The following is a 72,089-nucleotide window of genomic DNA, read 5'->3' as shown; positions in this document are numbered from 1 at the left end:
TCATAGTTTATTGGTTTATTAATATTGAACTCGGGATAAATGCAATAAAAAGGGAATGGATAACGCAACGAAGTACGCAAATAAACGAATACTGTGCATTTGCGCCAAAAGCAATAACTAGTCCTGAGTATACAATATGTTAGCTAAAAGAACTGATTATAACGAATGTTAACGTGATCGGAGGGAAGGAGATTTTGTTCTTAGCATATTTAAGAATGTCTGAGCAAGGTATTTCGTGGTGCATATTTGAACACGACTTTGTGATTTTGGTCAATGTGATGTGACGCTTACTGGGTCCGGCTGAGCAGTCCGTCCCACAAAATAGCAAGTAATACATGCATGACAAGAAAAGTGAAAAATGTATCATCGGGATGCTAGAGGAGGGAGTTGAGCACCAACTTTTATGTACGTTACGTTTGCGGTCCTGTTATAGTTGGAATAAAAAGACTGGTTATGGTAAAGATGCTCAAGTGGGGTAATTGGCCTACTGTGACACGGATCCCGTTCAGCTGTGGTGCATTCTTGTTCAGACCTGATTGGTGTTTTATGCATAGGAAGTATTAAAGAAGACGCGATAGTATTTCCAACGTAAATATCCTACCATGCGGTTACCCATGTTAATAATGTTTTCAATGTTCCGCGTCCAGGTTAAGGTACCTGAAATATAAACACCTAAATACTTATGAGACGGATTCAAGTGGAACGATGTTTGGACAATACACGTATGCGCTGGGAGCAGTTTGGGATACTCGTCGCGTAACTTTGCATTTTCTGAAATTAAGTTACATCAAGCGGCCCTAGCTTGAACAATGTTACTTACAAAAGTGAGGTCTAATTGACGACAGACAGTATGTAAGTCATTAACAAGTTCACAAAAAATGCGCAGTAATCAACAAAAAAACGTTAGAGGATACAAGAACGTGGAGGTCATTAATGTAAACAAGAAAAAGAAGAGGCCCCAGAGCAAATCCCTGGAGAACCCCGTTGAACCCGGCTGACTGAAGACTGATTCTGAGCGATTGAGAAAGACATCATATTAATCATTATCATAAAGGATCATTCTGAGCGATCACACATAAATCATACTAAAAAGGGACACGCTAAAGAACATTATGAGCATAATTGAACTTCTGCCAGGATATTTCCGTCCAGTAAAGGGCCACTAGAACTTACGATAAAGCTTTTTCAGGTCTTCCATGTTCTTTTTATCTTCTCAGGTGTACTAGGAGAAAGAAGAGTGGCTTCAAAGGGCGCAGAGCGATAACAGCGCGATTTCCTAGAGTACGCTTCGGCCAGATCGAACTAGCTTCGCCCGGAAGGTCCTGATTAGATTCTGAATAAAGACGCTTATAGCTGACTCGTGCTCTCTATTGCTGCTGTTTACAATGAGCACCGACGATAAACTTAGCTGAGAGGCTGGTCAAAGTGCGCGGACGACGCACCGGTCGACTTGCGAACAAGCTGCGCAATGAAGGTCTGCACTTTCCTGAATGGAGTGGTCACCGCCAGAGAATTTTGCTTCAAAATATTCATTTTTCTTTGAGTGAGCTCAACTAGTGGAGCGGTACAAATGGGCACCAGCTATAGTGTGCTTGAAGTGAGGCAATTTATACTTTGATGGAAGCCAATTGAAGTCGCGGTTTACGTAAAAAGAATTTATATCACCCCTTCTTTTGGAATGAATAAAGTACATTCATCAAAGTTTGTACGCGAATACCTAGGAGTGAATACACAGCGGTGCGAACCTAAGTCTTCTGAGCTAAAGTGCAGTAAAAGACAAAATAAAGCAAAAAACGGCAAGAAAAAAACAGGTTACAACAAAATATTAACAAACAAGACTTAAAGGAAGCCAATCTATATGGAGTAGAGTGCTGCTGGCGTAGCCAACATCTCATCGACACAAACAAGAATAATAACAGTAGCTATGGGAGGCGTACGTAAGCAGTGGGAGAGTTAATATACTTTGCACAATGAACAGGTGGCAGCGGCTCCATTTTCTGTGAGGGTGCAGACCGTCGGATAAACAAGGGTATAAATTACCCTCGTGTCGAGGAGAAAAACATAGCAGGCGGCACATAGTGACACGTTACAAACAAGGTTATGGAGGGGATTAATGACACAGCGGAGGAGCCCGCAAGGTGAACAGCTTGGCTTTCTGCTACAGGTGTTTTCTGACTGCAGGCGGTGTCGTGGATAGAAGAATAAAAAATGGTGAGGTATAAATACATTAGAAAGTGTAAGCGAAAAAAACATTCATTCACACAAGCATGGCGACATCGCTTCCGCGAGTACAGCTCGCGCGATGGAACGCCCAAACCGACGACAAATCTTATGAGGGCTGGGATAAGCCTGCCCCCCTGTCGTCGTACTGGGTCTTAAATGTGGGCACTGTGATGAATGACATCGGTGCTGACAAGCTGCCTACCAGGTTATCGTGCGCTTGATAAAACACTTAATGCGGCAGAATATGCCTTGTCGGGATGCTACGCAGGCTACTTAAAACTGACTCTGTTGGGGTAAATAACGCCAAAATAATCATGTCGGGATTGCATGCACTCAACACATCCCTTTTAGTGGTGGCACCAACTAATCTTGCAGGAATGGCAAAGATCATTAAATATTAGAGTTTAGCAATGCCGTCTTCAAGAGGTTGTGTATCACTTAAAAATACAATTTCCCAAATTTTGGCTACTTATTAATATGAATAATAATGTGAATACAAACCTTATAAACACTCCCACCTGATATTGCTTTATATACGTGAAGGTAACATTTTTATTGCTCTAATCCTAAGGTTTGTATTACGAAATAAGTATGCATTGCTCTACATAGGTATGTGATTTCATGTACCTCTTTTTGTGACATTCATTAATGGTTTCGCCCATCGGAACAACACTGCGGGTTTGTAGTGCATACCAAATGTGTTCTTCCGTCGGCATAGCAGCTTGTAGATGCTTTGTCGCGCGCAAAAGTTTCCCTTTTTTTTAGGAAGTTTATTCAATCTTACAAGAAGACGAAGGTAACAAAGCAGAATTATACAGACGAGGGTCCCATAGTCGAGACTGTACCGGGACCCTCGGTTAATTATTACATAGAAGAATAAAACACAGTGAAGGCAGCTAAAATCATATAATACAGTGGAATATACAGCTATATGTATTGCTGAGTGGCAATATAATTTATGAAAAAAACATTGACAATATAGCAAATACAAAATAAGTAGTATTTTAGGGCGGACTCGACGAGGGAAAAAACAAAAAAGACCGATAGAATAACAGGTAATGCAATGTTAAACATGTCAAACTTAGTAATAAACAAAAAAACACTAAGGGAACTACATGGAACACACTAAACCACGCATGTAAGTGAAATTTCTAAGCACCTCATGGCGCAAGAAACAAAAGCAGGCATAATTACAATCGCTCAGTACGAAAACGCACAATCAAGCAAAAAGAACGAAATAAAGTGAGATGCATAAGTTAAGAAAAACCCAGAGCAGCACTACAAACATACATTTCGCAAGAAAAACAATACGCAAAAGTTCAGTGACTAATACTCAAAAAATACACGCAAAAAATTCACTATGTCTATTAGGTACCATTCAGCACTCTAGAAGAAACTTTTTAAGATGCCTTTTAAATGATGATAAAGATGATAGAGATTTAATTTCATCCGGCAGGCTATTCCAGTTTGCAATAGCTGAAAAATGCGAATTCATTTTACCGTAGTTAGTGGAAACAAAAGGAAGCAAATAATAAGAATTAGCAGCGAAGCTAGTAGGGTTAAAATTAGTCAGATATTTTAAATCAATAAAGTGGGAAAGAAGTTTATTGGTTAGCAGTTTAAATAACAATATAGCTAAGTTATATTGGAAGAGTTTTTGAACTGACAATAGATTATTCTGACGAAGAAGTACGAAAGCGTAAGAATAAAATGTACGGATGGCTTGGTTCTGAATATGGTGACCATATGATATTTGAGAATTATACGTAATACCCCAAGCAATAATACCAAACGTCAAATGGCTGTGAATGAAAGCAAAATGGAGGGACAGAAGTGCTCGACATGGAAGGACTTGTCGAGCCTTAATAAGTGCTTTAATACCATATGCAGTCTTAGGTAGTTGAAATGAGTACGAAATTTGAGATGGGTATCGAGATGAACGCCAAGGAAAATGACATGATCAGAGACAGGAATTGAGTGTGTGCCAAGCGATACTTCCGGTAAAAATGGGACGTGCTTCTGTTCCGGTCTAAATAGCATAAATTTAGTTTTCGATGGGTTTATAAGGAGATTATTAACGTGGCACCAGTCCAAAGCTTTTCTTAACACATCATGTATTGAAAGTTTTGCACACTATCGGCCGAACTATGTACCAGCGATTGTTATCCGCATCATGACATTTTACTCACATTTACTAAAGACGTGCGTCAACTTATAAGCAGCGTTCAAGCTAAATTATATTGTCAAAGTGCGTGCGAGAATTATCGGAGACACACGACACCACTGTCTGAAATACCTTGGCCGCAGTAAAGTTGTTGAAAAAACAGCAAACCCTACAGCGACGACATTCCTACAACAAAGTAAATTTTAACGCACTTCATAAAGCTGGTTCTTTGTTGTGGAACCATCCGCGTGACCTAGAAATGGTCGGTGTCAGCTTTAGAGTTTATCAAAATGACGTCAGCATCCCTGCTGAGCAACGACGTGAATTCAGCCGATGCTTCACGGCTCTGGTGGCTGTTAGACGCCCTGACTCCCAACAGGTTACCTGCGCCAGCGGGCTACCCGTCGCCTCTGAGACGATCATGGCTGTATCTTGTGGAAAAGCATTTTTTACAAACGGATTGTTAGCGACACATAATGGCTCGCTACCAGCGGTAGAGACTCTTAACCTCTTGCTCCCAATCAAATTGGCCCAGAATTGTCGGAATTGCTCCCAAATAGTTGGCCAAACGGCGTTCCTGGGGTCTTTAAAGGAGCCATGAAGAGAAAACACAACTTTGTTTTATTTTAAAGAACTAGGATTCAGTATATCACTCAGCTCGATTACAGCCACAAAGGATGTTTTTTAACGAAAAAAAAAGCAAGAAGTATTTAAAAACTTTCAAATTTGGCGCCACAGTGACGTGTTATGAGCAAGAATGACGTCATACGGGCCAACAATAAAACATAATTTTCAGTGCGTTAACTGCACGTTAGCATTCAAGTGATGCGGTCAAATGGAACTAGAGGCCCCATTACAGACGTCCAGTCATCTGTAGTCCAGACAGGTCAGTTAGGCGGCTGCCAATCGCACAAACAACGTTCCGTGACGTCATAGAAATGTTGCGGGAAATTGGCTAGGGGGTCGCGACTGCTTCACACATTTTCTTTAATATCTCCGTTATTTGTTCGAAGATTGCGATGATATTGGTATCATTGTTATCGGGACTAAGCAGTCTTTCTAATAAACCCCACTTGTATTTTGTCTTCATGGCTCCTTTAAGGGGTCATAAAGACAAAATACAACGTGATTTAATACAAGAGAACTACCTTTTGGTAACTGTTCAGCTCCGTTACAGCCCCGAAAGACGTCATTTGAACGAAAAAAAAAGATTAAAAAGACAGAAAAATTTAGCGTCCTTCCACTCTGTGAAGAAGAATGACCTGCAAAGCAGCAAGCCCTCCCCGGAGTGCACGAAACAGAACACGTTTGCATGCAATTTACGACTGAGCATACTTCCTAGCCAATTAGCTGAATGAAATTTGGAACAGACCCGAACTTTATCCTAGCGGACAAACGTAGAGCTGTCTCTTTCCCTCCCGCGTCGCAGGCATATTACCGTTCGTGTAGCACGCCAACCTAATGACACCGGACTGGTCGCATTGGGCTGTTTGACGCAACGAGTAACGTTGGTTTGACGGCCACGTTGAACCTCAGGCCAACACCACGCACATGTCAACAGTAAGAGTATAGAATCTATATATCCGCGTGCCCCCCCCACGCGCACACACACACACCACCCTCCTCTCCCAACCAGTGCACGCATAAACCGGTAACCGGTCATGAGCGGGTGCTCAGAAGTGAAAGATACTGTGGAACATGTCGCTCTGAAAGCCCGTTAAAGGTACACTGAAGTGAGAGAGAGAGAGAGAGAGAGAGAGAGAGAGAGAGAGAGAGAGAGAGAGAGAGAGAGAAATAGACGTTTAATAAAAACGAGCAAATTTGGTGGTAGATGGCAGGGGCACCAGCCCTGTGGGGGGCAACCTTAGTCCGGGATGCCCTGGTCCTGGCTGGCTGCCCGGGCTCTAGCGACGACTTCTTGTTGCGCCGCAAGGTCCGAGCTGGTCAGCCGGTCCGCCCACTGCTCGTAAGTAGGGTTGGGGATTGGAGATAAAGACGGGGATTGCTGGCATTCCCATACCAGGTGGTATAGGGTGCCAGGGGATGGGCAGTAGGCACAGGTCGCGTAGTATTGGGTAGGGTACATTTTGTGGAGGAGTGTACGGTGGGGGTAAGAGTTAGTTTGTAGCCTTCGGAGGGTAGTGGCTTCGAGACGACTAAGGCGAGGGTGAGGGGGAGGATATCTGCGGCGGCTGAGGCGGTAGTTGGTGAGGAGATCAGGGGGAGTGAGAGGGGTATCTGGGCAAGGAGACTGCCGGTCGAAGACGGCCTGGCGTGCATACTCGCAGGCAGCGGCGTGGGCCGCATCGTTTCCGGGGAGGTCAGCGTGGCCGGGTGCCCAGATGAGTTGGATGTCGGGTAGTTCGTAATTAGCCTGAAGGATGCGGAGAGCTGTGGGAGTAATTCGGCCGCGAAGATATCGGCGGCATGCCTCTTGCGAGTCACTAAGTACGGTGACGTAGTCTTTGGCTGTAGTGGCTGCTAGCGCAATGGCTGCTTCTTCGGCCGTTGTGGCAGTGGTGGTGCGGATAGTGGCTGCCGAAAGCTGTTGAAAGCGGTGGTCGACAACGGCAACGGCGAAAGCTCGCTGGGTGGAGTAGCGGGCAGCGTCCGTGTACCGAGTGATGGAGCTAGTGGAATGTAGCCGGTGCAACGCGGCCGCACGAGTAGCTCGGCGGGCGACGTTGTATTCCGGATGGATATTTCTGGGGACAGGAGCCACCGTGATTCGATTCCGGATATCAGGCGGTATGCCAACCAGGCAGTCGTCGGCTGGGGGAGTGGCATAACCCAAGCGTTGAAGAGTGCAGCGCCACGTATATGTAAGGAGAAGGCGTCGTTGCTGTGACACCTTGTGCGCTTCAAGAAGTTCTTCCCAGGTGTTGTGGATTTCTAATTGGAGCAACTTGCGGGTGGATGTAGTGGGCGGAAGGGCGAGCGCGGTCTTATAAGTCTGGCGAAGGATCACGTTGAGCTTGTCTCGCTCCGCAGGTTTGATGGCCAGGTATGGGGTCCCGTACATAAGGCGGCTGGTCAGTAATGCCTGAATGATGTGAACCGCATCGTGTTCTTGAAGGCCGAACCGACGGTGGGCAACACGGCGGACTAGTTGAGTGAGTTGAGTGAGCGTCCGCTGGAGTTGGGGGATGGTGCTAGACCCGCTACCGTTCTTAGAGATGTTTAGTCCTAGTATTCTTAGTGAGGCGACATTGGGTACTGGGTGGTTGTCGATGAAGAGGTCAGGATCTGGAATTGGGTCGGTGAGTTTCTTGTACGTGCGAGCGCACAGTGTGATGAGCGCAGATTTTTCAGGGGGCGCATTTGAGGCCCCTCTCCTGCATGTACTCCTGAATGACATCAATAGCAGCTTGGAGCGAATCCTGCTGCCGGCCGGTGGAGCCCTGTGCCACCCACAGTGTAAGGTGGTCAGCATACAGAGCATGATTGACCGTAGGGATTGCGCTAAGTAATGGTGGCAACTCTCGCATCGCTAGGTTGAATGGGGGGGGGGGGGGGAGACACCACTGATCCTTGCGGTGTCCCCCTGGAGCGGAGAGTGAAAGTCGTGGATCGGAGATGCCCGAGGCGGATGGTGGCCGTGCGGTTTTGGAGAAATGCAGTGAAATAGACGTGCATTCGCGGACCGCAGTTTGTGGTTGCTAGTCCCTTGAGGATGGCCTCGTGTGTGACGTTATCGAATGCACCTTTAATGTCAAGAGCAAGGATAGACTTCTTGCTCGAGGTGGTGAGGTGATCGATGATGTCCGCTTTGATTTGTAAGAGTATGTCCTGCGTAGAAAGGTGCGGGCGGAATCCAAACATGGTAGTGTGGAGGTAACCATTGTCCTCGATGTAAGGAGTGAGGCGGTTAAGAACCATGTGTTCTAAAAGCTTGCCAACACAGGACGTGAGGGAGATAGGACGAAGGTTTGCGGTGGTAATGGGTTTGTTTGGTTTAGGGACCAGCGGAATGTCCGCATGCCGCCACTGCTGGGGGAGAGTGCCAGCAGCCCAATGGTGGTTATACTAATCTAAGAGATGGTCAATTTCTGCGTGATCAAGGTTCCGGAGAAGCTTGTTGGGAATTTGGTCATTGCCTGGAGTGGTGTTTCGTGTGAGCTTCAGGAGTGCAGCTTCCAGCTCCTGCAGCGTGAATGGGGCGTCGAGAAAGGGATTAGGGGGTCCCTTGTAGGGCGGGTAGCGGGCTGGGGGTTGCGTGGGGTCTTCCTGGAGGGACTGCTTGAGACTACTCAGCAGCTGGGCTTCCGTACGGGGTAGGAGTCGATGACACTGAAGTGATTTGTAAACGTTGCGGGATTACTAGCGCAAATTGTAGTCCGGAGTCCGTAGGCTATGTTTCGACCACTCTGAGTGCGTTTACGCGAATTTCTTTAGTAGAAAAATCAATTCGAAAATGCTGTCCTCCTTTCTGCATCCTCGCCCATTTCCTGTGGCGTTTTCGTGTGACGTCAGGAGGAAATGACTTGGCTTGACTGCGCTACTGGACGGCTCGCCGTCTTTCCGACGGCTCGCCGTCTTTCCTTCTTTCCCAACCTGTGCGCGCCTAAACCGGCAAGGGGGGATAGGCGCCTAATTATGTGGGAAATACACTGGCGAATGGAGAGAAAAAGAGTTTATATGCGACCAGACTAACATCTATTATTACTCTTCCGCCAGAAGAACTACGACCAACTGGTCAACGAAGGCCGCGTGCGCGACAATGTTGCACGGAATGGGTTTTCCAGCAAAACAAGAATAATGTGCTCACGCCGGCGTTCCAACGGGCAATTTGCTTTCAACCGGCAGGGGCGCGCAGCAAGTGGGCGAGGTGGAATTTGAAGCGGCAACGGCCGCGGCTACATTCTCGGCGGCTTTCAGGCGTCTTTACACCCATTCGCGCTGGTGCTGATTCTCCACAATACTCTGATAACGGCGCTACGGCCGCTTTCAGCCGATTGCGCAACTTGTCAAAGAGGCATCAGTGGTGGCGGGGGGAATAATCGTTGTGATAACTGTTGTAAAAGAGGGGTCGGCGGTGGTGAGCTTTGCAGTATAAGCCCGTTAATTCAAACGGGAGTAGGTCCCGCTACAAATAATTCGAACTGTGCGCCACCGCACCGGCACCTGGCACACGGCCAGAGGAACACGCCCGCGGCCTGACAACGAGGCATCGCCCCCCGGCAGAACGTATAAAAGAAAAAAAAAAGAAGAAGGCAAAATCAGGTAAAAATAAACGGAAACCCCAATGGTACACGGTATAGACGACGCATTTTTCGCGGTCTACGTCACTGTGGACGAGAGTGCAGCGGTTTGTGGTGCTCCGACAGATGAGAACATCATCTCTCAGGCCAGAAACGCAGAATCTGCCGTTGCCAGTGTCGATGTGGAGGAAGAGGAAGAAGCACTAGTGCGGCCGTCCATGCAGAAGCGGTTGCCAGATGGAATGTCGTTCGTGTTTTGTTTAGCTTCGAGGAAGGCAAAGAGAAGTTCTTCCTCTCGTTGGAGCAAAAAGTGCTGGCTGTCGTCTTGAAGGACAAAATGCAGACTGCAATCACGGAACTTTTCAAGAAGCAAATTGTCGACATTCCTACTGCTTTCCCATCGCAGAAAACTGTTCCGATTCTTCACTTTCCTTAGTTAGAACTTTCATTAACTCGAGTAGGGATGGCGTCCCCTTTCGGTTCGAATTAAAGAGTTTACGTTATTCGTTGCAAACATTTTCCACATTCCTCACAGATCATTTCGGAAACGTTGCGCACTACTTTCAAGTCGACGATTCGAGAATTTCGTGCGTACTTCTTCCGTTTCAGTTAAAGCATTTGAGGTTTAGTACAGCTCATGATTTTTTACACTTCAAGCAGGCCCGGCATTCTCGGGGCAATCTGCACTGCATAGTTCTTCAGTTAGAGGAATGATGGTGATAGGGACCGCCTAGACTTAAAAAGCCCCCGTACAATAAATTTAGGAAGCCTGAGACAATGAGAGAATTCGTATACCGTTGTTCAAGAGATGCTACTGTACACTGAGCTGGCGACAAGGGTTGCCGCATCTCTAAGCGTGGATAAGGTCGTGTAAACGAGGAATTAAGGTCGCGTCAAGAGGAATGTATAGAAGCAGGTGTGAATTAATACAATTAGAGTAAAGAATATTGATAAGGAAGACTTATTGGTACACTTGTTGCTTGACTATAGGCGACAATTAAATGAAAAGCAGGGAACAGAAACACGTAGCTGTCCATCAAGAAAAATCTACAAACAGTTATATGCAAGACTCAAACACAGCATTTATAATGGTAAGGCGATAATGCTGGTGCAACTAAAATTCGCGTGCCGAAACGCGGAAACAGGTGAGAGAGCTTGCGCGGCCTTATATAGCCCTTGCGACTTGTCGCAGTGAGTCACGAAGCGTAGGCACGCTGTCAGATGAAATCGTAGGAACCAAGTCCCCTATCGGCCTAGATAAGACACTGAATACGACGGAACAACACTCCTCCGGAAACAAGGCATGCTCCTCAGATATACATCTGGTTGTGCTAAACAAAGCCATAGTAACCCTGTCGGGATGCGTTCTTGTAAAATGCATGTACCTTACAAATTATGTGAGTTATTTGGATGATTTACATGAAGGGACCTTACTCAAACGACCACTGATTGGCAGTTTGATCCATTGTCCTAGGTCCCCGTATATCTGTGGCCCGTATGGGAAAGACTTGAAGATTCGGAAACAGCGAGTAAATAGCGTGCTCCGGGCATGCATGTTCTGTATTTTTTCTGACTCCGTCGTACTTGTCGAACACTTATTTGTCGCTCGGCACTTAGCCTGACATGCCCCAGTGCCGGCGATGCAAATCGCGAGTACATTGGGAGCAGCAGTGTCGGAGGAGGAGGAGGAGGTAATGGAAGCGACAGCTCGCGTAGCTGGGTCGGCTCGACCAGCCAAACCTTGGGCAGCGTGAGTCACAGCCAATGCGCCTAACCCGCGCGACAGAGGAGGAGACGCTGTTAACTTGGGCCACACAAGAACTTGTTCTCGGAACGGCGGCCTCACCCGAAAACAAGAAAAAAAAAAAGAGAACTGGAAGCTGGGGAGGCAGCCGGTGGTTGATAACAGCAAATATTTCTGCCTTTATTGAGGTCAAGGCCGCGTTACAGTAACCTTGATACCTTTCCTTCTCCTTTTCGTGTCTCGGCGCGCACCAAGAAGAAACGGCGCGACTGCGCGCCTTGTTTCGAGGTGTCGCCTGCTCTCTTCTCTGCGGCCCTCTCACTCTCCACCCCAAGGCCGTCGCCAAACACCTTCCAGACAACGAGGGACAGGAACGTTGCGTCAACACTGACAAAAAACGTTATCACTACGTTCCCCTCCACCTGCGGGGGAGAGAAGCACGATACGTCCTGTTCTAATGTGTGAGATCGGCATTGTCGACGTTTAAGAATAGCGGTAAGGTAGGTTAGTGGTGGGGCAGGTGGGGCTGGGGGGTGTTGCGAACGTTGCGCGAGAACGTTGCGTTTCTCGGAATGCGACGGAGACCACGGGGACGCCCGGAGCACTGTGCCGGCCGATAGCGTATGCAAGGCCTCTGGTCATGCCAGCACCACAGGCAGTGTGTTCAATATAGTTTCCGCGTGGAGTCCTCGGCAAGGACGCGCGCTTCGCGAAATGAGCGTCAGGGTCGTGTGCATCATCGCGCCAACGCGCGACCGGACTTTGGCGAACGGGTTGGCGTCTTCGTCACGCCCATAAACTCCTGGTGGTAGGTACGGCTTGGGGAATAATTAGCCTCCGCGTCCTCAGCAGAATGTAGGGCTCGGTTTGCCTTTTTTTTTTTTTTCTTATACGGTCACCATGTCCTCCCATGGGACTGCTTGTCTGCATGTCTAGGAGACTTTGCCGCAAAAACGGCGACTTGCAAAGACATAGAAGCATGAAGGCACCTGCTAGTTGGTCATCCATGAGCTTCACAGCGCGAAAACAGACCAAGGACAACAAGAAGAGGATCTTGTTCTAGTCCCACTTCTTCTTGTCCCTGGTCCGTTTTCGGGTTCTGCAGCTCATTATATTGAAAGAAATGTTAGGGATACACTGGAAAAGGATTTTTTATTTGGCTCTATTTCAGTGGTTCGGCGGCACTATATACGTCGGGGTATCTTACCGTGATGCTGTAGCACCCGACGAAGTTCAGCAGAGGAATACACTTGGTGCAGAGCTCCAGTGGCCCCTTATTTGCGTGCCCGCTGCATCATATTCGGTTCTCGAAGCGGTCTCACGTCAGCAGTGCCTCCCTGAGCTCCGCGTTGGGAATATTGATTGTGACAACATCCGTAGTGTTCTATAGCATTCCCACGTGGTGATATAGCCGACGTTTTTGTTGGCTCCTGTACATATATCTACGCATCGAGTTGGTCAGTATATCTTTAAAGGGGCCATGCAGACAAAACACAAGTTCGGCTCATCCGAAAGAATGCTCCGTTTGAATCATACTGACACCTCTTTTAACACACACTTGGCTCAGATAAGCTATATAATTAGGAAAAAGGGGAATGGCCATTCGACCACCCAGCCATTTTCCCGCAGCAGAACCTATGATGTCATACCAGACAGCTCTGCGATTGGCTGTGGCCGGCAAAAGCAAACGCAAATTAGGCAGGGCTTATAAGCTTGTCCATCGAGCTATTTGCGCTTAAATGTATTGCGTATTCAATGTACAGCAGTAAAAATGGGAGGGGGGATGGGGTAAACAAGGAAAGTTACGAAAATACACGCAAACACAGAAGTACCGATGTGCACTGTGCTTGTTTTAGCTGCACTGCAGTCCGCCGCTCTGGAGTTGCCGCACACTACACTGGTCGACTGGCGTTAGCGACGTTGTCTTACGGGACCCTGTTTCTTGAGCATACCCCATGTTTCACGAAACGAATACTTTCCACCGTAACAAAAACAAGCCAGGTGCAAATAGGGTCAAAAACAAAGCAACGGCGGACAGCGGTCCGCGACTCAGTATGGGAGCCCCGTCTGGTAGGGCTGGCGGAAAGCCAGGCTGCAGAGCCTAATGACGCACTGGAAGATCGTTTGAATACCTGCCCTGGTGAGTTCAGGGCAGACGTCACGAAAACACACGATTTCGTGGGAGAATCAAAATAACCTAAATTGATTAATTTATCAGCGAATATGGCATCGTTTGCTGCCGGACAAGCGCTGGGGGCACTACAAAACACGAAATCTTTCGACTAAAACAAACTTGTATTTTTTCTGCATGGCCCGTTAAGCCAGGGAATGTGCCTGTCCAAAGCAGTCGGTGCCTTCTTCACTGGTCAGGAATTCGTGTCTGTTTTTGATCCCTCCGTAATAGCCCAACGAGTGTGGTCCAGTATTTCGTGGCTACTGGCTTGGGTTCTTGGAGGCTGGGTCTTTCGGGTGCTCGACTTGCAGTACACCCTCGAGCAGACCTGTCCGCCTCTATGTTCTCTGCTCTCCCCCCTGATCCTTGGTGCCTACAGGATTTTATGTTGTGTTTCGCTGCAGAGTTCCCTTCGAGAAGTACACGGCATGTGCGGTGGCTCTCTCGGATTCTCAGAAAAAGTCGACAGGCCTCTTGGAAGTTGAAAAATATAGAACGGGACCTGCCGGTACTGAAGCCATCCGACGCTGCTACAGCGAAAGCTATTTCTCCGGATCTGGGACGGGGTTGTGATGTAGCAAGCCACTGGTAATGTGATGTTGGTATGACTCTAGGACTACAGCCACCCTGCGACCGCGTGCAGTATGGTGTCCTTTTTGGTGAACGCGCATCGTATGAAGTCCACTCGTGCTTCCAGTCTTCCCTAATGGAGGTTGGGGTCATGTTTTTGGGTACCACTCTCACCCAGACCGTCCTCCGGACTTCGCTTGGCATGTACGCGGTTTTGGGCGATGCTCCGGTTTGTTCCATGTGACCGGGCAGGCCTACGGGTGTCCTAACTTCCCGTGTGTGCACGAGCTTCTCAGTCTGTGCATTAAGTTGGACTTGCCCAAAATCATAAAAAAAGGGTGTGGGTTTCCAAGGCCAGTAGATTTTCTGTTGACGTGTAGGTCGGTAGCTTGATCGCCGTCCAGTACGATTTGCTTTTGATTACTTCTAACTGCTCTCCTTCGTAGGGGCCTATGCTCGGACAAGGCAGGCCGCACGTCATGCTGGTCACAGTCACGCTTTGCACTAGCTTCAAGGTGCACTCTTCTCGCAGTCTGGCGCGTTTGTTTGCGACTGGTGTGCTTGGGACTTGTGTTGTTGTCGTCTTGAGCAAGGTTAAGGGATGTTCTCAGCTGGTTGAATTGAATTCGCACCCTTAGTATTTGTATAATTGTTTGCTCAGGCATCTCCTTGACAGCTTTAGCCGGAGTCTTTCTTTCTTTTTTGTGGCAGTTTCCACAAACACACGTCCTATATTGGGGTTCTGTACGTCATCGTGTGCCATGGCTGTGGCCGTCTTGTTTACCAAGGTGGCTACAATGCCTTCAGTCTGACACAAAAAGCCTTCGCACCTTGATGGGTGGCTGTTACTCCGGTTTCCTCATCCACGATCCCTGTTGGTGGCGTTAGATGTGTGTTCATGTACTGCTTAAACAGGTCTTAGTACCTGCGGCATAAGCGGCAGTTTCACTGCCCTTTGACTAATTGCTCGTCCTCTGCATGGCATGCGCTCCTAGTGTTATTCTTGGGCGTTATGGCTAATTCCTAGAATTTTCTTATCGTCAGCTATATCTACTCAACTTGCAGTCTATGGTAGGCGTGTTCTTCGTTGTCTCTCACATAGCTTACTATCAAGTGCCCTCTGACTGAGCTTTTGGCTTCATTGATTTGGTGAGTCATTTGCTGCAACATTTGCTGAATGAAGTGTTGTAATTCGGACGTAGTTTTCGTCTTCCGCTGTGGCAGGCGTCCCTGTGGATGTTGCTGTTTCTTTTTATTCCTTGCAGTCCCGAACATGGGGCGGTAGTTTGTCCATATAGCGTTCCTTTTGCCTATTTCTGACTCTAAGTAGCTCAACTTTGCGTCGTAGAATTTAGTTCACTGTTTGTAGTTGGTGTTCGCTAGTCTGCAAAAATATGTTGGAGGCTAGCTCTGCTGACCACCTTGCCCTGTTGCCCCCATCCTGGGCCGACTTTTCTTGTTGTTTCCCCTGGTTTAGAGCAACTCCTGGCATTGTGTTTGGTGCTGTCCCCCTCCAGAGGGTAATAGGGCTGGGACCGGGGTGCCTTTTGTACGGCTTCGACTATGCCCCATAGCAAAATAAATGCAGATGCAAAGTACCCACGGGACCACTGTGAAGAAATGCGTCTATTGATTGTTAAAATACAATCACAGGGGGGCTAGATTTTAAGCAATTAATTTATTCCAAAAATTAATAAAGCTCACACTAACGCGTAAGACTTGAAGGTAGCGAAGATGTACGCGACCTTCACGACCATCACGAAAGTTTAAGCCCACGATCGCAGCCAATTTGCTTCTTCTTCGCTGCCCAAACGAACGTTACTCAATCAATGTTGCTCTAAATGCGACCTTCCTACATTTTTTAGGAAATGTTAAGCATTGGACATCCCCTTGGATGGGCATACGCTATGACGTGTCTTTCTCGTTCCGAGCAAGTGTGGCCACGATTACGGCGAACGCTGGGATCTTTCCCGTTCCGGGCAAGCGTTGCCACGACCACGGCGAACGCTGGAGCTTTTTCTACTCTGGCCAATCTCCCTAAATGAGTGTGCTTGGCTTGACAAATGTGCGCCCGGGGCGCTGGGTGTTCGCCGAGAGGCACGCATACACGAGCGCTTGGCATTTTCTTGGTTTTGTTTACTGCCGGGTGGTCGCCGCGAGGTCCACGCTCACGTGCACGCACTCGGCAATTTCTTGGTATTTTTAACTGCGGGCACAAAAAAATCACGATTTGCTGAACAGCTTCACTGTTATTAAACCATTTAAATCACAATGTTAAAAATACCCCTAATTTTCAAGCATTTCACGGTCCTGTACCTTTAGAACAGCAATGCTGTGAAGTGATCGGTTACCTCGGGCGATTTCGAGCGTCAGCGTTTTGGTGCTGACCAAATGTTCCCAAAATACGAAATCGCGAGACACTGTTCTATGAACAAACTGCGCTGAGAAGTATACATTCGACCGGCTTTCCATTCATTAGTGGATTAAATTTTAATGAATTCGATGGCTGCCACGACACAATTGTAAAATCAAAATTTTAGCGTTTTGCGATATTGCAACCTTGGACAATGCTTTCAAAAATTGAAACTCAGCTCTAAAACTTGGAGACCAGGATACACTAGGCTCCTTTTTTTTTTTGACGGAACAGCTCCACTTTCTTTAGTGGTCAGAAATTTTTTTAACTTTGGCGTTCTCTTTAAATTCAGTAAGGCCAGAGCTTAAATCTTGCTTAAGCATTGATTTGATTTATCACGAGTAAGCGGGGGTACAGACATTGTCGCGCCCACTAGCCCAAATGCGTAAACAAATTGCGAAGGGCATGGTGCATGCAGCAGGCGGTGACTGTTAATGCATGAGTGGCTTCGCATATGAACCCAAAATTGTACGTATGGATAAATCCCGAGAATTATTCCACGCGGAGGCTAGCACATAAAAAAATAATACGCAGTGAACCCTCGCTAACTCTCTCTCTCTCTCTCTCTCTCTCTCTCTCTCTCTCTCTCTCTTTCGGAAAATCATTCGAGGTTCTAACTTGGTACATGTGCGGTTAAGTTGCCGCCGATTGTATGAAAACGCCCCTTATCAAAGCTCATTCTCCATTCCGATGACTACGCTATAATGACGGTTTACCGTTCATCTTCCACACAATCGCTAGATGGCATGTAAAGTGCTTTGCGTGAGCTGATCCAACATGCGCAACCGAATAGGTATTGGGCACGCGCCCGCGCTGCATCTTGCGGGGAAAAAGCCTTGCGAGAGATCTGCGTGGGCGTCTTGTACTCCCCATGCCTATAATAGGTGGCCAATTAGACCGTCGATAACGACACATTTATTCTTCAATGGCGCAAAGCCAGGGCGAACTTTTCGCAACACGGATTTCTTATCTGTAAGGGGGCCTCTGTGGCAATGGCGGAGTAGGCCCCCGTATAAAGTTATGAAGTCCACAATACCCAATGCTCTACCCGGCCGAACCTTGTTGGTAGCGGGGGAGACTAGTAATTATGTTTACATTAGGTAGGCGGAGACAGCCACTCGTAAAGATGCTTCGTCGTGAAATTGCTGGGCGGATGACGCAATGCTTAATCGGAGGTACCGATCGCTTGGGGGTAAATAAATCATTTCCGCGACGACGGTTATCATTAATATTCATACCTCCATAGCCTCCAGTGAGGTGCATTAAAGTATGATCAACTACTCAGAAAAGGAAGCATGTTGGTCTGTATGGCGTGAAATTCAACGCTATAGTTACGACTCGTGCAATGCGCTTGTGCACTGCGTACGGCCTCGACTAGGAAATCGAACTCACTCAACGCAGAATGATGGGGCATTTTTGTGGTGCCGCTGGAAATCTCAAGACAGCGAACATGACGACAGCAACCATGCGCTGTCGTCACGTCCTTTGACAAGGGCGTGCAGCCCCACTCCTATTTGAAGCGTTCATGAAGGTTAGGCCACACCTGTCACTCTTGCGCTCCGGCGGCGGTGCGCCATCAAGGGTGTGAATGAGCGACAGAGCACCGGTGAAGTGGCCGTTAAACGTTCGCCTGTGACACGTCGTGGTACTGCAGCAGCGAAGCACCGAGAGAGCAGAGCTGGGATACAGTGTCTAGTTCACCAAAGCTGCGACGCCTTTCCGTAGCGGTCTGACGTGGCGTGACATTGAACCGTCCACACTTATGCTCCGGCTGCTCAGGTCACTGAGACGCGATGAATGACCTTGCGAGAGATCGCGTAGTAAGCTTTCGCTCTAATATCTCTTACACTTCCAACTCCTCTTACCCGGCGCCATCTGGATCCATTCCCTGTTCCCCAATTTTCTTTCGGCCATGTTTTTGTAGTCTGGCAGGCATTGTCTCTCCTCAGGTGATTCACCTGCTGTCCATCCTCCGCATCAAATTACTTCTAATTCTTAATGTGAGCTAGGAACCCTTCCGCAATGTGGCTACCCGCTGATTTTCCATTGCGAAAGCCATTGTAAGATTTAAACACGGTGTTGAGTGATATGTGCGGCTGTTATCGGAGAGAGCTATACCGGCTCCAGAGAGAGCTATACCGGCTGGATATGAACAGGGCCGTGCTAGGCTGAGCTTAATCACGGTGAGGCGCAAGCGGTTGGGAGAGGAGGCGAGCCCCTATCGCGTCGCGCCACGCTCCTCACGCCGTGGTGGAGTCGGCAGGCTTGGCTGCCGAAACACCCGGCCAACGCGAGCCTGCACTTCTGGAAAGTGAACCTTCGCAGGTTGGGAAATGCTTCATATGAAGAGCGTGGGAGCGCTTTTAACTCTCAGGCCGAAGTTATAAGCGCTAACCGAAGAGAGTGATAAGAGAGTCTCCTCGGCTTTCACCATTGCATCTTCCCTGGGTGGGAATAGGAGGAGCCGCGATTTGTTTTTTCAACGCGGCAACCAAAGTACACATTAAGCCGCAACCACATGCAACGTTTTGGTCGCGTCTGCGGCGCCTAGCGCCGACGCGGAACGGGCGTTGGAGAGGGCGAGCAACCACATGAGACGCGCGAAGAGCGCTTCTCCGATCCAAGTTGCCAGACTCACTTTGGTAAAGGCAGCATCGTTCTGTTTAAGTCATTCCTAATAAACTGAAGAATAATCAAAACTTCAACAAACAAAACACGTTAAATTTATGTTCTATTAAATAAAGTGCTATGTTGTGTTGCAATTGGAGTGTCAAACTTATTGCGCTTATTTCTTGCGCAATGGTGCCATGTAGCCGCATCGACATCATCGTCATCGTCGTTCACATCGTAATCATCTTCGGCTCCTTTGCCACTTTTGTGGCTGCGCCACTTCTCGTTAAGCACGCGGCGATATATATCACGGAGATACTTCCACCTTCTCTGCAGGCAGCGAACTGCGAGAGCAAAGAGTACAAAACTGAATTCACTTCTGAAACAGTGCAGCACACGCCAAATAGAACAATCGAGAGGCTAGGTCTGTTTACTGCATCGGCGGCAGGTGCGCCGGGCAGCACTGCAGCCGCAATCTCGTCCCAAAGCACCCCCTTCCTGAACCGGTTGCGATGCTCGGGTGTTTCGACTGCCAAAGGGCTGGCCGTGCCTCTATTGCGCCAATCAATTTTTCATTATCCATTTCGCGTGTCGTCGCCATGGCCGTCGCGCATCCGAGAGCCGCCATGTTGCGTGCGGAGGGGGACCGGAAATTGAGGATAGCAACATCCGGCGCAGACGCCGAAAACGGAGCGAAAATCTGGGATGCGCAGACACCGGCGCTCCGAGCGCGCTGCTGTGTATTTGGTGGCGCGCGCTGAACGCGCGTCTCCCCGGACGGTCTCCAAACGCGACCAAAACGTCGCATGTGGTTGCGCCTTTAGTGAAGCCGATAGCTCTAGCGCGATGATTCTCCACTGTCATAGAGGGTGACCAGTCAGGTCGTACGGCGTGAGCACGTGCAGCCGGTACGTTCAAAGGTCAGCGTGGAAGCCAAACGCGTGCGCTTCTAGATGCAGCGAGAAATAAGAGGCGCAGGAGGAGCCGGCGAGAAACAGCGAGACGTGCATGCCATCGAGGTGGAGCGCTGGCTCGCTCGCCTGCTGCCGGCGCCGTTGCCTCCAAAGCATTTCTCTTTGTGCGCGGCACCACGACGGACGGAGTCTCGGCTTCAGGCGTCGTTTCCTTAACACGTGAAAGGAATGTAAATACGGATGCCTCCCCCAACTTGCAGCCCACCGCTCTGGCCAAACCTTCTTTCCATGCTGCCCTCGGCGGCGGCGCAGGGCGTGCCGTGTGTCTGTACGCCCGAAAGAGCGCCGAAGCTTCGCGCACCATTGTGGAGGGTCCGAGTAAGAAAAAGGAGAAAAGCCGAGGGCGTACGCGCACCGCTTGTCTCGCTGCCTCAGCGCCGGTGAAATAGTGTCCCCTATTCTTTCGCCTCGCCCGCATAACGCAGCCGGAGGTCGGCCGCTTTTACTCCGCTGGCATGCAGATCATCCCTGTGCCCCCCCTCCGCTTCCATCCTCTGCCTGCAGAAGTCGAAGAACAGGTGGCGGCGTCGTCGGCGAGTCACCGATGCCGTCTCGCTAACGTCTCTCGGGAGGCTTTGCATCGTCGCGACGGCAGGCTTTCGGGAGAAGACGCCGGCGGCTGAGAAAAAAACCCCGCCTCCTCGCCCCGCCGTTCCGATCGGAGGGTGTTGAGTAACTCAGGAAAGTGCGACTTGTAAGCGACGCGTGCAAAGAATGTGCCAGTTCCACTGCGCCCTCGCCCGACCCGCCCTCTCCAACGTGCTCGCTCCCTCGTGCTCGTTCCTTCGCGACATGTCGGCTGTAAATACGTGCGAGGAGACCCTCGCCAGCGAACGCCCGAGCGCATAAGCGTCCAGCCAGCCGCTTATTGAACGCCCGGCAGTATTTCGCAGCCGTGCCGCTATTACGGCTCCGCTAGCGAGCCGGAGTCGTTTTTGCTGGACACATTCCTTCCTGCGTCGGCTCTTTCACCCCTCTTGTATATGGATCCCTCGTTTGCTCCGCAATATTGCGCGTTGAATAGGTCCTCAGCCAGAATGTATGTAAGAACGCGATCGTTTACGAACGCCGCATGGCGGCAGGTGTTCGGAAAGTGATTCGGCGACTTCGTGTTGGGACCTCGTTGGGCCTGTTTGGTGCATACGAAGTGACTCCATCTTTTGCTGCCGTTACCGGCGTTGTTGCTGTTGTCTGCGCGGCGCTTCGACGAAAGTGGATAAGAAAAGAGTGGGGAAGAGGCTGTTGTCTGGAGAGAATGGATGATGGAATAGAAGGGAAAAGGGCGAGTGTGGGTGAAGTGAATTCAGTTCGTCAGCACAAATTTATCGCACTACCGGAATCTCTCCACCAGCGCAGACCCGACCGCTACGACGCGTCAGTCGGAATGATTACCAGAACAATTTTAAAGCGGAAGCGTTACTTGGTCTGGTTAGCAAAGCGCGCACCCAGCTGGAGTCGTGCAAGAGCGTCTGAAAATGTCGACACCTGCCGGACACAAACTGCGTCATTGAACTCAATAAATCTTTGGAAGGGATTGGAATCAAACCTATAGGGAACTGTGGAGAGAGGACCAAGTGAGTCTAGTGCACCAAGTAGGCTAGTGCACTAGCCTACACCAACGCTACACGGAATCGATTTTACAGGTATTTTAGTATGAAAAGAACGGTTACAAGATCAGGAATAAAAGACAGAGAGGGAGTAAGTTCCCCTCGTGGCTCCATGGGCGCTGCTTCGCGGCCAGTTCACTTGATGGCGCAAGCTGTCCTGCGGCGCATAGTTTAAATCTGAAATATAGGAACACATCGTATGATAGGAGTGGCATTCCTGTGAACGATACGGAGCCTTGATCGTCCTAAGTACAGTCGTTAAAAGTTTTAACGAGAACGAAGAAGCGGGTGCCAGCCTACGCACAGAGCGGCCGGTTACGATAGCTACCGGCACATCTTCGGCAGGGGATAATTGGTGCTCCCCAGGCTTACCTCCTGCATTCGGCAGCTTCAGCGCATGTGCACAACCTCGCTGATTACCTAGGTTGGTATAACCAGCTGCCACGCTGGGCATACGCTGGCAGCTCGTTTATCGTTGCTGTTAATACTTTTGATGACAATTGCTCGCTCGTTTTCACGTTCTTATCTCAGATAGATGTACTTAAAGGAGCCATGAAGAGAAAATGCAAGTTGGTTTTATTCGACAGATTTTGTGTTTTATAGTGCCCCCAGCGCTTGTCCGGATACAAACGGTGCTTTATTCACTGAGAAATTAAACAATTTAGGCTAAAATTTTTATTTTCCCGCTCAATCGTGCGTTTTCGTGGTCCCAAATGACATCACAGGAACCGACCGCTCTGCAGCCTAGAGTACCTTCATTCACGCATCCGCCGTACAGGGTAGAGACACGTATACGCTGGCGCCGCCATTTTCGGTTGCTCGCTCGCCGTCGAAGCAAGTCATTGTGTCAAAACCGCGCTAAAATTATCGCCGCAACGCGGTTTACTGAAGAAGTTTGAATCATATTGTCTGTTTCGCGTTGCTAGGTCTCGTGGGAAACGAAAAGAATAACGCGTTGAGCCCGTTGGCCCAATTGCGGCGGCACGGGACCGTTCAAAGGTTGTCTCCACCCTGTACAGCGGTGTTGGTTTGTTCCCGCGTTTCTTTACGTTCCGTAACCTAGATGGCGCCACCATATCGTGGCAAGCGTTTGGTTTGTTTTTGCCCGCATTTAAACCTGGCTTGTTTTTGTTCTGGGAGAAAATATTCGTTCCCTGAAACAGTGCTCGCTCGACAAATGGGGTCACGTAAGACACCGTTGCTTGCGTCAATCGGCCAGTGTCGTCTGAGACAACCCCAAGCCCCGTAGTGCTGTGCAGCTAAACCAAGCATGCTGTGCGCAGTACGAACAGCAGACCGCATCAGTACTTCTATGTTTACATGTGCTTTCGTAACTTCCACTGTTTGTCCCATCATTCTTATTGCTTTGTAAAGAATGTGCCCTAAATTTAAGCGCAAATCGCTCGTTCGTCTAGTTTGTAAGCTCTACCTAATTTGCGTCTGCTTCTGCCAGCCCCCGCCAATCGCAGAGCTTAGCTCATGTGACATCATAGGTTCTGTTGCGGGAAATGAGCTGGTGGGTCGCATGACCATTCCCGTTTTTCCTAATTATGTAGCTTATTTGAGCGAAGTTTACCTTAAAAGTGGTGTCAGTATGATTCTAACGAGACAATCTTTTGAATGAACCAAACTTTCTCTTCATGGCTCCTTTAAGGACCGCCTGCAAAGTTTTACGTCTGTATTCATGACCTTCGCCATCGGTTACAGCTCTTAAGATTTTTCAAGATGAGGGAGATAGATTTGGCTGTCAGCGCGAGACCCAAGTTATTAATGTGAAAATCAAGCTAATACTCATGACGTATCCCTAACTGGGACAGTTTTGTAAATAAAAAAATCCTGCTCCATTGTGTGAATGACCCGGGAAAAATGACAGCTTCAATGATACAACAATAATACGCTATCCCCTCAGTACTTCATAAACAGATAAAGGAATGAACAAAGAAAGGAAAACACGCAATGGTATTCTAGTATTCGGGTATTCCGAAGCGTATTCTGACGGTATTCCAACCCACAAAGGACGACTTTTTGGACTTTTCGGGCTCCAATAAAGTCTACTACTACTACTACTTCTCGCATTGACCATACTCACAAGGTCGGCATAACATCGAGCCGAATGAACGCATTTTCCCAGTCGTTTATTCCCCGAACATCATTATAATGGAATCGCCTTCCCTCACCAATAGCAACCATTGTTAACCATACGCTTTTCAAAAATGCCATAGTCAACATTGTATGAACCTATTATTGTTGTGTGCATTTATGCTTGTTTGCTGCGTTTTTGTTTCTGCTTCTGCATAATTTTGTGTAAAGATGTACTTTTATTGTATTACCTTTGCTGCTTTTTTGTTGTTCTACTCATGATTGTAACCACTCCCCTCTATAATGCCATTGGCCTTGAGGGTATTTCTAATATATATATATATATATATATATATATATATATATATATAGGTACTGATGGCACTGAAAAACTAAACGAACTATAGTTAAGAAAGCGGGAACTTCTGATTATCCTTCGATATTTTGAATATATGCATGTCATGTTAGCAAAACGCAGTGCTGGCGATATAGTGCTTCATCTTTATATGCAGATTTTGAAAGTAGTGCGCTCCCTTTGTCCCGTGCACGAATTGCTTTCTGTCACGACTGCATTAGAAATGAATGCAGGCGAAATATAAAGTGCCTTATCCGGATCAGTCAAATATTTTCAATGCATAAAATTGAAAGCGTAGCGGTTCCTGAAATATGAGGCAGGCCGACCCCTTACTATGGAAGAGGCAGCTGGTCTTGTTTCCGCCTTCAGCATGGCGGAACTGTTGGCAGCTATCGACTCAGCAGGAACACATAAGGCACCAGGCCCCAATGGCATACACTAAGAAAGTATATAAGAACTGCACAGAGAAGTCTCTTCAGGTCATACTGACAACTATAAAGAAAGCTTGCACCACTGGATGGGTACCAACTTACTAGAATTGCACGCAAAAATCATAGGCGTCCCTAAAGCAGGAAAGCCACCGCATAGGCTCAGCAATCTACGGCCGATTGCTCTGACATGCACCTTATGCAAGCTGGCTGAGTGTGTGCTAGCGTCAAGGCTCACATGGTGGCTTAAGGGCATGGGTTGGTACCATACATCTCAGATCGGCTTCCGGCCCCACATCGGCGCAGAGGACGGCCTCGAAGCATCCTCCACTTTCGTACTCATAGGAGGACGCACTTGTCGTATTCGTTTCATTCTTGCCCTACATGTGAAGAAAGCGTACGACAATGTGAGCCATCAAGCAATCCTACAGATACTGCGCTGACTTGGGTGCCCGACGCCTGTAGTGTCCTTTATAAAGTCGTTTTTAACACACTGCACATTTTCAATTAGTTTCAGGACAGGCGGTGGGCTCCTTCTCAACATGCCGCGGGGTACCACAAGGCTCGGTCCCGGCCCCCATACTGTTCAACCTTGCCCTTCTCCCGCTTGCTTGGACAGTGGGGGCGCTGAAAGATCTAAATTGCCTCATTTATGCGGATCAGATCATGCTCTGGTCGACACTTCCAGACATTAAGGATAAAGAACAAGCTCTACAGAGTGCTTTAAATACGGTTGACGCGTGGTGCAAACGCCTGGGGCTCATGCTATCCCGAGATAAGACCGTGTTACTTATCGTCGGCAATCGAAGGGCTGGACAAAAACTGAAAAACCGACCCATTTTACAAAATCTCGATGGCGAGCCAGGAACGGAAGTTACTTGTCACCGCATCCTTGGCGTGGACGTTGTGGCCTCCGGCTCAGCTACGCCATGGCTCCGGGAAGCTCGCTGGCGCGCCCTTCAACTGCTACATCTAGTTCGCCGGATTTCCATGAAATCGGGAGGAGCTCGCACAAAGATGGCTCGGTTTTTCGTACGTGCAATCCTGCAGCCACGTATCACGTACCAGACTAAGTCAGTACGTAACGAGGGCGGAGTGGGATCGTCCAGAGGCCATCAATAGAGAAGCGATGAGGACTATTACCTGCCTTCCTCACTTAACGCCCATCTCTACACTACAGGAAGAAGATGGGCTTAACAAGATAGACGAGTTGGTTCACCAGTGGCGGCAGGCACGATCTCTTAAAGGGACACTGAAGTGATATGTAAACAATGCGGGATTACGAGCGCAAATTGTAGTCCGGAGTCCCTAGGCCCTGTTTCGACCACTCTGAGCACGTTTACGCGAATTTATTTAGTAGAAAAATCAATTAAAAAATGCTGCCCTCCTCTCTGCACTCTCGCCCATTTTCTTTGGCGTTTTCGTGTGATGTCAGCAGGAGAGGAGCTGGCAATTGGCTGCGCTACTGCACGGCTCGCCGACCTTCCGCGACCGAGTCAGTCGGCCCAACGTTTAGTCCGCCGGCCGCCGACGGGTCATGGCAATTCGCTCGATCAGTTGAAACTAAGCCACAACACGTTTGTGAATGGAAGAATGTGCCTTTCTTTACTTCGTTAGTTTGTACTCTGTTTCTAGCTTCAAGTCAAGGTCGCTTCACTCAAGCGCTGCACAAGCGCACATGCGACGCTTCGCTGACTGGTACGCCAGCAGGAAAATATAAGGCCTCTTGAAGGGGTAGAAGAGTCAGCGAAGTCAATATAGGTACTAAGGAAATAAAATCAACTGATATTTTTACCGTACAGCGTAAACTAGGGTGCGGGAAGCACTTTTTTGCGCTGGGCGAACAAGCACAGCGGTCAGCAGCACGACTACGCATCTGCGAACGTTTTTCCGTCTAAGAAGTGCAATTGCTAGACGTGAGCTATTGTGGAAACTCGGGGGACGCTTACTGCACGAGCGCAATACAACAAATAGTCACCTAAGGTGCTTGAAATACTAAAACTAAATAAAAGTGTAAACTAGTTATACATTATATACCTTATATTTCCATTGCCGGCAGCGCTCTCGTTCGTTGCCGTGTGGTCTGGCGCGCTAAGTATATGCTCGCGAGTGTTTTGCCCGTCACAAGTTAGAATCCCCGCGGCTACAAGTTTTTTTTTTTTGATAAGGTAACTTTTTAGCTTTTCGCCGATGCTTTCTATACTGAGTTCACCTTTTTTTGGGCCGCAACGTTCACTGCTCCACGAACTAGTCCGCAGAACTCGCGCAGCCTGGCACTGGCGCGCTAGCGAGTTCACGTTGGTGTGCTGTTGCCATAAGCACCAACTGCTTGCGGCAGTGGGCACAGGCCAGAATCAACACCGAAACCGAAACCGAAACTTGTTTGATTGCTAACCTTGGGCATTGACCAATCCCGGTGCCCCCTCCTCCCAACGTCACAGCTTAGTTGGTGCGGGCGCCGCAAACCGCGCATGGTAGTTTTTCTTCTTTTGCGCTTTGTAAAATAATTACCGATTTGTCAACCGGATAAACAATGAAAAGTGTGCAAATTTGAGCCAGTCTACGCAGTGCAAGCAAAAACGGGAGCTTGACAAATTCACTTCAGTGTCCCTTTAAAGCGCAGGTGTAGACATCTGTGGCTGCTTTAAGGTGGTATATGGGCCTCCAAACTAATACGCCGCCAGATACCTTTCCAGAACCCCCTCCTTGGACCCGAATATTAATTACTGCCTGCAAGCCAATGGGTCGGTCAAGTCGTGTTGTACTGCAAAACTCATCCAGCGCTGGCCAAGATACGTTTCATGTCGACGCCAGTATTTCAGGAAGCCTAATTACCGCAGCCGTCGTAACACCAGCCTTGCAAATTTGTCAAAGCTGCCATTACTACGCCCCTCAGAGGCCCCCGTGAACACTTGCTGAGCTCAAAGCGATTTCCGACGCCTTGACGACTATAGAGCTGCTGAGGCCAGACCAATCACAGCCTGTCAACATTTTTACTGGTTCAATGCAAGCAGTCCGAGACCTCTGGAAGGTACTTTATTAAGTGCCCATGTCCCAAACCATCCACGCGAAGGCTGCGACCGTTAGCTTCAAAGTGAAGATTTCTTGGGTCCAGAGGACGTCGACCCCTGGACAGCAACAGGCGGATGCGGCGACGCGTATACCTCCTACGACGCATCCACTGCCTTTATGTCCAGTCGACGCGATGTCAAAGTTGGTCACCGACAAAGAAGACCTTCGGCGCTACACACGCGCACTTATTCCACCGTGTGGATCAAACCTCCCTGGTGGGCTCACCCGCCGTGAGGAGCTGGCACTACGAAGGATTCGCGTCGGGACTGCTCTTACACCAACTGTCACCCAAACCTCGCCCGCGGATCGACGGGATCCGTTTGGCCGGACATGTCAATTTTGCACCACGTCGGCATCGACCGCAGACATCCACCATCTTCTGTGGACTTGCCGTGGCCTCCAACGTTCCCGACAGCAAGTACTACATAGTGTGTGACTCAACCCAGGCCGGCCGCCCGACTACAGACGCTGGCTCTTTGGGCCGTATCACCGGAGCCTTTTAGACTTTCTGAGTGGAAACTTCCTGTTTACGTACATTTAGACACACTCGCCCCCACAGTTTTATGCGGCAGAGCAACCTTTCGCAATTAAAAAAAAATGTTATGGCGTTATGCTATGAAAATGCGCATGGGCCGGTGTTCTCGTACAGAGTCCAAGGTAGCTTTGACTCGCAAGTAACGGGCATAGTCTATATCTGAACGCGAAAAATTTGACCATAGTTTTCATTTTTCCTTTTGTTTTCGTTTTTTTTTGCAACACGGCCCAAATGCCCTGTGCCACCTTTACTACCGATTTAGAGACTGCCTGAAACCAGTGCCGGCTTAAAACCGGTCGCTATATGGTACGAGAAGACCGGTCCTGACTACTAAGATGAGAGCAGAGGAGGCGGGAGGCTGAGGTTAATTTAGACCATTCGAGTATCTGTAACGTGCATCAACGGCATATTGTACGCGGATGTTGCTACTTTTAACCTCAGTCGGAGATACGCTCGGCAAGCCAGGAATTCAGCGCGCGGCCACGCATCGCTGCTGCTTAATGGCTGACCCAGGCTGCGAAGGGCACACTGCATTGACATTGAGTAGAACCAGTGTCCTTCAAAGGACTCTGTTAGAACGACATCGATTGATTACGCACAAACTTGCTCTAGATGCGCATCATCACCGCGGTGGACCATGGGCCAGCTATAAACAGGAATAACACTGAAAGGCGGGCGCAAAAGTGTGTGCAAAAGTTACAGCTATAAACAGCAGCTTAATCTAGAAGTTAATGTTTCATTGAACTTCCTTTTTGTGTGCGTGTAAACAGCCACTGCCTAGAAAAGTTTTCATGAATTGAAAGTTTATTTTGGCGGGCGAAAGTAGGCGCAGAACTTTAAGGATTTCCATTCCCCTGCATAGACACCATATCCCGTCCCGATTCCACCACCAGTTTTTGTGTGACGAAAGCCTGCTTACGAAAATCCTGTGGGTGTTTCTAGATGCTTACGCTGCTGTGCGACCCCGCAGTGAACCCAATTTTATACAGCTACATTTACGAGGTTTGTATGACGTGTATGAATTCGGAGTAACTTCCGTTATGCATAAGAATGTGTGTCCGAAAAAATGTCTTGTTCCAGTCTACAGGATATCTTGAGTGTGGAATACTTAAGCAAAGAAATATAGTCACGCACGTAATTGACTATTTAAAAACCAAAGCCTTGAAACAAAATTGAGACTATTTTTTTTGGGTGGGAAGAGAGCGGATACGAATTGATTGACGCCAATTATTCGGAAGAGGTTTTCTGAATTTCACCTAAAGAACCAGTGTCAGTCCTGATGGTAATGTCGTCCGCATACAGAGTGTGAACACGGGGAATGGCTTTAAGCAGATGAAAGAGGTCTAGGAGAGAGCGATATTAAAAAGTAAAGGTGAAATAATAGAACCTTAAAGGGTACCTCTATCTCCTAGAGTGATTAAACCAGATTTGACATCGCTAGCTTTTAGGATCGCCTGTCTGTGGGTGAGAAAATCAGCAATGTAAGAGTAAGTACGCAAGCCGCAGCCTGTTTCATTGAGATGGGAGAAGATGGCGGAATGAGAGACGTAATCGAAGGCTGCCTTTTCGCGCGAGGTGAATTTCAAGAGGCTGGCATGATCATTTATTCCTTTATGCGAAGGAGGATGTCTTGCGTGCACAGATGTTTACTGAAGTCATAAATAATATTTGGGATGATATTCCTGGCTTTTAGGCGGAATTGTAGACGTTGGAGTAACATACGCGCCACCAATTTACCCCCACAAGATGTTAAAGAAATAGGACGAAGGTTGTCCAGGTGGGGGGACTTGTAAGGCTTCAGGATGAAGCGGACCTCTGTTGTTTTCCATTGTTGGGGAAATTTTTCCGGATTTCCAATGGGCGTTAATGAGCTACATAAGATGTTCCATTGAGTCATCATCCAAGTTGGCTAAGAGACAGTACGTCACATGATCCAGGCCCGGGGTGCTGTTTTTGTAGCATTCGGAAATAGATGTGCAGAGTTCGCAAAGTTGCAGTTTCGGTCAATGTCCAAGTTTGCTGGCCTGTGTAGGGAGGGGGAGTTAAATTTATGTCTGCGTGAAGATATTTAGTTTCTATGGAACGTATGAGATATTCAGAAGGGCCATTGAATAAATGAAGAGTTTGGGTCAGTGCTCGGTGAGACTCGCTCCTACTGGTTTGGGGGTCGATAAGATGTCAGAGAAGGTGCCAAGGTGTTTTGGTTGTCAGGGTACCTTGGAGTCTGTCTGGGGAATATAGCCGGCAGAGCCAACGCCAGAAAAATAAATCGCGCTCAGACTAGAGCGCTCATTCGGAAAACACTGATCCATTTGGGAAGCTGGATATGTGCAGCACTGGCGGGTAAGTACAGGTTGCGTACGAGAGAGAGAGAGAGAGAGAGAGAGAAAGAGAGAGAGAGAGAGAGAGAGAGAGAGAGAGAGAGAGAGAGAGAGAGAGAGAGAGAGAGAGAGAGACAGACAGACAGACAGACAGACAGACAGATAGATAGATAGATAGATAGATAGATAGATAGATAGATAGATAGATAGATAGATAGATAGATAGATAGATAGATAGATAGATAGATAAAGAAAGAAAAAGAAAGAAAAGAGGGGCTCTACAATTAATAATTGGTCTTGTCGTGAGTCTTATCGCTATGGGAAGAGCGGAGAACATCCGTCATTCTATACCACTCGAGTAAGACCGCTTGAACAAATTCAAGTGAAGGGCATTTGATCTTAAATCAAAGTGAAACAGAGAGATCATGTGCGCTGAAATGGACCACATGGTGAAAGCATGAGTAATTGAGTAGACAGCGAGGAATCGGGAAGGATGCTTAGATTGGGAATATATGACGTGAAGGGATGTTGGTATTTTATCGTCTCTGGGTGAGGTTATCATCTTGCTGTGTAGAAAAAGTAGCCGTGGCTGGTGATAATAATTTGGGAATGATTATGATAATTATGGCATCTTCTCAGAGGGTGATAACGACGCTGGTGATAAATATGGGTATTCAGTGGGTATGTGCAGCGTTTCTATTTCCACTTTTGACCACGCACTTCGCGTTCTTGCTGAACAAAACGCGCGTACACATGACCTTTGGTTATACTTCCTCTTTAACGTCGTACGCACGGTTTCCTTTCACGTACGCCATGTGAGACACGTGGATTCAGGGGCATAGACGCCAACGGCACGTGTAGCTATCGTTTCCGTTTGTGAGCTGCTAAGTTATTTATGAGTGCGTACCACACTTATATAAAAAAAGTCTTGCTATCCTCGCTTGGATGCAAATAACACCCACGCTCTCGCGTGGGAGCCACCGATGCTTAGGCTGCGCACGCTGATAAGCGGCACTAGAGCATAGAGTGTAATATATAAAACATCCAGTGGTTCGTAAACAAAGGGGGCGCTGCCGGTCGTAGCGATGACTCTGTGTAGGCAAGAGGTGTAATCAGCAATCTGCACTTTGCTTAAAAGTGTGTTCGCCGTGGCGTACTTTAAACAGCATTGAATATACATGCGCGTGATTAAACGCAATAAACATTGCACTGTTATACGTGCAAGGACTTCTATGTTTCCAGAATGTAAAGCGATGGCTAAGCACTCGTGAAACCCAAAAACAAATAATTCCAGTGAAATTGTAAGCTAACGGTATCGGTAAGAACGGTTTGTACAGGGTTCTTCTTAACTTAAAGAGTGAATTGCCAATATATTTTTCGTGTCAGTTTCTGCTAATAGTTTACTGCCTTCGAAATCACTCTTATTGGGTAAGTTCGCAAAAAAGCTTCGTAGGTCTTGGAATCACTTTCCTTTGCTGTTTTTTAGCATCAATTTTTATGCGACGAATTGTTCCATCCCTTTCTTGGTATCGTTTTTTTTTAAGACGACGAAAACTCATACAGAAGGTGCACATAGACAGTCTGCCTTCTTGCAGTACCAGTCAAAGGTTAATGGATGATTTTGCACGAAAAGGAAACCTCCGAAACATTTGAGAGAAGCATAACAGGCGAAGATGCGTAGGAATCGCTGTGTTAATCAACGATACTCATGTTACTCGTCAATTAAACAAATCAAGGGAGCCAATCCACGTCAATCGTTTCAAACTGGGCTGTCCAAATTTGGCCAGACGAGACGTCATCAAGCTGCTCAAGGACTCATAATGGGATACTTTAATTGTCTGCACTCGTAAAACTTTAAGAAACTACGCGTATGGGTAGGCTTTGAAGCTTTCTACAGGATAGGCGCACAAAGCACGGTGCAAATCTAAGCCGTTTACTTTTGCTCGCCAGACTGGAGGTTTACAACTGGGCCTATAGCCGCGCTTATTCACGGTAGATGGCCTCGCACCTGTTAAAAATGGTTGTTGTGCGTATACAGCTGCGGAAGACGGTCGTAGGTCTCGTTATCCTTTATGCGTCCACCACGCCCATTCCCACAATGAATTATTCAGCCGCCTTCATCCGTCTACAGCCACTTAAAATAATGTGGCCCTCTTTGTTTCAGGTCTGTGCGTCACGTGTCCCAACTGTACTTTTCCTGTAACTTAGTGTAGACTGTATTCAATTGCGTCGATCTCTTCTATTGCGCCTAGAACATTCTTACGCGTAAACGGGACATCAACTGATTACGACCTTAGTCAATGGAAACGGCAGCCATTGCATACGTTAAAACACCAAACTTTCACTTGAGACCAGCTTTCAAAAAGCGATTCATTTTATTTCGCCACGCCTCCCTTTCCGCTTGTTATGAAACAATGTAGCTGTATCAGCCGGCACAGCGAACAGACAGAAAAGAAAGAAGGAAGGAACGACGTCGCGTTGTAAGGGAAATCCGCCGGGCTTCCGACTGCGAGCGAGCTTCCACGCACAAAGCGGCCCGAAAACCTTCGTGACCCAAGGTCACGATGATGTGTCCTACCACCGCGCCTGTCACGGTTCGCCGGGAATCAAAACCCCCAAAAGACTACTTTGGGCTCGTTAAAATTCAACGACACGCCGCGCCTCCGCCGCTTGTCTTCGGAATCACGCGCATGCCGTCTCGTGCGCCTGTGACAGCAACGCGCACGCCGCGGAGTCGCCGAGCCGACCAGACCGGCTGAAGACCTGCATCCGAAAAGGACTGCCCATGGCGCATGTGCGCTGGATGGAGGAGAGAGCGGCCTCCGCGATGTTGTAAAGGGCGGCACGAAGGGACTTCCTCCAGTGTAGATCACTGTCACGTTCCGGCCGACGATCATGGGCGAGCTCGGTCGCGTAAGCTGCTAAGTTCTCAGAATGCAGACTGGCTTCAGCGACGGTGGCGGCGGTGGCGGCGGAAAGGTAGCATCATCGGGGGTGAGCCCGGGCTGGAGACGAAGCAGCAGCAGCAGTAGAGGCCTCCCAGCAGAGCAAACTACAGCCGTGAATCAGGGGGTCGCGAGGAAAAATAAAATGCTTTCTCGAGCGTGGTAGCACCACCGGAATTATGCGGTGGCAGGACAAGGTGGTGGTTACGTGAGAGGGTGTCCTGTTAGGTTGGGCTTAACCCTTCTTGTCGTTACTGGCGCTTGGGTATCAGTCGGGGCAGGAGCTTACAGGGCGGAAAGTGCTACGTGTGATTCGATTGGCGAGAAAAATTGATACCGAAAACGATAAAATTCACACTTGCAATGAAATTAGTAAAGTCTGCAAGACGGGCAGCTGTCGCACGTTGCTCGGGGGCATGAGCGAAGCACGTTACTCTGCTACAGCCAACGGAAAACCGAACCTAACTTAATTTACAGAAAGACCGCTGATATCCAAAACATTTTTAAACCGGCTTTTCCAGCAAGCGGACTGAGTTCTTCAATGAAGTTTTGCTTCGTCACCCATTGATGTTTTCTGAAATTTTTATATTTGAGTTCGACCGCTCGAGTATATATGTGGTGAGCACATTTTGTCTCCATCCATGGCCACTCTTGCATAATGGTTGTTAAATTTGCCACCGAGCTGCGATTTCCCCTTTTCGCATCATTTTTATGCAGGAGCATGCACGCGTTCCGCGAAGCTAGTCTTTCTCCAGAAATGTTGCTCGACCGAGAGCAAATTATGCCGCAAAAGGGTGCAAGATAGCATGAACCTCTTTCAAAGCGTCGGAAAACAATTGACCTTGCCGCTTCCTTGATGGCCGTCACGCGGTGCTGTGACTGGTTACCGAGAAATGGGGAGCGTACGTTTGCTAATGTCACTTTAATTCCTCCACTCGCACAGTCACTGCTTTAAGGGTGGCGCTAAAATCTTTTGCCTTCCTCGACAGCGGGACATTATCGGGCTAGGATCAGCGTTGCTTCTCCGAACAGACGGTGCCGGTACTAGTGGACCTACGCGCTTTTTTTCGCGCCACCTAATTACGCCACCGATCCCCACAAACTCTGTCTGCGCGCCGCTGGTATACCGAGAAGAGGAATATACCACTTTAAGGGGTAGCCGCTGTTTAATGAAGCCGGAAATGCCAAGCGCATGAAAACGGGTATCATCACCGCATGAATTTTTTTCGCACTATGACTTGTGACGTCACAAGACGTCGCAACAATTCAAGAGGGTTTGACAGAGCGTGTTTCAAAGTTTTTTTAAAAATATTGATAGAGAGGAGCGAGTGTCTTCAGAAGATTCATAGAACGAGATCCCAGGGACCACGCTGGACGAACGAGACAGAGAACGCGAGACAGACAGACAGATAAGGAACTTTATTGGTGGTCTTGAGAGACTCCGTTGCCCCCCTTTTGAGGGGGTTGATGAAGCCGCAGGCCGCCCCCACGTTGGGACGGGAAGGCCAATCTTCACATGAAAACTGGGAGCTCCTTATCGCAGAGCTCGTTCCTTCTTCGGTGCAGGTATTCGGGCCTCTCTGTAACGAGGGGCATCCCCAGATCATGTGTTGTAAATTGCGCGAGAGCCTGGCAATGATAATGAGTGGTGATGCTGAAGGTGATGATAGTGGAGAGTTATGCCAGATTGTCCGACTTTGGCGAACTTTCCTTATCGCGTGGAGCAAAATACACCGACGCCCAGTAACAATATTTGCTAACAAGCGTCTGAGAAGGTATAAGAAACGCTTTTACTACCTTAAGTTGAACATGTTCAATTAAACAGACGCCCACTTTGGCTCATAGACATGCACCTAACAGGATTCCTCGCTCTGAGACCACAGGTGGCCGCTATTGCTTCCGTTTCGATCCCAGTCAGGTGTTTTGCCTTGCTAAAGAATTTTGTGTCAACAGTTTTGCACGAATGAAAATTCAGCCACGGCAAAAATATAATACCATTACAGTGGACAGCATAGATTTTATGGCTCCCAATGAGCCAATTGCGCAGTAAATCCCACGTCTATCGCTAGGTTAAAACGTAGTCGCCTCGCGCACTGCTTTCACAGCGGAGCTGTTGTAGGCTGTGTTCTGAACAATGCTGCTGCGTGCGTCGACAGGAGATCGCGTCGACGAATTTGATGGCAGAACCTACTTTCTGCTGAAAGGTGTGTAGCTGAAAATGTAATATACAGAGTCAAAAAATATTGTACAGAAATTGGCTGCTAGAATGACTCTATCATTACGACTGGTTTCATTTACTTGTCATTAATAGGTACTTCGCAGTGAAATTCTAAACGTTACAGGTTTACTGATCACGACGACTACGATGATGATGATGATGATGATTGTTGGATTTTATTGCCGCAAGGTCAGGTAGGGTAAAGAGCGCCAAACGGAGGTGATTAGCACAAAAAGTAGGTACTAAAACCTGTAAGCCCGACTAATAGTCGGCTATTAAGCCCGACTAATTAAAGGCAATGGGGATGACTGGTGTACAGGGTCAGTTTTTGATTATGCATGTGATTATGCATTATGAAAGGAGGTTTGAAAATTTCACTTCTGATAAATGCTCAAACACACGTTTTATGGCGTCATCACCCAAAAAACAACGATGGGTGGAGTGGGATGTGTTGTCTGCAGAGTTGGGAAAGGTGTTAGTGTCGTGTTCTGTCGACTGCCGTGCATGCGACTAGGATGTGGACTACGGACCGTCTTCACACCAGACGCACAGCGGTCTTGAAGATGCCGTCAGCAGATACGAGTGACTTGCATGTGTGTGCCCTATTTGTAGCCTAGCCAAGGCGACTTCTGTGTATCCGTTGCGTGTGTCGGTTGCGTATGGTGCCAAGTGTGGTTTAATTACGTGTAGCTTGTTGTCTGTCTGTTCACTCCAGTCTGCTTGCCATGTTTTACGAAGTTGTCTGATGTGTGTTTTCATGTCAGTGTACGGTACTATTGTTATATCAACTGTGTCTTCAAGTGCAGCACCGACAGCCATTTCATCGGCAACCTCATGCCCAACGATCCCACAGGGGCCGGGAATCAGCACATAGTTATTTTGAGGTTTGATGTATATGCGGCTGGAATAACCTTAAAAATGAGAATAATTGCATAGTTTTTAGATCGTTTATTAGAGGACAGCGCACTTACAACGCTAAGGGAGTCCGTGTACACGATGGACTTTGGAATTTCATGCTGGACAATGTGATATAAAACCATTAGGATACCGTAAGCTTCTGCTGTGAAAATACCGTTCTGGACATTGATGGTCCACAAGACGTTCACATATCCATCTACGGAGCGAGTATGGTTACAGAATACTGCTGAATAAACTCTGGAGTTATCGCCACTATCCCGAAGCACATTATATAGGAATTAGGCGCTAAGGTGATTTTAACATTACGCTGAGTTTCATTTAAATTTCATGTTTAAAGGAGCCATGCAGAGAAAATACAACTTTGTTTAATGTGAAAGAACTAGGATTCAGTATCTCACTCAGCTCCATTACAGCCACAAAAGATGTTTTTTTAACGAAAAAAAAAAAGCAAGAAGTATTTAAAAACTTTCAAATTTTGCGCCACAGTGACGTGTTATGAGCAAGAATGACGTCATACGGGCCAACAATAAAACGTAATTTTCAGTGCGTTAACTGCACGTTAGTATTCAAGTGATGCGGTCAAATGGAACTAGAGGCCCCATTACAGACGTCCAGTCATGTGTCGTCGCGACAGGTCAGTTAGGCGGCCGCCAATCGCACAAACAAGGTTCTATGACGTCATAGAAAAGTTGCGGGAAATTGGCTAGGGGGTCGCGACTGCCTCACACGTTTTCTTTAATATCTCCGTTATTTTTTCGAAGATTGCGATGATATTGGTATCATTGTTATCGGGACTAAGCGGTCTTTCTAATAAACCCAACTTGCATTTTGTCTTCATGGCTCCTTTAAGTCGTTAACGGTGAGGTTGTTAATATTGTCGAATTCCCCTCTGCTGTCAATACACGACCTTCTACGGGAAGTAAACGGATGCCCTCGTGTTTTCCCGCTAGAATAAAACTCTAGTACATCCGAGTTTCATTCAGCTAATCAACTAAGAAGTGCGCTCACTCGCAAATTACAAACAAAAGTGTTTTGTTTAGGGCATTTCTTGGATTCGGCCCACGCCAACGGAGCCACATATAGAGTGGGGTGGCACTGACTTTTTAAGAAAGAAAAATCAGGGGGCTTTGCGCCCCTGAGCTACACTTAGACAGTGACGTACACTTTAGTGGAGGGCCCCGGATTGATTTTGACCACCCGTCGATCCTTAACGAGCGACGAAATCTTGACACGCAGACGCGTTTATTTTTCGCCGCCGTCAGAAAAACGATCGCCGTGGCCGGAATGTAAACCGTGTCCGTGGCCTCAACAGCACAACGCCCTAGCCACTGAGCCTGCCCAAAGAATAGAATACAGAAAGGACGATGCCGGCTTTAATTAATTTCATTTGCAACAAGAAACACTCCTTGTTGTCGAACAAGGGAGTACGAAACGCTCACAACTATATGTTGTCTGCCTCCAAACTGTATTGCGTTCTTGGTTAATACGTAGCGAGGAAAAAAAAAAGAGCCTCCTTTATATGTGTTTCTGACTATCCCCGCGCATTTAATTTTGTCAGTCCTTGGCGTTGATATCAAACGCCCCATGAAAACCGTTATTAATCGTTGGTTTCTCCGCCCTCACAATATATCCCGTACCCTTCTCCTCAGCTGTCTCCTTCTCAACTAACATCTGGTACAGATTGTCTTTGGCAGAAGGCGCCTAGAAACCGCTCATTAGGCATTGTGCCGAACGTTAATGGCCAAAGCTCGACTGCAGTTTCGTCGTGTCAGCCGACCCTTTCGTTATGTCATTTTGCTCTCTTTTTTGTTATGGCGCGCAGCCGCATCGAGTGCAGCTGATACTGAAACCACAGACGATGTAAGAATTTCTGGCGGGAAAGAAAAGCAGCCATCACTCGGCGATGTCGCCACCGCAGCCGATAACAGCCGCAGGTTTCATTCAGCACACGCACGAAAGACAACAATCTTCAAGGACGCACGCGTGTAAAGCCAAGCTGCCCACTTGGCCAATGTGTTCCGAACTTCGCGCAAACCTCTGTCGGCACCCCATTTTTTATACACAGTGGTGCCACCTCTCGGTTAACGAAAGAGTAAGAAACCCCACAAAGACACTTTTTTATGTTCGTTTCCTAAATCATAAAGCACGAACTTGGCACAACTACAATGGGAATAGTCTACTTGTCAAGCGAGAAAATACGGTTTGTGGGCAAGGGTTGCAACAATCTTTCACGTGCCACATTAACCACGTGTAGCGCTGACGGCGAGCGATAGGCCTTTTAATGGCAATCTTCATACCAGCGTGTTTGCTAAATAAGCGCAATATGTTACGTTGCTTCAGTCCATGAAGGTTTTATTTCCTTCATGCCACAGTCTATCTGTGAACACAGGCCGCAGAGTGAGTACGCGAAAGGAATTCTTCCGATTGACACGTTAAAAAAACCGCGATGAATTGGCTCCGACGCAATGCCCGTAGAGCCATCTGTGGGAAAAGGCTCGCAACGCCTGGCGGTGAGTCACAAACGCTCAGAGGCGCGGAATTCGAATTGCACCATGTCGGCAAACAGGGTGTGGTCGCGCAAATCCAAACTTTGAGGCAGATATCTTTGCAAACCGATCTCACAGGCCATTCAGTTAAAAAAAATAAACAAACAAAAATAGCAAGGGGGTGAACACTCAAGAACGATAAGGAAGGCATAGAGGAAGAAGCTGCTCGCCTACATGCTGTTGAATTAAAGGTCAAGAATCAGAAGAACGTGGCAGAAATTTCAACATCTTCAACCTGGTTTAACGGCAGTGCACGCTGTTAATGGGAGAGACTTGGAAAAGACAGGGGGAATCCTTAGTGGACTGGAGAGATTGGGCCTGGATACTTGCGCCGCTTCTACTTAAGGTGGCAGTTAAATAGATTGCAAGGATTAAATGCGACATGAAAACAACAAAAAAATTGCAGAAACTCCCAAGAGGTAATTGTCGTATAAAAATGCGTAGTTGCTATGGTACACACCCATCCTTCTAAAGCTGGCTTCACTACTACTCCCGAATGCATTGTTAGGAAGGCATTTTAAGCGTGTTATACGCAGTCTGCTACCAAAGACCATTACAAGACTTGATGCATTTCTATAAAGCGGATTGAAAATGCCCCCTTAAAGTTGGCTTCACTGTTACACACAAATTTATTGCTCTTATAACATTTTTTAGGGGGTAGTATAAGCTGCCGAATACCAAAATACTAATGCCCTAGGGCCATTACTAAATACCTTAATGACACACTGTGTATTTATAAACAAAACACACCGAGTTCTTTTTTTACATTCGGCTTCACCGCTAAACGGAAATGCATTGTTTGGAAGACATTTGTAGGGGCAGTATAAGCGATTGTGCTTACAGTCAAACCCGGCTATAACGAACCCGGATACAGCGAATTATGCTATATATCGAACAAAAATATTTCAGTTACGGAAATACATGGCAAACATATTCCTTATAACGAAGTTCCCATCCGATATATCGAACTCTGCGCACCTAGAATGGCCGCCGAAATACATGGTTTCGGAGCGGCGATTGAGATGTGGATTGGCCGCGACCACGGAGCAAGAGTTGCGACTTAGACATTGCGCCTCGCACGGAGCGACATGACATCCGACACTTCCCGTAACTGTTTCGACGCGCGGGACTCACGACGGAACCCGCGCAGTCAGCGAGTCCGGACCAAGACAGCAGCATCGGTGAACTGCAGAGCTCCCCCACATTTCCGATGACGTCGCGAGTGAAAGACGTCCGACGCTTATAATGAAGCGCTTTCGGCAGTCAATGTGCTCCGCCAATGCTTCTTAGATTTTGGAGGACGCGGACTCGAACTGGTGCAAATAACGTTTCGTGTAGAGAATGCTGTGCTAGTTGAAGCCGCCAAAACGAAAGTGAAAACAAAAATAACCACTTTTTTCTTTGCAAAGTAGGCAGTTCAGGCGGAAAGTAGCTTTAATACTTGCAATAAATGTATTACTTTTGGTATGGCAACGCCTACTTTACTGTGTTCGTTTTTGCATGCGGGGATGGTGGAGTTGAGGAGAGGGAGGGAGGATCCCGCGGATTGCGAACTTTAACGATGAGTTTGTTATAGGCGGGTTCGGCTATATCGAACTATTGGATATATCGAACTAATCGCGGTGCATATTGCAATTCGCTATAAACGGGTTTGACTGTATATGAAAATATCAAGCCCTTAGGGTCTTCCATATTGAGCCTTTTCTTTACGACTAAAGTGTGACACATTAAGAGTTATAGACGGACCAACGGGTTTCTTCAGTGTGTCCGCATAGAAATGCATTAAAAAAAGAATGGTGAGGCTGAATTCCTAATCTCTAGCCTTTTCTCATAATTGTGAACACAATAAGAGGAGCTTGTACGCCATTTCGGGGACACAGCCAGGCCGACACCCTGTTGGACGCTAAAACCACATTAATAATTCATCGAGCCAGTTAATAAAGTGTTTAGGAGCTAGTTCTACAGAACCCATTTTTATTTGAAAAGGGAGAAGGGCCCGATATAAACAGCCACGGTAGTTTTTAAAAACATTTATACCTGATTGCTATTTAAATCTTACGACGCCAAACCGTACGGCCAGATGTTTTGGCGCTGCCGCCCGTATTACAAATTAAGCACGCGAGGCTACGAAGAGGTAAAAAGCCACTGTATTCGGAGGGAAGTTATGGTCACTCATCGTTGTGATTGCGATGATTTCCGGAAAGACTATCGCGCCCGGCATTCAGAAGACATATTTACCCGTAGCAGTTTCATAACATCATGCTGTCTTAAATAAAAAGAAAACAATGTTAGCTTGCCTTATAATCAACCTCTAAGGATAACCATCCGTGCTAACTATCAATACTTCGTGTTTATAGCGTGTGCCCATACCATATGTTGAGAAATAACGAAGCGCAGGCAGGGGGAGACAGTAGGAGAAGAGGAAGAGGAGGATCAGAGGGCGCTGACGGCCTCGCTAATCTACTCGATCACCACATCGGAAGCCGGACGCTGGTCTTCTTTCGTTACACATTTTCTGGTGACGTGAAACCCGGGAAACGAGGCACGAGCGGACCCACGTTCGACGGCGCAGCGGCTCCGAGGCACGCGAGGCTTGGATACCTTCGTACTGCTTTATCCTGGGAGCCTTGCCCTCGGCCGCCGCCCCTTTCGGCTCGTGCCCGAGCCCGCCCTTGATCCCAAGTATTCGAAACCCTAGCGTCTTGCTTCATCGGCTGGTGCCATAGATGATCCTCGTATTCGCCGAGATTTCCTGCGAGCGACCATCTCCGGGACCATGACAGTCCTCGACGCCTTGCTGCAGAGCCAGGCAGCAACGGCCCTTGACAGACAAAATGTCCTCGACCTCATCTTGCGTGACCAGGTGAGCCTTCACCAACTCGACGCTCAAGTTCAGGAGAACCTGACGGATGAAGAATTTGATGCTGACGTTTTGGAAGCCATCGATTACGACGAGCGTATTTGCACCCTGGGAACGCGTGTACGCTTCTCTGCATTCCAAGACACTGCCGCAAGCCCCGTCCTTCAACGTCAGGCGGCCCTGTTCACAGCCCGCATCGCAACCTCAACTATTTGCTCGCTCCCCAAGGAAGCCCGGTGGACAATAGTCCCGGCTGACGTGCCGCCCGTACGGGAAATAACTGTTTCGGCGGTAGAAGAACAGAACAACGACGACGGAGGCGCTGCAGCCTTTCAGGACGCCAAGCAAGACCCCGAGGGGCTCAGCCCGGGATAGCGGCTCCAGCGACCTCCCATCTCTGGTGTTGCCATGGTTGCCGTTGTGGAGAAATCTCAGGGACCCTGCCGAGACCTCGCCGTCGCTGACGCGACTATCGTTTCCGAGACGTCTGACCGGCCTTGCCGCAGCGCTGGCGTCGCCGACACGGATCTCAAGTCACAGACGTCGCTACAGCCCTTCCGCAACCCTCGCTTCGAAGACTTGACTACCGCTCTGGAGACGTCGGACCCGTTCTGCCCCGGTCTTAGCGTCGATGATGCGACTCTTGTTTTGGAGAACTCCGAGCTTCCCAGTTGCGACCGTTACGTCGGTGACGCACCTCTCGTTTCACAAGCAGTTCAGCAACCCGGTTTCAAGTCGAAGATATTTGCATTGGGTCCAGCAACGAAAACGTGGTTCGTGCAGAAGATGAACTCGCTTCAGGGGATAACGAAGCCCCTACTCCTCCGACGCTCCATGAGCGAGCTTCGACGCCGGAAGCGAGCTTCGGCCGCGCTCGTCAAGGCTCGGTGAGGAGGCATCCTCGTGGCGAAGCAGAACAAATGCTTCTATGGTGACGACCCCTTATTTAGCAAGCGCAACTTGATTCTGAGCGAGCCTTTGTGCCGTGTTGGGTCCGGCGAGAGTGAGGTCATATGGTTCGCAGAGATAACGGAAACGCCGCTGGAACACAACAACAACTTCACGGAAGGCGAATCAGACGTGGACGCAACGGCGATGCCACTACGCTCTCCGCATGATCTCTGCAAATTTGACCGTCCGAATCATGTTTTCTTTCGATCCTGGCGGCTGCCTTCTGGCCGAAAACCGTGAGCACAGCTTGTTATCCCGGGTGACCGTACGAACATTCGTAGTCTTCACTTTTAGATATGTCACTTTGACCCAACAACCCAGTAAGTGCTCGTTGCCCGTGCCGCTGCCAGCTAGCTCCTAACGAACTTGGCGGCGGCGGGAGTGTGTTGAGAAATAACGAAGCGCAGGCAGGGGGAGACAGTAGGAGAAGAGGAAGAGGAGGATCAGAGGGCGCTGACGGCCTCGCTAATCTACTCGATCACCACATCGGAAGCCAGACGCTGGTCTTCTTTCGTTACACCATATATGCTCGTGTATAACCCTCAACAAAAATGCGAAAATTTCACGGGGGAAGTAGAGGTGCGCATTATATGCGAGGCATTTGCTTTGGGGCAGCTTCCTGGCATTGTGCGTTGGGAAGCGATGCCCCTACAGCAGTAATAGCGACTAAGCCTCTGTTATCCCATTCACAGTGCTTATTTTGCACACACAGCTCAACAATATACCAACCTGAAAAAATGTATGCGTCAAGTCATCTAGGTAGTCAGCTAGACAAATTCTTTTGCGTAAACAAATGTGTAATATCGCTTGAGTAGTAGCTTTGGTCCATCCTTTTCTGTATAAAATATTCGGGCAATACACGAGGATATATCTTTTTATTCGTTGATGGAAACTGGGGGTGCAGTTTATATGCAGGGGCGGGTTATACGCGCGATAATACGGTACTTTGCAGCTCTGATTGACAATTCGATACTGATTAATGAATAAAATCTTCTGCGAAAGAGGATGCGCCATGGACTAAGTACGGAAAAAGGGACAGGAGTGTGTGGGACCTGATGGTAACTACATGTGAAGGGCAGCGCCGGGAGTTTGTGCGAAGTCCCGTAAATTGGAGGGGATGGGGAGGGATAAACTTGTGGGTGGTATGTCGACCACTTTTTACACGTAAGAATGTTTTCGGTGTCTTGCTGCAAAGAGGCAGTGGGCCCTAAAAACCCATGTGTTTAATTTCCCCCTTTGGCAGCGTACGTAAAAGTTTGTGTATTTAAAAACTGGTTTGAGGATTTCAAAATTTCACCATCAGTTTCTTTCCGGCATATAAAGTTGCAGCCCAAAATCACAAATTCACGTGTCGTTACCCCTCAGGTGAAGGCAAATGTTTGCCAGTAGAGCAACCTTGCTGTCCGAAGAAAAAAAAGATATTTGTAAAAATTATAAATAAAAAAATGGCCACGTTTCTGCTCCTTTTGTTGCAAATGTCGACGAAAGACGATAGTCGACTGGCGCCCCTGCCATGGAAACGCCCCCCTTCTTTTTCCCTCTCACCCCTAATGCCCTTCCTCTCCCGTCTCGTTCCTCTCAAGATAACACGCTAGAGGTTTGCTCTAGTCAATTTAAATTTACCGCGTTCTACTGCTCCAGGCCGGGTACCTCGATGCCAGCGCTGCCATACGGCGGGGACGGGCGTGATTCGAGGAACCCTACTACAATGCTTATAGAACCACGTTACCCTGCTCCACGAGCATTCTAAGGGGAACGTGGAACCTATCTAGTGGAACCTTTCGTTACTGTTGCCGTTTGTTTCTTAAAATTCGCCAGAAACCATAGTGGTGCGGGCAACAGCAAGCGGCGATTTTCTGCAGTTGAAGTAGTATTTCATTTGATAACGCAAAAAAACACGCATCCTATAAAAGAATAGGGTGGAGTACAATATTTAATAAAACTGAAGAACAGAACACGACGAATAAATGTATGTGAAGGTGGGCCACCAACAAAGCTATTTAAAATAAACATAAAATACATGGTTAACGAGTGTACAGGTTCACGCAGAGGTGAACGGAACAGGTCAGCGGAGACCAAATTATATTATGCCGCTGCACAGGAACGTCGACGGTAAGCAATGAGCGGCGTTCTGAGGATGCGTGCACGCTGTCCCTGTCGCTTTATCTGATACGCTTAGTCGCCTTTGCTACATTATTTGAACGGAGTGGCAGTTTTCAAAGGGCAACGTTTGGCTAGACAATGGCGCAGTTTACATTGACATTTGCAGCCATCAGAGGCTTCCGAATTGCCGCTGTATTACCTGTATTACTTCTAAGACCGTTCTACATGGCGCGAATTTACCTGCGAATTCCCTGCTGTGGCGCCGTTCGTGGGGCAAAGCGATCTATTTCGGTTGCTGCGGCTAGTTGCTGAATTCTCAGTGGCGTTCAGAGGGGAAGTTCAGCCGTTTTAAACACTTGGCAATTCGCTGAAGCAACGAAAATAGATCACTTCGCCGAATTTGCACGTAGATTCGCCCCGTGTGGAAAGAGGCTTAGTGTCGTGCGCTGAAACGCTTCGCTGATCGTCCACTTTAGAGTGTGGTATGTCTCACAATTTTTTCTGTGTGTCACGGGTTCTGGTTGGTGACCTTTTCATTGGAAACGCGACCAATGTGTGACCCAAGAATGGGTCACTCATTGTCCACCACTTGTGAGTAGCTTTTGACTGAGCAATTCCCTGTGAGTCAGTGGCCTACTAAAAGCAGACCTACCAGTAAAATTTCTGGCTGATTGAGGGGACAGACAGACAGACAGACAGACAGACAGACAGACAGACAGACAGACAGACAGACAGACAGACAGACAGACAGACAGACAGACAGACAGACAGACAGACAGACAGACAGACAGACAGACAGACAGACAGACAGACAGACAGACAGACAGACAGACAGACAGACAGACAGACAGGTAGGCTCACACAACAACGTCATGAGCGGGTGGGGAAGTGGGGCATTGTATAGAGTTGCTAAAACTGGCGTAATCTTTTATTATAACCAAGTACCGTCAGGCTATGGTAACCGGTACCCCATTCATAATGCTGGCGGCAGGAGAATTTTTGACGCTCGTAAAATACTACTTCCATATCCATCGAGGGAAATGCTAGCGTGACTCCTCGGACCGCTCGGAACTGTGCATTGCAGCACTGCTTTCACTTACCGCAGCAGTTATTTTTTTCCAGTTACTGAAAAAAAAGACGAAAAAGAAAATGCGAGCTGTTGCTTTTTTCTGCCGACGTCTGCGTTTCTCCCGGGCTCAACGACACAGTTGACACAAATTATTTTAATGTCAAAGCTCAGGAGCTCGTCCGGCGCTAAGCAACTGAATTTTCCAGAAGCACATGCGAAAAATAAACATGCCTGTTTCGAGGTACAAGGGGCTGGGAGGCTGCTAGAGCGGGCGATTGGATGAGTGGTGGCGTGAAAGCACAATGCAGGCCTTTCAGTGATCGTCAATCTACCAATCAGGTCACAGTGCTCCCCTTTGTCACCTTTGGTTCTGGCTTTTGGATGAATATCTACTTCCACGGGAAAATGACTCTGCAAATTTTTTAATCATTTCCAAGCTATAACTATACATCATAATAAATAAACTTTGTTTGTCTGAGCTGAGGTGCTGGTATTCGAGCCCTAACTGTACATGATTATGAATAAACTTTATTTGTCCGAGTCAAGGTGCTGGTATTAAAAAGGGAAAAAAAACGCAGTACATCATATAGTAAATGCAACTTGTAACGAGTAACTATATTTCGCCTACAGGCGATTGAAAGTATGGCAAATACTATTGCCTTGTCAGCAGTGGCCTAGGCAGGCGGCGGGAAATGGGTTGGTGAGGGGCAGAGGGCCACACCCACCTCCGGAAATGTTACTAGGAGTATTTAAAGTAGAAGAATGGAGCCAACTAATTCTGCCTACCATATAACGGAGGCTACGGATAATTATTTTTCTGTTTCAAGGGATACAATAATCAAGTTTACGCGTTTAGCCATCTTATGATGCGTGCTAAGAAAAAAAAAAACAATATTAGGTTAGGCAGAATACGTTCACTGCATTCCGAAGTTCTTTTTCTTTAGTTTTGAATTTGTTTCTTTTTCTTTCTTTTCATTTCTTCTTCGCCATACTTTTCATCCGCTTTATTGGGTCGTGGGCTTGGGGAAGGTCTCTTTCCCTGAAAGGGAATCCTGCGCGCGCAACAGCTCGTAACACACCACCTTTATTTTGTCAGGCTGTCAAGTGCCAAATTTTCCCGCCAGTTTTTCGGCAATAGAATCGGCATAACTTAACGCATAAATTTCCTTCAATGACACACGAAAAGCGTATGCACGAGCCGCTGAGCTGGTTGTCTATCAAGTGCGCGAGCTTTTTTCATAACATTCACGACACAGCTCACTGGGAATACAACTCAAAGTGTGCGAGTAAACTCTGTTCACCCATAGTTCCGACCTTGTCCCCTTCCCCCCGCCGATTCTTTCCTCGTTTTTCTTCCCTCGCCCTTTAATCGTACCTTGTCTCTCTTCACACTTCTGCAAAGGTTCCGCCCCTCCCCCCTTCCCGCTTCTCTCCCTCTTCTCCCCTCTCCCATCCCCGCTTCCCCGACTTCTCATATGTTCCCCCTCCACCTCCCTCTTTTCTGACACTCACCTTCCAAGTTCCCTCCTCCTCCACCCACCATCCTATTGCCTCCCGTTCGTTTATCTTCATCCCTTCCTTATTCCCTTCGCATCCTTCACATCGTTAAAATTGTGTAACGACGTTGATAGGAAATATTCTCATTCGTTGCACCGATGCTTAGCCACATTGCCACGATAACCTTGTCGATACGATGAATACGGGTCCCTGCCCAACACACATCCCCTACGTCCTCAATTGAGGTTAACTTCTTAATCTCACAGGGAATTTCATTTCACTCCCTGTGAAACAGTCAAACTGTTGCGCTCATCTCTAAACTGTTTTGCTTCTAATCAGCATCATCATGCTTTAGGTGGAGCAGGCTTTAGGGCAAAGTCTGCTTGATGCCGGAGAGAAACATTGCTGTGAAGGAAAACACGCTCTCGCATTAAAAAGGCATACAAAAAAGGCATGGCTGGATGGCTCCTAGTCGTCTTGTTTAAGGAGCTAAATTACGATCTTTAATATAAAAAGAAAGGAGCGTAAAAATTATTAAAGGATGCAATCGCATGAGGCTCAGTGTTCTAGAACACCGTACTACCCTCGTAATTTGTGACTTGTGTGCGTGCCACGGCGTTGACAGGTCAGAATTTCAACGGGGCTGAATGCATGTAGACGGGTGCAAACTGCAAACACTAGGTTCATTGTGAAGACTTAGGGAATGGTTATTGGTGCGCCCACATCTGCATTAAAAACCGAGTAGTGAAAGAGGCATGAGCGTTTAAAGCGAATGCTTACTTAGTTGAACCGATCGCGTCCGATACAAAAACTAATGAATTTCTCATTAGACTGGTTGGTCGACCGAAAAGCTCCAATAAGAACGCTGGACACACGGCGCATGCGCAAAACCAGGCTTCCATTGTGTCGAAACGGTTACTTGAAACTCGCCTAAAAGGAACGGTTCTAAATAAGACAATGCACGCATCGATCATGAAGGAGTAGTACAATAGTATACCTTTATCTCATAAACCACGTATCGGTATACATTTAGATCGTTCGTAGATTCATTTACTTAGTACGCGAAAAATCGTCGCATGGGTTAGTTCTTCATATGTGTTTCGGGTTTTGAAGATTTGACGATCGATTGAACGCACTTTCAGCGAATGTTGGACGCACTTTTAGTTTTCGCACTTCTTTAACTTTATTTAAAAAAGGATGGTAATTTCTGAAAGTATTTGTGCGAAGAACTCATATGTCTCATGCGGAAGTGCCTTTGAACGCCATTGAAAAAGTTGGGCCGAAAGTCGACCGAGAACCTGAGGACGCGAAAAGTACCGAAGATACCACATGCCAACGAGAAGCCTGGCAGCGTGAAGGACGCATACCAGCCAGCGTATGGGAACCCGAAAAGACAGCTTATTAATAACTAGTATAAGGACCCGCTGTAACTAAATACTACAAGGATCGCTAAAAATAGCAATATTACAAATGATTAAAATCAAAAGCACTGCTAAGAAACGTTTCCCAAGCAGAGAACCATGCTCACTTCAGTTCGAAACAGTTTTCGGATATATAACACTTCTCACTGTAGTACACCACAGTTCACTAGTACGCACACTACTACAACCACTATTGCATCGACAGATCAATGTAGGTCCCAATACCAACAGTTCACGATAAAACATATCACCCTCAGTGCAACAGATTCCCAGAGAGAGCGACAGAGAGAGAACGATCTTTAATGAAGTCTGGCAATGTTAGCCAGGCTAAAATGTCTAACTTGCTACGCCAGTTTATGACGTGATGAAGATGATGGCGATGATGTTCAAGAACTTGATGCGCACAGAAATGTTGAGTTGTTTAAGAGACTGGTCTTGACCTGTGCGTTTCAGGTACTCTATCAGAGCTTTTGTAGCCCGTAATGCATGTTTGGGACATGCCCACGGTGCTGAAATGTCCTTCAGTTGTGTCGCAACAGCATAGCCTCGCTCATTAAACAAGCTCTGAACGCTACCGTTAATTATGCTCTCCACCTCCTAACTATGCCACACCGATAGTTATTTCCTGCGTACAACTGGTATAAACTCCTGGCACTCCATAAAATACCGAGCAAGCACCCCCCTTAAAGTGCAGATAGTTCAGGGAATTTTGGGGAGGGGGCCCCTGTTAGGAACTGCCCCATAATTCAAAATGGCGGAGTGTAAACGTTCACCAATCTTACCCCCCCCCCCCCCCGAAAAAGAAAAAAAATAAATGCAGTTCATTCAGGAGAAACATTTTTAGTAAAGATGCAGTCTATGAAGCCCCTCCCCTCTTGGCACAACCAGTATTAGCAATTCATACGGTGCTGCCGTCAACCGCGTTGTTGGCCCTTTTATCCAGAGAATCCATTCTTGCCTCTTGCCATCATCTGCCCATTTTTGAGATGTTGAAAAAGGTGTACTCATGATGTGTTCGAAGTTTGTTCACGGTGGAGCAAAAAGGCCTAGGTGCATCTCAGAAATCTTCAGGTGTCTTTTGGCTTGTCACGAACCACCGTTGTCACATGTCACAAGCACATTAGGCTATGTAAGATGACAACAAAATGGCGAACGTGTGCGGAATTAACAGCTACCCTGTGTTCTCGGATTGTATTCTGGTTTAGCCAAGAGCGCAGTCAAAAGTGTTCCTCCTGGGTGGTTTCAGTTTCATTGGTTTGGGCCATCAACGGTGGTTGGGGTAGGACGATAGGGGAAGGGGAAGGGGGGCGCTTGTTCGGTAATGCTGAAAGCTCAAAATACTCAGGTAATAGAGGGGGGCGCTTGCACGGCTGGGGGCACTTGGTCGGTATTCTACGCTAGATTCGTATTTGATCCAGGAATTTGGTATTTGGCATCTTGAAGTACTCGGTTTTCAAGGAATGCATGCTTTGGCGTAACACCAATATCCGTCAGCTAGCACCGACTGCTATGCTTGTTGAGGCAGGACAACTTAGCATGCTGTAGCCACAAAGCTCAGCATCCGATAATTAATTATTCTGAAGCATTACATTATTGATGTGAAAGCGATTATAAGCTCTTTCTTTGTCTTTGTATGTTATTCTTCACGAAATCCCGAACGGGCCGGTAATTTTGAACTGAAATTCATTTTAGTAAAGGAACATCAAGCCAAAAATATGTGGTGATTGAATGGTCATTAAGCGCATTTTAAACTAATAATTACGTTCACTTCGATTCTGAAATTTGATATTTGTATGCCTTTTCAGGGCTTCGTCAAATACCGTTTGAACCGTTACTAACGAGTAAAATATGGTGTTGGGCTAGTTAGTGCATTATGCCTTACGAAAATTGCGCTAACTGGGCATACAGAGGAAGACTAACAATGCGCAACTCCTGCGCAACAAGCGTGGAGTTAGCGCAAGTTTCGAAAGGCGTTAATAACTAAATGTTGCAAAAACAAAAGGGACCATTGTTGTGACATAACTAGAAGTAGTCCTCGACAAGACGTGCTATCACCAAATGGACAGTGGTTTTTAGACGCCAGTAATGTGGGTGAATACAGCAGCCTGTCTGTCTGGTCTAATTAGCAGCACATGAATCGACGCTTTCCAACGTTAATAATGGTGGTATACAAACTACGTTCGGAGGAAAAAAAAAAGCCCGTAAAATCTTTTCCATATTCTTCTAATGGTTTCTAGCTTCCTTCCTAGCTGCTCTGTGATCTTTCAATATGCGCTGCCAGACAGCTCTGTATTGTTGTGGAACCCCCAATTAGGAATAAAAGAGAGCATGGCCTTTCCTTTCGATCTTGTATAATCCCATTACCTCTCACGTTCTTTTCTCATTAAGGAAACCGTAAGCGAACGGATAGGACAATTTACGCCCGTCAAGCACACATTTGTAAAAGCTTGGGATCCGTGTTGTCTGTAGGTTCTCCCATCTCTCGCTGTTTTTGTGCCCCAACCTTTTTAACGTTCGGAGTGTAGTACTTTGTTTTCAACCGCGGAGGAGCGCTTCTGTGCGTTCGCGGGGGCTCAGCACAGGTCATTAAAAACGAATCCATCTCGCAGATCGTTACGATACAAAAGTGATGAGGGAGGACCGCTCCTTTCGTCATATCCTCCCCCCTGCCTAACCCCCCCCCCCTCCGTTCCCCAACGCACGGCACACCAGGACAGACTGTTCACCTTCGAACTACTAGGCCGCCAATTACCCACATTTCCTTTTTTCCTGTTGTCTGTTCAGTTCTCTCTGGGCTGCGTCGCGTTCTCCAGTTCTGGTTTTGGCCAGTGACATAGGCACATTTGCGCGGTTTTCGCCCTGCATAGTGAAACAGTTCCAAGCTTTCTTCCGGCTTGAAGGTGACGGTCACGAGCAGATCAAGGACTGCGGGTTTGACTGCAAAAACACCGCCTTGACAGTAAAGCCTGACAGCCTCTTCTTATCATTTCTTCGTAGTAGTTTATATTCGTTAGCTGCATAACTCCTCCGATGATGAGATATTTTTTTTTTTTTAATCTCCCACTTAAACGTGATGGACAAGGCCATGGACTCATCGATGATCAAGTTAAGCCCAAGCCTTCGTTTCTAAGTTACGTTGACCACCAGCACGGGCGGAGGGGCCTTGGATGAAGACTCGCAGGCGTAGCCCATTTCTCGTTATTTCGGATCATGAAGCCTCTTTACTTCGCCATAAATTTTCAATAGGATGAACTGTCACGCTCGACAGGGATGTTTCGGCGCCCGGCTCAGATTTCTGCTTGTTTAGCTGCGCGCGAGGCCCTGCGTTTTCGGTGCCACCCTCTTTTAGATTTCGCGCAGGTGCCGGGCCAGTCGCCTTTGATTTACTCCGTTGTAAGGTTTCAGCGAGAAATTTACTACAGAAGGGGATGGTGTCATGCAGTGAAGACGACTTGGCTGCGCAGTAATCGATGAGGACATAGCAGGCCCGTCAAGGAACAGACGCGAAGCTGGCGGGAGTGAAAGCACGGGGGCTGCGAAAAAAAGGTAAAAAGGAAAGGAAATGCGTGAAAACGAAACACAGACAGAAAACGAGATAAAAAATGATATTGCCAGAGAGCAAAAAGAAAAGAATCATGCATCGCGTGGCTTTATAGTTCAATGCGCATCCAGCGGCATCGTAAACGTTATTGTGGGTACCGGTGCCAAACATTGGCAAAATGCTAAGTCACTTTATTTCTAAACAAAGGTGTAGGCTCAAATAAGTGCTCAGGTAGCTTTTAGGGGTGGAGTCCCTTAGGGGCTGGGGCTGTTGGCGCCCCGTGTCGTCGTCGTGATCGTCGTCTCAGGTAGTCACGGTACTAAAACACCGGGAAACTGGTTTACGCCTCGCGCTAGAACGTACCGTGTGCTATGCGGAAAAAATAACACGCGCAGTCGGACGGTCGCAAGAATTCGTGCGGTCGCAAGAGACCTTCGACAACTCGGCCGCATACTTACAATTCGCTGGGTCCCTGGCCATAACGGGATACCGGGCAACGAGGAGGCACACAAGGCAGCACGGGAGATGATTTCCAACCCCGATAATTGCCAGAAACCTCCGTCGCGACCGACGAACGTCTTCCCCGCTCTCCAAGCGTGGACACCTCCATCTTTGGAGCTGCTGCCCGACGATTCGGAAGCGGAAGGGTATGACTACGAGGAAGCCATCGCCAAAGCACATGCTGAGCGACGTGCAGCGCTTCGACTTCGTCTACCCAAAGAGGATGACCCTATCCCATCCGGCTACAACCGGTGGGCAACGGTCACACTCCGACGCATTCGGACGAACACTGCCGTAACTCCGCACATCATGGCACGCTTTCGTCTACACCCCGGCGACGGTACCTGCAAACTTTGCGAATCACCTGACAGCCCACAAGTCGCTGACCTTGACCATCTTCTATGGAGATGCCTTCCTTGAAGGACCAGAGAAACCGCGCACATGCGCTCATTCCTCCTCACGTCAGGCCACAAACGCTGCGGGAGTGGACCCATCCCGAAGGGTCTACAGAACACAGGAAGATAGTCCTCGACTCTCTTCTCGTATATGTTCGAGAAGCCACCGTACAGGACCACATTTAGTCGAGACACTCACCCCCCCCACCCTTCCTCCCACTCCCTTCCCCCATCTCCCCCTCCGGCGATGACAAAGGTCAAGGCACGGAGTGTATGTAGGATTAATAAATACATATTACAAAAAAAAAAAAACACAGGGACACTCGTTTACGCCTCGCGCTAAAGAGCTCCGTGCTTCAAACACGAGAGACTTTTAGAGCAAATCTGTATACCTCTACACCCCAACGGTTTCATCTCCGTTGGCAAAAACGCCCAGGCGCCAAGAATACACTTACATAATGCATGCTTCGCCCCTCCCCAGGTTTTACGTTAGTGAAGATGGACTGTTTTTTTTTTGTAAGGGCGGTGATTGGTTGTGATAGAGGTACGAAGCTCCATTACGGTGAATTCGTGCAAGAGGCAACGCGTGAACTATTCCACAATCATGGGTAGCTGTAGTTCGGAGGATTGAGAGGGGCCCAAGTAATTCTTTACCCGAGAGCGAGGATTTCGTGGGAATGTTCTGAGGTTTTTTGCGTGCAAATCTCGGCTCGGTGGTTGTCTGCCTGTGACGGAGTGCCGTGTTGTTCACATGACCGGTAAGCAAAGGTCAATGTTTTTTTGTACCTTTTCTAACCTTCCCTGTCGGATCGTTGTCATTGTTGCTAGTACTGAAACGAAATGCAGGGCAAGCCGGTGGCAAAGAGCGTCTCCCAACATATAAGAACTTCTTAATTTGATCTCTTCTTCGCAAGGAATTAAAATCACATAGTATAGCGAAAGAAGGAATGTTAGCTGTTCGGAGAGAGAGAAAAAAAATGTCATTATCTTGGCCATTCGAACACGCGGAGTATTAAATCCTTGAATTCAATACAGATCGCATTCCAAGAACTATTTTGCTCGTTTAGAAAGTTTTGAATATTCACACATCTGTATATAGGACCTTTGCAAGATTGCACAAAATAAAGAGGATCCTGTCTATTTTATTCAGCACCAGTCTGTGTGGCACTACAGGGGGGAATATCGACGGGCGATGCCATTCTGGTACAAACTATTTTGTCGCAAAAAAAATACTGCGTACTGTTACTTATGTCCCAAGCATTACCCCCCACCCCTCCTAAAACACCTGAGCCCAGCTCTTTTCGAATTGAGAATTTATACACATGCAGGCTCCTGCGGCTGTTCTGCTACAATTTTAGGCAAAATGATGTTTGTTGTAATACTCAATCGCAAATTAAGCATTCGGTCTTATGTCTCTAGTACGTATGACTTCCACATAGTTCCCCACTCTTAAACTAGCTACGGCTTCCAAATGTTTCGAAATATTGTGCCTAAGTTCATTAATTAACATTACACGTTATTAGCTTTAAAGGAGCCATGAAGAGAAAACACAAGTTTGGTTCATTCAAAAGATTGCCTCGTTCGAATCATACTGACACCACTTTTAACGTAAACTTCGCTCAAATAAGCTACATAATTAGGAAAAAAGGGAATGGCCATGCGACCCACCAGCTCATTTTCCGCAACAGAACCTATGATGTCATTCGAGCCAGCTCTACGATTGGCGGAGGCCGGCAGAAGCAGACGCAAATTAGGTAGAGCTTACAAACTAGCCGAACGAGCGATTTGCGCTTAAATTTAGGGCACATTCTTTACAAAGCAATAGGAATGATGGGACAAACAGTGGAAGTTACGAAAGCGCATGTAAACATAGAAGTACTGATGCGTACTGCTGTTCGTACTGCGCACAGCATGCTTGGTTTAGCTGCTGCACAGCACTACGGGGCTTGGGGTTGTCTCAGACGACACTGGCCGATTGACGCAAGCAACGGTGTCTTACGTGACCACATTTGTCGAGTGAGCACTGTTTCAGGGAACGAATATTTTCCCCCAGAACAAGAAATTGGCCGCGTATCTGCTCCTTTCGTTGCAAATGCCGTCAAAAGACGATAGTCTTTATCGGCTTTTGCGAAGTAAATGCCTCCCTTTGCTTTCCAGACCATCTCTCACGTTGTTCCTCTTGCGTCGCGCTCCTCCCAAGGTAAAGACGGCAGAGGTTTGCTTAAATCATTTTAAATTTCCCGCGTTCCACTGCTCCAAACCGGGTGTCTCGATGCGGACGCTGCCGTACGGCGAAGACGCGCGTTAATCGAGGCGCCCTACTTCAAAGTTTATAGAACCGCGTTTCCCTACTCCACGTGCGTTGCAAGCAGAACGTGGAACCTATCTAGTGGAACCTTGTGTAACTGTTGGCGGTTGATTTCTTAAAATGGCGCCAGAAGCCATAGTGGCGCGGGCGACAGCAGGTGACGGCGGAGGGAATTCTTTTTCTGCAGTTGATGAAGTATTTAATTTCGCAAAAGTCAAGCACGTTTGATTTTTTTATAAAGGAACACTGCAAATATCACTTCTGTATTGATTTGTTGTCTCATATTTGCGTAATGTCTTGTTCTTCTTCAACAATGTTGACAAATATGAACATTACACTGGACATAGACGGGTAGATTTAGCTGTGACTATAAAAGACTATTGCGCAGGCATTGTTTTGCTTTGGCCGGGTGGCTGAATCGAGTCACAGACAGACAGACATACAGACAGACAGACAGACAGACAGACGTACAGACAGACCAAAATTTCTGGGTTTAAGTAGCCCAAGAAAGACTATCGTCTTTAAAACAAGCCAGGTTTAAATACGAAAAAAAAAAAAAAAAAACCAAACGCTTGCCACGGTATGGTGGCGCCATCTAGGTTCGGGTAACGTAAAGAAACGCTGGAACAAACCAACACAGCTGTACAGGGTGGAGACAACCTTTGAACGCTCCCGTGCCGCCGCAATTGGGCCAACGGGCTCAACGCGTAATTCTTTTCGTTTCCCACGAGACCTAGCAACGCGAAACAGACAATATGATTCAAACTTCTTCAGTAAACCGCGTTGCGGCGATAATTTTAGCGCGGTTTTGACTCAATGACTTGCTTCGGCTGCGAGCGAGCGACCCAAAATGGCGGCGCCAGCGTATACGTGTCTCTACCCTGTACGGCGGATGCGTGAATGAAGGTATTCTAGGCTGCAGAGCGGTCGGTTCCTGTGATGCCATTGCAGATCCCGAAAACAAACGATTTAGCGGGAAAATCAAAATTCTAACCTAGATTGTTTAATTTCTCAGTGAATAAAGCATCGTTTGTATCCGGACAAGCGCTGCGGGCACTATAAAACATGAAATCTTGCGAATAAAACCAACTTGCATTTTCTCTTCATGGCTCCTTTAAGGTTCAGTTTTCGAATTTGAATTTTCGTAGTCGGTTGATTAGTCGGTTCTAGTTGTCTTCGTCCCATGTTGTTCAGTGTTGGGAAAAAGCAGGGTTCTTTCAAGCTTTATAGCTATATCGCATGTTTGTAACATGAATGATTGCAATTTAAGGTCGACTACAATTTAAGGTCGTGCTCTAAGGTCGTGCTCTGAATAGAGTAGTTCAAAGCTCCTGAAGCTGCTTTTGCAACATTTATCTCAGCCACCTCCATTTTTTGTGAATGAGAAACAAAATACATTATTAAAAGTTCACGGGTCTACAAAGTGTGTCTGCCTTTGAGTGAATGGCTTGTGACAAATTCGTTTTATGACGGTCCCGCGCCGCCTTAACTGAATCCGCGATATTTACGCCAGTTTCAGATTGATCTGGCCTAAGCTGTTGTATAACTAATTGCTTTGACCTTAGTGAGTGTTGACGGGTGTGCCCGGTGTGAGAAAAGTGGATAGAGGGGCTCACGTCAACCGTGGTCACAAGGCAGCCTGAAAGTTTGCGCAGACAAAAATATAGCCTTGATTGAATGAATGAATGAATGAATGAATGAATTTATTGACAAGGAAAAGGAAAGGAAAGACCACCAGCAGGCGTAAATTGTCACACCTAGGGGTGGACACCGGAACGCCTGCTGCTGTGGGAGTTGGGGCAGGGGTGAGATATTCATAGAGAGGAGAGACAGAGGATAGCAAACAGGAAAAAAATGATTCGGGGCATAACAGCTAGAACGGAAGGGCGTCTTGGAATACATCGGCCTTATACCCGGCGAGGAGGCAAATATTATAGGGAATGTGTGTGTGTGTGTGTGTGTGTGTGTGTGTGTGTGTGTGTGTGTGTGTGTGTGTGTGTGTGTGTGTTTGAGAGAGAGAGAGAGAGAGAGAGAGAGAGAGAGAGAGAGAGAGAGAGAGAGAGAGAGAGAGAGAGAGAGAGAGAGAGAGAGAGAGACAAATCTCAAATGTGACCCATAGCGAAATCCCAACTCCAAGCAATTGTATATGTGCACTTTATTCACACAAAATGTTTACAGCTCATAACTCATGGTCAAAGAAAAGAGGTCCGGCAGTTGCCCGTATCCAGCGGCGTTCCCTTCTCTCTTCAAGAAAAATAAGCACCTGACTTTTATTCCGAAAGTCCCGCCTGCGAAAGGGGCGTCACAATCTAAGTAAGGAAGGCACACATTAGGACATTTATTGGCCACAATATCAACATGATCAAACGAAGGCGTGCACACAAATAAACGCGTGAACCAACTACCTCACTCTCATACGGAAACTCCGAGGTGGTAATCAACACACAAATACAACACCGACGAAAGAAAACCAACCAAACAACCGCGAACTCTGAGCGCCCAACATCGGCCCTCGGGTGGCTGGTCTTAAAGTATTGTCCATACGATGCGCACCGACATTCTTACCCAACGCCGACAACATTTTTTTCTTGGTCCACACGCCGCGCGCATTACAAAAGGAGCTGTCACTTTTTCGTCCCATAGCTCATCCGTCATGGCTATACTCTAAGCCCATGCTTAATTTGAAGTTCACAGCGTAGTCTGGACTGTACAACTTCTCCATACACCACGGCGCTTCTCTCTATTTATAACTCTGACCCGTCGATTGACCTCACAGCTTTCGTCCTCATCCTAGGTCCCCGCTACCACCTCCATCGGCTACCCGTGCACCTCTCCCCGTTGCGGGCATTCTCAATGGCCGCGATCACCGTATTTAAACTGCACAGAGACACATTTTGCTGCCTTCACATAAAGGAATAGGAAAAACATCCATCAAAGGCTAAGGTCGCTTCTGACGATTATTGTGGGTGCTCTCTCATAGAGAAAAACACAAAATAGAGTGCAGAAGGCTTCCGCAGTCTTTCGTCGTGCCCGTCGTATGTCTGCAAGGCCGGCATGACAACAGACAGACAGCAAAGCTGCCAAGCTGAACACTGCGACATCAAGCTGCCGGGCGGTTTTCATTGGGTGAGATGCCCTAACCTAACTGGTAATGAGGGGGGCAGGGAAGGAGAGATTCTTATTTAAACTTAAAGGAGACGAAAACGGATGATGATAGAGACAGTCGGGGGGTGTCGAACTGGAATGGCATATGCCATAATCACCGACAGGTACATCACCACATCGAAAGAGCGTGCCTGCCGTCGCTGGAGAACATATCCTTCTGTTGTGTTGAGCCCATCTTCTCCTCTGTGTCTGAGAGATCATGTTTATCATGGACGCCAAGTGCTAGTCCGCACGGCTTCTCAACTAAACATCTCTTTGGGCTTACCACGTGAGGCGCGGCGGAAGTACTAAACGAAGAGTGACGCCAGTTGTTCTTAACAGAGCTCCTTCCGCTTTCGTCGAGATTCGGGAAACAAAATTCAGGAGTTCGTGGGAGCGGCGGCAAGATTTCGTTAAAACATTGTGTTCCTATTCCGAGCCAGCGATTTTAACACGAAAGTGTTTTATTCCTGGATACACCAAGCTTTCACTGGCATCATATCCGTCACGGAAATCACTCCAGTACAACGAAGCAAGCGGCTTGTAAAGGGTGCACCCCTGCACACAGGGCCTTCTTGAGGGGAAGTGAACTTTAGTAGTACAGAGTACGTTATACTTAGGGTTGTTCGTTTTCCGGTTTTACATTTTAACGCGAAAGTTTTTTTTTATGCCGGGACACTCCAAGATTTCACTGACGTCATTTCCGTCACGGAAGTGACGCCAGTACACCTGTGCCGAAGCAACCCGCCAACAGGTCGTCACTCGCCAAGCACACCCACAAGACAGCCGACCCGCAAATCGTGCTCAGCTGCAGATTTCGCTGCACATTTCACTTTCATGTTTTACCGATTCCTATGACAGAGGTATCAACCACAGTTTTATTTATTAAAAATTATGGGACAGGACACTTCCGCTACATCATCCCCTTGTGAGGATGGAGGAGGTTTGGCATTGTATAGTCGTTTCCGAGCCCTGCGATTGACGACAATTGCTATCACCGTTTTTCGGAGAAAGATTGAGAAACCCGTTTGTATAACCGGCAGTCAAGCCATACTGAAAATTTAGTTTTTGGGCGACTATGCCCGGCACTGTTCACCCCGGTGCAATACCGCCGCGTTGCTTACCGCCGGGGTGGCTCAGTTGCGAAGGCGTCGCGCTGCTGAGCACGAGGTCGCGGGTTCGATTCCCGGCCGCGGCGGCCGCTTTTCTGATGGAGGCAGAAAGCAAAAACGCCCGTGTTTACTAGATTTCGGCGCACGTTAAAGATCCCCAGGCGGTCCGAATTAATCCGGAGCCCTCCACTGCGGCGCGCCTCATCGCCCTCGTTGCGTCGGCGCGTTAAACCCTACAACCAAAATGAACCACCGAGTTGCTTACACCGTATTTTACGGCCTCAACAGCAATTGCGACGGCGGAATTATTTGGCACTCCGAGTGATTATTTCAGTCCATTCAAACAAGTGCCGCTGGTGAAGTTGATTCTTTGGTAACCTTGTTTTTGGGAGTGTTGTTCAGGCATGACTAACAAAATTCTTCTAACCTCAAAAAATTCCTCCTTACACGGGGGATAAGGGAACGTTGTACGTACACAAACGTGTAAGTGGAGCATGTAAGTGTGGTACAAATAAGCAGTCTTTCCGCAAAGACGTAGCTATCGTGCCAGTAAATTACCGATGCATCTATGTACAGCCCAAAGATTGAGGGAGGAACCCCGCCCCAGCCCCACTGCGCCTTAGATGAATTGCAGCGTTTACGTTTCGACGGCAGTGCAACAACTGAGTCTGCACCGTCTTCAGTGGAACACGCGCTCTCGTCGGGACGATCATGTTTTGGTTCAGAAAGTATAAAGGGGGGTACACAAGTACGTCTATTGTATACAGGATATTATCTGACCCGTTGTACCAGTGGCGTGTCTTCCTACCCCCCGTGGAAATAGGCACCCCGTGCCCCGCTATTTGAACCGTCGGAAAGATGGAGCCGAGCATAGCGTCTTTTGCTAAAGCTGGTACGTTGACACTACGGCTGATATTCTGCAAGTCAATTCAATGAATTCACTCGCTCCACAGGCGGTCTGCTGTTCTCATTGGCCCGCGACAGGACCGGGGGGAATGGTTTATCTCGATGGCGCGAACCATGTCTATGGGCGCAGGTCTCGCCCTAAACGCTTTACGTATAGCCACATATGCACTTATTAATGACAAGGGTGTTCAAACTACAGAAGCAAGCCATGGAATGCCAGCTCAGCCAACATCCTAACGTTATGTTTAGATCGCTGCGAGTGAGGAGATAGCTGGCTGCTACGCCCTTTCGTGTGCCCTCGATCGCTGCTGTTCTGAAGGTGAACGTCGATTTTTTTTTGAGCGAGAAATGACATTGGATGCTGGCGTGGAGGCAATTGAGTACCTTTTTCTTCATAGGGGCCGGACTGCTCGCTTTACTGCGCCTCCTGAGGCTGCCGGAGTCACAAGTGGTTATTTCGGATCCCCCGCCGATGGCAATGATGGCGGCTGACAGCTTTGGTTTTGTAACGGGGTGGTGTTGCGCAGAGACTTTAGTTGTAACGCCGCTGTACCTTCACTTCGATTTAGGACACCTTCCTTGCTTCCCCTCTTTTTTCCACCAACTTTCTAGCCGTCTTCTATTAGCCTCCACTGCTTCCCAATTACCTTATCCGTTAAGCTGAAAGCCGAGAGCTTCCGGAAGCTGAATACGTCTCTCACTGAGGACTGGTCTGATACGTTTGCACTCATTTACAATATTGATATGAGGTAGACAGCAGTATTTGCACGGTTTATTTACAGTACGTATTGACAGGTATATACAGGGAATGCCAGGTGGAAAAGACCGTCTTGCTAGCCATAGAACCGAATGGCTCACGGATGAATGACGCAGAGTCCTCTCCCTCTTTCTTTCTTGGCGATGATGATTGGAGCGGGTTACAGCACATGAAGTGTCCTCTTGCACATGATGTAAAGTGCTTCGTAAAAATATTCCATATTGTTTGTGTGTGAAAGCACATGTTTACGCAAATCGAAGTAACGACCTGCTCCTGTGGTCGAACAGGAAACACGCAGAAACTGAGGAAATTATGCGCAGGAAGGTTGCAGCAATTAAAACCATTCTTTTCCTAACCACAGCTTTTTTAGAAAAATTGCGCGGCCGCTTTCAATCATAGCGCATGAGTGGCCGTCCTCGATTAAAAGAAACGCAAAAACTCGGACAATCTTGTTCGGTGGTACAGCGGGAATTGCATTGATTTTTTGCTAAAAAGATATTCCCCTGCTCCCACGCATTGATGCAACAGGTATATACGTAGATTAGATACTCGCAACCTATCAATCGTTCAGCCTCAATAAAATTTATTTGATAACGCGTTTCGGAGAACTGTCTGCACACACCAAAAAGAAAAAAAAAAGGGGGGGGGGGGGGGGTGTGCTTCTAAAACACGAATGCCCCCCCAAGAAAGAAAAAGTTCGCGCTCTGAAATTTCAATCTGCAAATGCAGAATAAAATTATATGAGCTGCGGCTGATGAAATTGCTGCAGTGTGTGCGACCAACCAAGCACGTATGCAACCACTGTCCGCTCTTATATCCGCGAGATACGCCTGCACGCGGAACGTATATACAAGAAGCTCAGATTCACGGTGTACAGAACGCCCAGGCCCTCACCGCCATCGTTTTTTTCCCGTCTGTTCGTATCTATTTGTTCGAAGCGTTGCATTGGGATTGCTAAAAAATGCTCATTTGTTATAACAGCTTTTTTTAGGACCTTTTTTCCTTTCCCATCAGCGATGAAATAGATTTGCACGCTAGAAAGCATTTTTTTGGACGAACAAGCCTCGCTGGCTAGATAGATGGCGTGCGTGTTGCGGCAGCGTCTCCGGCGGTGGTGGTCGCCCGCCCCCTCGAGACCCGAGTCACGTTCGGCAGGGGCGCACGCTTCCACTATGAATGGACGCAGCTGCAGCCAGTCAGCCGAACACACTGCCGGCCGATGAATGCGCCTCTTTTCTTTTCGCCTACGGGACTCCCGAAATAGTTTCTCTTTGCTCTTTCGTTGCTCGGGCGAAAATCAACACCACCTAAGTCAAGAAGCCTGGATCCTGCCACCTCTCACTTCTTTTTCTCATAGAGCAGTCGCCTAGATTACCTTCTTTTTCCAGGGCGGCGTTTTAAAGCGTTTCTAGTTTGAATTACTGATCAACTACGATTCCCATGCCGACAGAACTAACAGGCATTGTCACCTGGGTGTCGTCGACTGAGTTTCTTATTCCTCTCGCTCTTCCCATCTGCCCGTTCCTCTTTGTCTCACGCTGTCGTGCGATTCGGATTCCGGCGGAAGAGCGAGATTGCCATCGCGGAGAGAGAAGTCGTTCCGCACGCTGCTGCTGTCCCGATGTAGCGACGGTTGCTGGCAGCAATTTCAACTCTCCTCTGCGAGGACGCCCTCTTCCTGCGCGCCTTTCCCTTGTTCGGCGCTAAGAAGGCACAATAAAGAACAGGGTGAAAGCGTGTCCCAAAGTAATACTTCCAGGAGCTGGTAACGGCCCGAGCACGGGTGGAAATGGTGACCGGAGCGGTCTCGCGACAGCGCTGGCATTGAAGCAAAGCTGCGCCGAAATGGGGTGGAGCAACTGGTTTAGGATGCGAGCTCCCGGGTAGTGCGCACGTTTTATGCGCTCCTATTTCGCTGGAAGGAAAGGGGGAAGCCCAGTTCTACGAGCTACGGCGGGATGAAATTCCGGGTATCGAACCTGGGTTCGTAGAAGATGGCGCGGTTACTAGGCTAAAGGATAGTGGCGCGTTGGCTGTAACGATCCCGTTCAACAGTCTGCAGGCGCAAATTCGACCTTTAACAAGGCTGCGGAAAAGCAATTTGGTTTCTGCCGGAGATGAAGCTGACGCGCAAGAGCAGACTTTATTGAGTGGGCTTAATTGCTGCCATTCAGCTGTTTGCTTTGGTATCTTGTGCTTCTGAATTAGCCCCCTTATTGCGAGCATTTTTGTCGGTATTTCTGAATACCAACGAGCCCTATCTGCAGAAAAATTTGATTCGCGGAGTGTTTTTCTCGGTGCTATTTAGTATTCTGCAGTACGCCGCACACAAACGTGACACCAACGTTACTAGAATAAAGTAACGTTGCGTGACACGTCCTCAGCGGGCACCGGGTGTGCAAGAAACTCTCCTCTAGACGCGAAGGCACCGAGTAACGGAGTTCCAAAAAGCTGCGGAGCCTTTAAGCCTTCGGGGTGGTTGGGGTGTTCAGTAGATTGAACGCGAAAAGATCCGGCTGAAAGAAAGGGGTAGGCTGTGAGGGCGTCGCCACCTCCCCTGCAGCGTATGGAGGCATCCCAAAACTTCGTCACGCCCACTTCACCTTGTGCCGCCCATGGTGTACCGAATGCTACCCTCTCTACCTCCAGAGCGCTGTCACCGTGCTTGACGACGTCATCTTTAGTTGCGTAAACGTAGTATTCTGGACTTCTTCGCAATTCATTACTTGTGTACGATTGCGCAAAAGATATAATAAATTGAGTTGGAAGTTCACGCTGTGAGGGTCCCTTCTCTCTCACGTCCTGGTATTTTTAGCTCAAGATACCCCAGATACGACCTTCATAAATCTATGGATGCTGGTTGCCAGGTCGACGCAATTTTCTTAGATTTCGCTAAAGCTTTTGACCACGTTCCTCACCACAGATTACTACTAAAATTAGAACAACTTAACATTCATCCTAACGTTCTTGCATGGATAAAAGCTTTTCTTTCCTCCAGGTCTCAATTCACCTTTGCTATGAATGTTTATTCTTCCTCTTTACCGGTAACATCTGGTGTACCCCAAGGAAGTGTTCTTGGTCCTCTACTCTTCCTCGTTTATATTAGTGATCTCCCGAATTCTTTATCTTCACACGTTCGACTTTTTGCGGAAAACTACGTATTATACCGTAACATTTCTTCTGATTCGGACAGCTTAGCTTTGCAATCTGACCTTAACAAAATTAATCATTGGTGTTCAACTTGGCTTATGTCGTTAAATGTTTCTAAAACAAAGTGTATGTCCTTTACTAACGCTGCTAACCGCTTTCCTAGTCGATACTCGTTGAATAATATGACACTTGAGTTAACATCTACTTACAAGTACCTCGGCCTCCACTTTCAATCGGATCTATCATGGCACCATCATATAGAACTCACTCTTGCAGCTGCTAACCGTTCTCTCAGGTTATTGAAACGAAATCTTAAACAGGCTCCATCGCACTTAAAAAAGCTTGCTTTTACCACTTTAATTCGCCCTAAAATAGAATACGCCAGTGCCATTTGGGATCCTCATCAAGCCTACATCGTATCAAATATTGAATCCTTGCAAAACCGTGCTGCTCGTTTCATTTACTCAGATTATTCTTCTTATTCCAGCGTCACCAACTTAAAAAAACCGTGCTGAGCTAGAGGATTTGGCCCTTCGTCGGAAATATGCGCGCTTATCACTTTTCCACAAACTTTACAATCACCCGTCATTACATGACAGTTTCATTGAACCCCCCTGTTCCATCTTTCCACGCCGTGATAATCCTAACAAAGTTAAGCGCCCGCTATCTCGCACACTTCGTTTCGCTCAGTCATTCATCCCGCGCACTATTATTGAGTGGACCAGTTTACCCGCACACATTGCCACCGAGAAAGACTCGGCTAAGTTTTTAGAGCTCATGCGCGCTACGCTGACCAACTAGTTATTTTTTTTTGCTTTTGTTGTTCTGTTTTTGCTTTTTTTAACTATTTATAACTCCATGCAATTGATACCCGTATTCATGGTTTGCGTTTTGTTTCAGTTTTTACGTTGCATTGTATCTTGTTATACTGCTTTTTTTCTTTTTCTTCTTTTTTTTTTGTTGTTGTAGTTTACACACCATGTGGTATTGCCCCCCCCCCCCACCCCCCCTATGTAATACCCTCTTCTAGAGGGCCTTTAGGGGTAACCTGAATAAATACAATGAATAAATATTCACCTGCAAGAAAAAAGGCACACTTGATTGATTGATTGTGGGGTTTAACGCGCCGACGCAACGCAGGCGATGAGGCGCGCCGTAGTGGAGGGCTCCGGATTAATTTTGACCACCTGGGGATCTTTATCGTGCGCCGAAATCTCGTACACGCGGGCGTTTTTGCTTTTCGTCTCCATCAGAAAAGCGGCCGCCGCGGCCGGGAATCGAACCCGCGACCTCGTGCTCAGCAGCGCAACGCCTTAGCCACTGAGCCACCGCGGCGGGTAAAAAAAAAAAAAAAAAAGGCACACTATTCTTCGAGTCCCGTGCATCAGGGTACTAGGCCCCAGAATAGAAGCTGATGGCTTTAACTCGGAAACCATTCGAGCGCTACACTCGAGCGCGACACAAATAAGTCACCTCATCTCTCGGATCGCCAATAGGCATCATGGGCTCAAAGAAGTAAATCTCGTAGGGCTTGTACAGGCATTTATTACCAGCTGAATTACTTATGTCTCCATATTTCTGGCTTTCAAAAAAGCTGAACAAGATAAACTTAACTGCATTATTAGGAAAGCTTACAAACAGGTGGTTGGAATTCCCATGACCAAATCTACTGAACATTTCGAAGCAATGGGTATCCATAATAGCCTTGAAGAGCTTCTTGAGGCGCAAAGAATAGCACAACTTCAACAGCTCTCAAGTAGAGAAACGGGGCGCACTATCCTTCAACAGCTCCCCCTTACTTACGCCTCCCGGCCTGGGGAAAAGGTGATGCTTACTGACTCACAGCGGGAGCATGTCCGTACATCTCCCCTTCCTCGAAATATGCACCCGGTATACAACGTTGATCGACGCCTAGCCAGGGCGGCTGCTCTCCACCGCCGCCTTCGAGAGGAGAAACAAGTGTTCTACGTCGACGCCGCGGAATACCCAGACAGAGCGGCCATGAGCATAGTGGCAGTGGATCAGCAGGGTAATTCAACTGCCTCTGGTTCAGTTTGTACAATTCACCCAGAGACCGGGGAGGAAGCAGCCATTGCACTTGCCATATCCTCCATACCCGCAAAAATAATTGTGACTGATTCGAAAACAGCCACTATAAACTTTGAGAAGGGTAGAATTTTACCACAAACGCAGCGCCTTATTCAACAATTTACTGGGTCTAAACTCCGCGAGGTCCTTCTTATATGGACGCCAGCACATTCGTCCTTGCCAGGTAATGAGCATGCTCACGAAGCGGCCCGAGGTTTCAGCTACCGGGACCGCCTCGATCTTGATGAGCAATCGCTACATACAGGGGGCAGAGACAGGCTTGTGACATATAGGGAAATCACCGCTCACTATCGCTTAGGCCGCCTGAAATACCCAGCGGCCCATCCCTCCCTCAGTCGGTGGCAGTCTGTGGCCTGGCGACTCTTGCAGTCCAACACCTTTCCGAACCCCGTAGCCTACAGCCGCCTATACCCAGACCTTTACAAAGAGCAATGTAGATTGTGCTCGGAACGAGCCAACCTGCAGCACATGGTATGGGTCTGTCCCGAGAAACCACAACACACATCACTGACAATAGTGATAAGGACTCTGGAGCAATGGGAGGCCGTGTTGCTGAGCTCCGACCAAGAGACTCAACGCAGCCTTGTCCAACTGGCCGAAGATGCCGCTAGGGCTCACGGGCTCCTGGCCGCCATCTGACGGGGAATGACCGTCGAACACTCCCATTCATCCCCTTCCTTCCCCCAGTTTGGGCAAAATAAAGTTTTCTCATCATCATCAGTGGTACTAAAGTTTCATGGGGGGCCTCGTCCTTGCCTTTCATCTCTATGTTGCCTACCGTTATCTACCACAGTGACGGTGACCTATGGCTCTAAGCATCTACACCAATATGCCATCGTGTGCAGCGAGCTCCGGGCAGGTGAGAGGCGGTTTGAGATCGACCACTTCCCTCACGCCTCCCAGTACAGCACCCTGTGGCTAAAGTGGGTCGTCAGCAGTTCATTGTGACGCATCACACATCACTGCCGACGGAACACGCCCTGAGCGCCCTTTGCCGAACGTCAGAGACGTCAACTTTTCCACCTCTGAACTAACGCAAAGCGTAAGCGCTGAAACGGCCCTTGTATCGTTAACTCCGGTAGCTAGGCCGACAGTGCTCAATGGTACCGTTGCCGGCCATAACGCCAGTCATTCAATATTTTCTAAAAGCGCCTTGGGGCCGGGGCGTTTCTCTAAGGACGGGGCCACCACCGAGGTGGACAAAGGCTCTGCATCCTGGTGTCTTCACCCGCCACGGTAAGATACAGGAGGCGCGTTCGGTCGGTGTCACAAGACCTGCTCAAGATGGCAGTGGTTGGCTGCTTACGGCTAGATCTACTTGCAAGTCTCGGAACGGACTGCGCGTCGTGGGCTAAACAGTGAGCCCAAGGTAGCGGTTTCGATCTCCGGTCGCGGCTGCCGCTTTTCTGATGCAGGCGAAAAGCGAAAATGCCTTTGGGTTCGAGATTTCTCCGCACTTTAAAGATCCCTTGTAGGTGGCCGCAATTAATCCGGGGAGCTCTCCACTAGAGCGCGCTTCATCGCCTGTGTAGCGTCGATTCGTTAAACCTTACAATCAATCAATCAATCAATCAATCAATCAATCAATCAATCAATCAATCAATCAATCAATCAATCAATCAATCAATCAATCAATCAATCAATCAATCAATCAATCAATCAATCAATCAATCAATCAATCAATCAATCAATCAATCAGCTAAAGAGTGACGACGCGTGGAGTGGAACGTTGGAGCGGAAGCGTTAGTAGTCATGTGGGCGCGAGGGGGAGGGGCATAGCACGAAGCGTGCGCTTCACGGAGTGGCACGCACCATCATGGACGAATCAGGGTCTTTAACGAACACCAATGTCGAACATCGAAAACGCTGTGACGAGCGATCATTACCGCTAACCAGGAAATCTGTGCAGAACACGAAGCAGCAAAGTAAGGAAACCAAGTTGTCTCAGCAGAACTCAACATACATCCATCCTTACGGCCGTATAGCGAATCTGCAACGGGTCGTTCCGAGCATCAGTAAAGCTTGAAGTTGCGCTAGTTGGTATCTGTACATTTTCGAATGGGGTACGCTTTAGACTTCCAGGGGACACGCACGCAAATATTCAGGGTTCAAAACGTACCGCGCTTCATGCGTTCTGTATGTCAATTGTCGTGTAAATGTCCCCTCGAAGTCTAAAGCGCTGTTCCTTCGGGAATTATCCTGGCATAATTTGTTTTATGTAACTGCCTTCAATTGAAGTGCCTTCAAGATGAAGTGCCTTCAATTGAAAACATAATTTTATAGTGTTCGCAACATGTCCCTGTTCGATGCCGATTCCAGATTTCCTAGACAGTTAGTGAAGACAACATAATTTTTTTTTCTTTCAGGTGAACAGAATGAGAAATTACTAGAAAAAGAGAAGTGAAGCGCACGATGTATGAAATCTGGCAAATATTTGCATAGGTAATGGTTTGCCAGGTGTTTTTCCAATGTGTTGAGTGCATTGAAGCACTGCCGTGAAACTTTGCTCGCAGGCGGGGTATTTAGAAGTTCAATAAAAATGCTTTCCTTAAAATGTTTTGTTTTCTTTCTTATTTCTTCGTGTTCAACGTCGAAGTTTTGCCATAATTTGTGTATTTTTTGCTGACAAAGCAGCACAATAAAAGCGCGCACTTTTTTTCCGGCTCGGGAGCCATGGTGTGTACGCGGTAAAGAGCGGTGGCCCGATTAATTTCGTCGGGCCTGTTCTCGACGTGATATTACGGTGCGCGTGACAGCCTCAACGTTATCTTTCCGCCCTTCCGAGCGCTTCCAGATGGCAGCGAACGTTTTTCCTAACTTCCGGGCTTCTCGCCTTTTTTTCTTCCGCTGGTGTCCTACGTGAATATCACCATTCGCAGTTTATCAGGAAAATTACTCGCGTGTGCGCTGACACAGCGCGGAAAAATAGGGGGACGAAATATGCCTAAACTCCCACAATTTGGCACTGAGTTCGCTTCCTTTCTTAAGCGCGCGCTTCGTATTTTACGAATTGAAACGTAAACGGGTAAATGCTGCCGGCAAAAGACGGCAAAAAGAGTGTCCTGAGGCGCCACGACGAGCACCCAAGACAGCCAAAAACAGTTTACCTTCGTGACGAGTCAGATGAGCCTGAGGCCAGTGACGAAAGCGAGTCGGTGCCTTTGTACAGCTATGTGCAGAAGTGCCTTAAATTAAAGGTTAACAGGAACAAAATTGACAGCGGGCCATTCCGCTCCAGTGGTTTTTATTGATTCTATTTATTTATTTATTTATTTATTTATTTATTTATTTATTTATTTATTTATTTATTTATTTATTTATTTATTTATTTATTTATTTATTTATTTATTTATTTATTTATTTATTTATTTATTTATTTATTTATTTATTTATTTATTTATTTATTTATTTATTTATTTATTTATTTATTTATTTATTTATTTATTTATTTATTTATTCGCACACCTCGCTGGCTATGTCGCTAGAGAAGTTGTACTTTAAACCACGACTCTGGCTCGCTTTGTCCTCATCAGCTGGCGGGGAAGCAACAGCCATGAAAAGCAGCATGCACATAGCGGCTGTGTGTCGAGCGCGGTGGTCCAACCAATCTTGATGAGGGTGGTCTCGTCCAAAAAGCGGAATCTGAAAAAAAAAAAAAAAAAAGCGCCATGCGGAGCTATTACGCTCGCTTGAAAGGCGACTATGGCACGTCACTCATTATGCTGCACTTCCACAATTCACAGTCAGCCGTGCTACGTCTTCGTTTGGTTCCTTCCTTCTAGCTAGAATTTCCCCGTAAAATGGAGAGTATAAATTTGCCCACCTACTATTTCTATCGTGCCACCAGGTACGCCAACGAGTAGCTTTGTAGCATGCTGTTTTGACGTTGCTATTTATTTCTTTATATTGTCGTCAACAGGCCACGTCGGCGGCAACAGGAAAACTTTTCCAGAATACTTTAAACAGCTGCTTTGCCGTGTCGCCAAAATCAGTTACCCTTTTTTTCCCACTTTATCTTCCTTATTTTCTACTGCATCGGAAGAATAATTGGCGCTTGTTGGTTGCACCAGATACTCCTTTTGTATGGACAAAAAATACTCATGCAGGATCTATGGGCTCGCGTAGTACCCGTAAAGCGGCGCCAGTACACAGAGAAGTCTGAAAGGAAACGGCCGGAGCGGATACAAATGGCAAGCGAATGCAGACACAAACAAAAATTAACTCCAAAGAGAGCAGCGAGACTCCTCAACTAGGGTATTAGTCATTTTTTTTTCCATTTACGTTCTTCCAAAAATTTTTATCTCGTGCAAAGCTCGCTTCTTCAGCGTAAAGTATGTCACGAGAAAATAATTTTGCCTAAAGAAACGGATTTTGAGGTCAAGAGCCCTAAGAAGGGCATTGTGTGCCCTCTGTAGCCATGAGTACTTCCCGCAATATAAAATTAGGGACTTCCTGGAACTAGTTCCTTTTTGGAGGAACGGAGGAACGCCACCGTTCTATTAAGGGTCGGTGGAACTGTAACGGTAACTCGATAGGTTTTTGAAGGAAAGGCAGGAACGGCGTTCCTCTGCAAACGTTACATCGCCAGCAATTGGCTGTTTTTGATGCCAAGGATCGAGAACAAAAATCCACAAGTCGCTACTGTGTTTCTCTTCCTATAAGCTGGCCAATTTGCCCGCTCTTCAGCGGAACGTGCTTCCTCGAAGGCCAAAGGCAGAAGAATAACCACGCAGCGGGCCGCAGCTTGTGCTTGCTTTCATGCCGGTTGAGCTTACGCGGCGTTCGACGGGTGAAAAGGGCAGTCGCGAGAATTCCTTTCATCTTTCATTGTTTGTCTGGGAGGCCAGGATGCGCGTCTGGCCGATATAATTGTTCCCTGCCCGGGTCAGGTTTCTAATTCGGAGTGGTGCTGCAGGTACCTTGTGAAACCACCGTATATTGTCAGGGGTAATTACTGCATTAGCGCGCGCGAGCCGCGGGTGCGTTGTTTTCGAGAGAGTTGCTCTTGCTGCGAGGTCGTTCGAAGGGTCACCGGGATGGCAGGGTCACCGGGTCAACGGGAATTGTTCGGGATGGCAGGTTTGGACCCTTCAAAGGAAAGCGTGAGGTCGTTGTCGCCAGTTGCTTAATCCCAATGTTTTAAGTGTCATGGATCCCAGACAGTTCTAT

Source organism: Haemaphysalis longicornis, unplaced genomic scaffold (assembly GCF_048455015.1).
Source record: "Haemaphysalis longicornis isolate Haplotype H1 unplaced genomic scaffold, Haemaphysalis longicornis Haplotype H1 scaffold_31, whole genome shotgun sequence".
Taxonomy (NCBI): domain Eukaryota; kingdom Metazoa; phylum Arthropoda; class Arachnida; order Ixodida; family Ixodidae; genus Haemaphysalis; species Haemaphysalis longicornis.
This window is presented reverse-complemented; position numbering follows the sequence as displayed.